The sequence below is a fragment of the Heteronotia binoei genome, chromosome 21 (assembly GCF_032191835.1).
Source record: "Heteronotia binoei isolate CCM8104 ecotype False Entrance Well chromosome 21, APGP_CSIRO_Hbin_v1, whole genome shotgun sequence".
Taxonomy (NCBI): domain Eukaryota; kingdom Metazoa; phylum Chordata; class Lepidosauria; order Squamata; family Gekkonidae; genus Heteronotia; species Heteronotia binoei.
The window spans coordinates 109,846,145-109,918,233 of NC_083243.1; positions in this window are offsets into that span (position 1 = coordinate 109,846,145).

Genomic DNA, 72,089 nt, shown 5'->3' on the forward strand with positions numbered 1-72,089 from the left:
CCGGGTGTCCTCATCCTGTGGTCGGCCATGTTGCCGCGCCATGTGTGGCGGGCGGCTTGGGAGCCAGCAGGCTTGGAGCGGGCCAGAAAGAAGACTAATAGAGCCTTGTGTATTGCCATGGAGTCGGGATTGGGTGTTTATGTGCCCCCCCTCGTCCATCAAAGCCAGTTGTGCCGACTTGTACAGGCCTGATGGGGTACATCTTTCAATAAAGGGCAATGAGGCCTTTTTGGCAGAGTTATGGCATGGGTTAGAACATGTTCTTGTTTAGGTGAGGGACACAGGCCTAAGCTGAGGCTTGGCTCTGTCTGTGGTGGTTTTACTGTTGGGAACATGTTCTTTTGGGGTATTGGTGAGCTCCCATGGCAACGCACCGTTGGGGTGTACGGCCTCCCTGCGGTGACCTAAGCTGCACGTCTCAAGGTTGGCTCCAGGGAGCCTCGTGATCCCATCACCAGGGAGTTTTCCACATCCCAGGCTACACGGCTCTGGTGAGGGTGGAGCTCGGTGAGCGGGATCTTGTGCCTGGCCGGCCGGGTTTGATCCATTGGGTTGGCTCACACCCGGGGCTTGGGACTCACCCAGTTTTTGGGTTGAGGAGGTGATCGGTGTTATGACCCCTGGCTTAACCTGGCTCCATTTTGTCCCTTTTGCCATTAAGTTTAAATAAAGTGGCCCTTTATCCCACATTGTTGTCTGTCTCGTTATTCCGAATTGGGGGGGGGGGATTGATAATAGGTCACTTTCACCATTAGAATTATGTATTCCTGGAGTTAGCCATCTGTGCATATCAGTGTGCACTACCCCCATATTATCCCTTTCAGGTGACATGATGACTGCATGTTACCAGCCTCATGGTATGTGTAGACTGTAATATCTGAAGAGCCCTATTGAACCTTACCATTCAGAACATCTGTTGCATATTAAGATTTCATTTGGTCATCATCTTTCCTTGATAATTTGGCTGGTGTAAAGATATTGTATAGCATGATTACTTTGCAATTCATTTCTGTTCTCAGAGAGAAGATAGCACTTTCTTAACATGGATGACTGTTTAAACTTTAACCAGGAAGGTTGTGTTCCTACACAAGAAAACTGTGATATTTTGGTGTCACAAAGAAGGCAGAGAAAAATTCAGAGGAAAGGACTTTTTGATTCATCAGAATAATATATCAGAATTAATGTGAATGGCAGCTTGTCATATCCATGTCCACATAGGATTTCATTATGACTATCAGTCCCACAGATCAGCAGGTCATATCACCAAGAATGAAACAAAGGAAAGGGATGTTATTCGAGTTATATTCTTTGACCCCATATCCTGAATTTCCAACACCAGATACAATGCACTGGTTAAAACTTGGGTGTTTTTGGATATTCCTCCCCCACTGCCTTCATCAGTCTGCTAGGGAGGGGTGATGAAAGAACCCTATCAAATTTCCACAGGAAATATACTTATTATTTGTTTTCTATATTACAGATGATACACTGTGCACATTATTTGTTCTATTCCTTGTTTCCACTGTTTTCCATGGGAGACAGATATCCATCTTTTGTTTTGTTTTGGTATTTCTGAATAGATTTTACCATTCACACAAGAGACAATTCATTGCTCACCCATTTTGAAATAAAGTATCACACACACTATGGCATGGCATTGTGTATGGAGTGTTGAACTAGGGTCCTAAGTAATGTTGCCAACCTCCAGGTGGGATCTGCAAATTACAGACAATCTTCAGACAACAGAAATCAGTTCCCCTGGAGAAAGTGGCTGCTTTGGAAAAGCAGACTCTATGGTATTATATCCCAATGAGATCCCTCTCCTTCCCAAACTCCAAACTAACCCTCCCCAGGCTCCACCCATAAGTTTCCAGGAATTCCCCAGCTCACAGTTGGCAACCCTAATCCTAAAATACTCAGGTCTGAAACCCTACGTTTACCATGCAAGTTCACTGGGTAAACTTGGGCCCACCACATACTATCATACTGACCTACTTCACAGGGTTGTTGTGGAAAAAAGGAGGAGGGGATAATGATGTTTAAGCCACTTTGAGTCCCTTCTGGGATAGAAAAGTGGTATATAAACAAACAAAAACAAATGAATGAATGAACAAATAAATGTACATAATCTGGGTTAAACTAGGATATTAACATGTAATCTGTGCTACCTATTAAATATGCTCTTTCCCTTGTGATACCTTTTTTATTAGGCTACCCAATATCCACCAGCGCCACCAGACACAACATTCAATGCAGAAATGCACCTTGCTTCTCCTTGACCTCACACCAGATTCTGCACTGAAAGGAGCTGAGTCTCCATCATTGTCATAAAAAACATAAGAAAAGCTATGTTGGATCAGGCCAATGGCCCATCCAGTCCAACACCCTGTATCACACAGTGGCCAAAAACCCCAAGTGCCATCACGAGGTCCACTAGTCTTCCACTGTGTCCCCCCAAGCACCAAGAATACAGAGCATCACTGCCCCAGACCAAGAATTCCAACAATAAACTGTGGCTAATAGCCACTGATGGACCTCTGCTCCATATGTTTATCCACTACCCTCTCGAAGCTGTCTATGCTTGTAGCCGCCACCATATCCTGTGGCAGTGAATTCCATGTGTTAATCACCTTTGGGTGATGAAATACTTCCTTTTATCAGCTCTAACCTGACTGCTCAGCGATTTCATTGAATGTCCATGAGTTCTCGTATTGTGAGAAAGGGAGAAAAGTACTTCTTTCTCTACTTCCCATGCATAATCTTGTAAACCTCCATCCCATGCATAATCTTGTAAACCTCTATCATGTCACCCCTCAGTTGATGTTTCTCCAAGCTAAAAAGCCCCAAGTGTTTTAACCTTTTTTTCATAGGAAAAGTGTCCCAAATCTTTAATCAATCTAGTTGCCCTTTTCTGGACTTTTTCCAATGCTATAACATCTTTTTTGAGGTGTGATGACCAGAATAGTACACAGTATTCCAAATGAGGCCGCACCATCGATTTATACAAGGGCATTATGATACTGGCTGATTTGTTTTCAGTTCCCTTCCTAATAATTCCCAGCATGGTGTTGACCTTTTTAAATTGCAGTTGCACACTGTCTTGACATATTCAGTGAGTTATCTACCACGGCCCCAAGATCTCTCTCTTGGTCAGTCTGTGCCAGTTCACACCCCATCAGCTTGCATTTACAGTTAGGATTTTTGGCCCCTGTATTACTTTGCACTTTGCCATGTTGACATTCATTTGCCATGTTGACACTCGCCCAGCCTCTACAGATCCCTTTGGAGTGTCTCACAATCCTCTCTGGTTCTCAGCACCCTGAACAATTTAGTGTCATCTGCAAACTTAGCCACTTCACTGCTTACTCCCAACTCCAAAGCATTAATGAACAAGTTAAAAAGCATGGGACCCAATACTGAGCCCTGTGGCACCCCACTGCTTACCATCCTCCTCTGAGAAAATTGCCTATTTATACTCACTCTGTTTCCTATTAATTAGCCAGTTTTCAATCCACAAGAGGACTTGTCCTTTTACCCCATGACTCTTGAGCTTAATAAAGAGCCTTTGATGAGGAATTTTATCAAAAGCTTTCTGGAAGACAAGGTAAACAACATCTATTGGGTCCCCCTTGTCCACATGTTTGTTCACCCCCTCAAAGAACTCTAACAGGTTAGTGAGGCAAGATCTTCCCTTACAGAACCCATGCTGAATCTTCCTCAATAACTTTTGTTCATCAATGTGCCTACTCATTCTCTCTTTGATAATGGTTTCCACCAACTTTCCTGGTAATGAAGTCAGACTGACTGGCCTATAATTTCCCGGAACTCCTCTGGAACCCTTTTTAAAGATGTGAGAGATATTTGCTACCTTCTCCAGAAATTCTGTCCCTCGTGTTAGACAGCATTAAGGGATAATTGAAGCCCTGGTACTGAGGGAGCCCCTTCACAATGACTTGGGTCTAGTCAGCCGTTACTGGCTGGGTGAAGAAATCTCACTTCCTTTGGGGCCTCAGGGGCTTATGAGGAGATTTATTTATAACAGTGGTTCTTCAACGACCTATGTGAAGCAGATGACAAAAGATTTTTCCCTGAGTCAATCTGAAGGCTCAAAAACTTCCTGCTTTTCTCTGATGCAGCCATTATTCTCATATGATTTTTTAAAATGATATGACAGGCGAACAGCTCTACCAGACAAGTGTCTATCCTGGAGAGACTGAACATGCTTAAATGTTCACACCACCACCTCACTTGATTGGCTATATAGTTCTCAATATTATCATTTATATATGTTCTGGCAATCACATTTAAAGGGACTACACATCTTTTAAATGCCTTCCCTCCATTTCGAAATAATAAAGAATAGGGGCACCTTCTTTTGGGGCTCATAGAATTGAACCCCCTGGTTCAATCTTTTTGAAACTTGGAAGGAGTTTTAAGGAGAGGCACTGGATGCTATGCAAAAATTTTGGAGCCGTCACCTCAAAAAACCAGCCCTAGAGTCCCAGATACCCACAGATCAGTTCTCCATTATATCCTATGGGAATCAGTCTTCATATAGTATAATGAAGTGCCCAGCGGACATTTTCCCCCACCCCCGCTTTCTGATAACACTGAAGTGGGAAGAGGGCCTCCAAACCAGGGGATCCCCTGCTCCCACCTGGGGAATGGCGACTCTAAACCAGCACTCATATTTTTTTTAATTCACTTATAACATTGCAAAGTAATTTCTTATTGTCTTTGGCACCACGTTAATCATTACAACTTCATTTTCTAACAATCAGTATGTGTTCAGCCATCATTTCAAGTTTTTTTTTTCTTGGATTCAGTTATCATCACTTTTTATTTTATTTGTTCTCAATGTATCAGTCTTCCTTTGTCTTCATTTCTGTGGCTCTGGATCAACTGGTATAGTTTTTGGAATATAGCACTCTATTCTTTTGCTTAATTTGCATATTTGTCTATTCAGTTCACATTATCCAGCCACTGTGTTATTCCATCATGGTGCTAATGCCTACAAGCTTCATAATATTTGAGATTTAATTTTCAGTTGTTTAGGGCTTGTCTACATTACAAAACTCCCATCTCATTTTACAAAATCATTCTACAAAATTAAAACTAAAGCCTCTTCTCATAGGTTTATTCCCTACCACTGCAGATCTAATTATCATTATGAAATCAGCTTAAATGGCTTTAAATTCAGTTGTATCTTTTAGATTAATTTTACATTGTTATTTATTAATTTTCAGCTAGCACATTTACCCATATTTCACACCAATTAATCTTCTATTATTACTGCCACATTTCCAGTTTGATTGTCCTGTAAGTTTATTTCATCTGATTTAAAATTTTATTAGCTATGTTTATAGATTTCATTGGTCATTTTCCCACTGACCTTACTCCGGAGTGACGTCCCTCTTCACTGCGCAGCATCTGCGCGGATTTCGCACCAACTGCTCCGCAAAACCCAGAAGAGCCACAAAGTCCCGCGGCTTTTGCGTCGCAAATGTAAACTGGTTTTTGGCGGTTTACATTTGCGACGCAAAAGCCGCGGGACTTTGCGGCTCTTCCGGGTCCTGTGGAGCAGTTGGTGCGAAATCCACGCAGACGCTGCGCGGTGAAGAGGGACGTCGCTCCAGGGTAAGCCCTGTGCGAAAACACCCATTGTGTTTTTCCTCCCTCCCCCCATTTCAAAGATGTGCAACAAGCCTTGCCACCTTTTATTGTATTATAGGTTTAACTTTCTTCTTATTATTATTAAATACATTTAACTAGGCCTCATTTTGGACAGGATCTCACAAAAGCAGAGCTCCAGAACCTCTAAATTTTATTATGCTATTTCTTTCTTACCAACTCCCCCCTCCCCCAATACTTGCTTCTGGGCTCTATTGTTCAACTCCCCTGTAACAGTGTCTGCCAACCTTCTGGCCAAGGTTTGTTGGCAGACCTGCTAGCTAATAGTACAACACCGAACCAAAGCCTGGTATTTCACCCCAGGAACACCAGAAGGGTATGCTGCCACCAGATTGTGTAAATTCCTTAGCACAGAGTCCCCAGTCAACCTCTGCCTAATAAGGGCATCCTAGGGAAAACCAAGCCACACAACTGCAGCAAGAGGTTCCCAAAGTCAGTTTTTAAGAATAGGTAGTAGGCACTCCAAAGGCTAGTGGGTAAGCTTTGGAGAGAATTGTTGTGACCTTAAAAGCAAACAACAAAAAGATAAACGTATAAGAAAGTTTATTTTACAAATTAGGCATTGGGTAAGTGAGCCATAAAAAACAAGAACATTGTGAAATATTACTAGCTAACTCAATACAGTTTAGCCTTCTAGATGTTACCATACAACTGAGTTCAATGTCCAGATGAAATCCAATAGTTTACCAAATGGAATCACGTCAGGAGGTTGTTCAGCATAACATCCGCAGGAGAGAGTCCTAACTCCGGAACATAAGACTGACCACATATCTAAGCTCTAGTCTCGGTTAGACTAGGCAAAATGATGCACCAGTGTAGGGGTTTTTTATGTCTCCTAGACCCTCATGGTGCAACCAATTAAGGCTGTTCTGCCATTTCAGCAACAATTAAGTCCACCTGGAGTTAACTGGGCAGAAAGCAATCAGCACACCAATTAAAGAAAATTCTAACTGTATGACCCTGCAGGTGTTCCTTATCACTGCCGGTAACCACATTACTATACTCTAAACCGATCTCTGCAAAAACCCACAACTTAAAAATTATTTTAAGGGAGCTGGCCAAATCTTGACCTTTGTTAACATAAAAAATAGCTGTTGCCTACCTACTGCACCAAACCCCCTGTGAGAATTTTGCTGAACTAAGATCTGACAAACTTTATAACATTCCCCCCATGAAAAATAGGAAAACAACCAAAACATATAAAGCAGACAGATAGAAATCTTCATCATGCCACTTTGGTTGCACAGGAGAAAGTAATTTAAAAAGTATGACAGGAGTAAAGTTTTACTATGACAATTATAATTTAAGAAGCATTTTAAGGTAGGTGCAGACCTGATATAATTTAGTCCACTTACTGGTGATATCAGGGTAGTGTGGTGTATGCAATTTAGTTGTGCTAATGAGCTCCAAAACCTCTTTTTCTACGAAATGACCCCTATAGCTAACAATAACAATGTTAAATGCAGGGGTTGTTTTGTAGGAAAAAGGTGCAGGAACTAGGGTGACCATAATGTCTGAAGGCCAGCCACTCCACTGGGGGATCCACACCCCGAAAGTGATGAAGGTGGCGCAGATAGAGCCAACAGAGCCAACAGGACAAAATAAATAGGCTGCATTATGCAGCACAGTTGAGAAAGTGCCTTATCCCATATACTGATGAAGTAAATACAGGATCTGAGAACAAAATTGCACTAGAAGACACAAACACAAAGCTCCCTTAGGACGCTCCCTCCCTCACTCCCCGCCTTCCCCGCCCGCGCCCGCGGCCCACCGGCTCCGGGGCTGCCTAAACCGGGACCTTTAATGGTCCCGGTATAGGCAGCCCGGGATCCGGGATTGGGTGGCCAGATCCGGGAATGTCCCGGGAGACCGGGACGGTCTGGCCACCCTAGCAGGAACTCAGAAGCATAACTCATTTGCATATGCAAATTAGTGTTGCTAAGAGAGAATCAAAAAGAAAGAAAAAAGTTATGTAATGATAATGAGACAATCAGAGAGAGAGAGGGAGAGAGAGAAAGAAAGAAAGAAAGAAAGAAGGAAAGAAAGAAAGAAAGAAAGAAAGAAAGAAAGAAAGAAAGAAAGAAAGAAAGAAAGAAAGAAAGAAAGAAAGAAAGAAAGAAAGAAAGAAAGAAAGAAAATAGATGAGCAAGGAGGGGAGAAGGAAGGAATGAAGGAAAGAATAGAGAGGAAGGGTGAGGGTGAAGGGGAAACAGAGAGAAAGAAACAAAGAAAACAAATAGGGAGGGGGATGAAAGAGAGAGAAAGAAGATGGGGATGGAGGAAGAGAGAAGGGAGGGAGGGGGGAAAGAGAGAGAGAAAGAAGGTGGAGATGGAGGAAGAGAGAAAGAAGGAAGGAATGGAGGGAGGGAAAAGAGAGCCAGAAGGAAGGGAGGGAGGAACCACCAAGCAAGAGAAGCTAGAGCCAGGATCTCCATGCTGCAGGGAGTTCTCTCCCCACTGCACACTGTTCCACTCAGGAACAGAAGCCGGCCTCAGGATCTGCATGCAGTGGGAACTCTCTTCCCACTGCACGCTGACCCCAGCTGGAGGCTTCTGTTGTTGGGCGGCTGAAACTGCCCGGAAACAGAAGCCAGCCCTAGAGGAGGTGACACAGAGGTTTAGGAGCTGTGCTTCGGTGCACTTCTGCTGAATCCAAGCTCTGGATATATCTAATATCAATGTATTCAGTTCTCAACATGGCCCTAACTGCAGATAGTTAAATCCGTGGATTGGGGTCATGTTGAGAAAAGAGAAATTTTCCTTCAAACTTGAGGGAAACCGCCCCCCCCCCCCCAAGTTTGCTGAAAAATCCCAAATTTCACACAAAGAGGGGGGCATCAGAACAGTTGTGTATTTGTATGCAAATGACATACAGGATTTGCTGATATGTAAGCAGGGAGAACAAGCAGCTGAAGCCACTATTCATCCCTGAGACAAAAGTGTGGAAGGAGGAGAGACAGGAGCCACCACTGCCTCCCCACCTAGGCCAGTCCTGAAACTACTCTTTCATCTTGTGGACAGTAGATACATGGCTGCTGCAGCACCAACTCACTCCCAAGATGCCAGCATTTACTGTGGGGAAGGGGGGAGTCACCACCACTTTTCACCATGCAAACTAGGCAGGCAAGCTGGCATCCAGGGGAGGGGTGAGTGGCAGTCACAGCATTGCTGGCCGAGGTGGGGATAATGGGTTGAGGGAAGGAGAATGAAACACACATGGAAAGAAACAGGTGGAGAAGGGAAAAGAGAGTTTGTGTGAAAGGAGTGAGAGGGAAAAAGTGAAAGAAAGACTGTGTGATAAGGAGTGCAGAAGAGTGGAGGAGACAAAGTTGGGGCTATGAGAAGTTCACTTTCCACAAGTTCCCTATGGGTCCCCACTTCTATATATTTATTTTTCTGAGGAGTCTTTTTAATTCTAAGCCTGAGAACAGAAAGACACAATAGGAAGGAAGATAATGCATGCCTAATGATGGCCTCCAATATACAGACTATCTACTAATGTAATATCTGAAATGTTTGATATTTTAAATGTTTTAATAATTTCAGTTTTTTTTACATGGGGTGAAAAGGTGGCATAGGAATTCTAAAATAAATTAAGAACTAATTAATGCATGACTGATTTAAATTTGTCTCTTCTACCCAGATGAAGCCTGTGCCAATTCTAGAATTCCCAGAAAAAGCTGATGAGACTATTGGGATCACAGTTCAGATGCACTGATAGAAAATCCATTGCAACAAGACTTCCTTACAGTAGCATTGCTGTCTCCTTGTGACTGAGCTGCAGGTCAGATATATACTAAGATTTATTAATTTTTTAATAATATGAAAACAAATTATGGTATCAGTGCTGGCTCTGCAATGAGGTGAAGTTTTACAAAACAGTGGCCTTCATCAATGTCCCTTATTTACCCCATTCCCCTTTCATTGCTACTGCACAATGACTCACCTGGCTATCAGGGCCAGCCCTGGAGTGCATGGTGCCCCAGGCAGACCCATCGTCCACCCACCCCCCTCCGCGGGCAGACTCCAGGATGCCTGGAAAGGGGCAGTGGAGTGCCACCTGCTGATCTTTAAAGCCCCCCCACTGATCAGCTGATCACTTCTGAGGGAGGAGCAGAGCCTCATTCAGTGCTGAGAGGCCCAGCCCATGTTTAAGTGTGTATGGCCAATTCTAGTGCTCCTTTGAGGGGGGGCGCAGAACATGCCTCCACAAAAGGGACGGGAGAGCAGCAGAGTTTTACCTGCAGGAGGGGGGAGGGAGGAGGCAGCGGTGCAGTGAGGGCAGCGGTGGCAGGTAAACTAGGCATTGCCTTGGGTGCAGGGAGGGGGGAGAGCCCAATTTGGTGCCCCCACCCTCCCAGCGCCCCAGGCAATTGCCTAGTTTGCCTAGTGGGGATGCTGGCCCTGCTGGCTATTTTTCCCCAGCCCTGCTGGCCATTTTTCCCCAGCCCTGCCTCAACCCAGGAGCTGGGACAGATAATGTTCCATTCTTTCTTATTTCCAGGGTATTTTAAACTCAGTATACCAAGGCATCCAGGCTTTTTGAACACTTGTGACTTCTGAGAAAGGAGGAGTGAAGAAATGTTAGTTTCTTCTAAGAAGGCACAGGTGAGATGAGACATAATGATGGGGAGGGGAGGGAGGTTGGAGGAATGCTCTGATGCAGCCTCTCTTGAAGAGTGATTACAAATACCTATGGAGGACCCACTTTTTAAAATGGAAGTGGGTCAAGTTTCTTCAAAGAATTTAAAGAGTTACCTGTGTGCAGAAACAAAAACAGCCAAGCCAAATGAATTAAGGTCTGAAGATGGAAACTGGTTGACACATAAAACCAATATTTGCCAAATTTGGTGCATTTTAGTATGTTAAAGAAAACATTTGGTTATCTCTTCCCTGCCCCCCGCTCCCAATAACATGCTAACTTTTCACTCAAAAACTTGGAAGAAATAATTTCGCTATTGGTGACATTTGATCTTCGTATGCCTTATAAAACTTTTCTATTATTCCTGTCTTGGGAATTTATGAGCTACCAAATGCAGTTAGGAGAGTAATTTGAAGTAATGCTGTGAACTTAATGCAAGGAAGTAGTAAAACCTGTAGTATTATCTCAGGGAGTACATCAACATGACCCTTAATATGTCCTAAAATGATGTGCAGCATTGGAGCACTGCTGAAGTTAAATTGCTTTTATGCATTAAAAATATTTTTATTTAGATTTTGAATGCAGCAATATATCAGGAGAAGATGTTATACTTTATTCATTGTACCTTGATTCAGGCATCCATGATTCTTTAAAATGTGCATTTAAAGTATAGGCGGGATGGTCCTTTTTACTGGACAAATTTATCTTTTAAGAAATACTGCTAGGACATTCCCAGATAATACAGAACTCTTCTTCAGACACTTATTGGTATCCAGGAAATAAGAGGTGTGCACATAAGCACTTTTTTTCACCTGCCTGCCTCTTGACCTTGACATCAGAACCTTTGCAGACTGTGTATACAGAAGCATATCTTGGATGGTATTTAGAATAAAAACCAGAGATGCTGCTAAAGAAAGATTGACTTTATTGACTACAAAACAATGGGTACAATGGGTAAGAAAAGAAGGACTAGTTCAATATACTACAAATGAGCAGTTGCAGTACCCAAATACACCCCATCCACAGCCAGTGTTGCTAGAATCCACCTCTGACCATTCCATAAGGAAGCAAGGGTGGTAAGAGAAGGAGGAGGAGGAGATTGGATTTATGCCCTGTCCTTCACTTGGAGTCTCAGAGCAGTTTACAATCTCCTTCCCTTCCTCCCCCCACAACACAAAGGAGGAGGATGAGAAAGGAGAAGCCTGGAAGGCTCTGGGAGGGAGGGGAGAGTTGTGACTCTGGAAGCAGAGAGAGAGAGAGAGATGGGGGACTTGTGAGAGATGAGCAGTGGTCTTGGTAGAGATTACTAGGGTGAAAAGAAATTAGGTAGGGAGCTACAAGTAATACATTGTGTGTCTTTAAGAACAAGTATCGTCTTGTCATTGTAGTAGAGAACAACTTTGGAGATGGAATTACTTGACCTAAAACACTGGTGTAAAGCTGTTCTTTAATTTGAGGCATTTGGGAAATTGTAGGAAAGCAGACTGCCACATTGGCAATATGCCACCTAGGACCACAAGGAAAGGCAGGATATACATGTCTAAACAAATAAACACATAAATAGAAAAATCTGACCAAGGGTTACAGGCCATAGTAGGATGGTTGAAGAAAAGCCATTTGAAACTGAATCCAACTAAAATGGAAGTTTTGTGGCCAGGAGTGGAGTGGGGGGTGATTCAGGATTAGGGAGCCAACTCTCAGCTCCTGACAGGATGTCTCTGACACCAGCACCTACTGGGAGGAATCTGTGGGTAATCTTGGACCCCGCTTTATCTATGGATGCCCAGATCACCAATGTTGTCTGGTGGGTATTTTTCCAACTGTGCCAAGTCAGACAACCAGCTTCCTTTTGGTCTTGCCCTGACCTTGCCACAGAAATCTATGCAATGGTCACCTCCAGGCTAAATTACTGTAACTTGATTTATGTAGGGCTACCCCTGAAACTGACCCAGAAGCTCCAAGGCACAAAATGTGGCAGTGTGGGTGTCAAGAAACCTTGCCATATATTTCTTGGGGCCTAGGTTCCTCTATTCTCTGTAACTGTAATATGAATGTTGAGGGAGCATACGCTGTGCTGCTTTTGCCTACTTGCTTTCTCTTTTGTTTGTCACACATGAAGTACTCGCTCTGCCCTTGTAGGGAGGTTCATATCTGGAATCCAAAAACATGCTATCTCCTAGCAGAGACTTTCTTGGCACCTGGTAGCACACTGGGGGGGGGGGAGTGGCTGGGTGAGAAACTATTACTGTTGTTTCGCACAGGCTTTTTGCTTTGGATTCTGGCAGGCTGGTAACAGCCCTGGGGAGGGTATATAGATCTGGCTCCCCAAGGTATAGTCAGATCTAACACAAAGAGTCGTACCTGCTGTAATGAGTCTATCAATAAACCTTTTTTTGAATCTCAGCAAGAGCCCTGTATATTGGGCACATATACATCCAGCGCTACGTGAACTACATTGGTTGCTGGTGGAGCACTAAATCAGATTCAAGGTCTTGGTGCTTACCTTACCTTAATAATCAGAGACAGACATATCTTTTTTTTTCCCGGTATAATCAATTTTATTAGTAACATATGGTAGCAAATCTATATCTTATAACTTAAAAAGAAAAATTTATCTACCCCATACCTTACTTTTCTCCCACCCCTCCCCCCATTATTTGACCCCAGCTAGTTTTATTTACTTAAAAAAAAATTAAAGGTACACTTAACTATTAAAAAACCCCAAAAGTTATATTCTTCTTTTAAAACTTAATCATTATCAAAAATTGCCCAATGTCCTTTTATTTTCCACTCTTTTTCTACGTATCTTCTGAACTTCTTCCACTCCATCTTAAAAACTTCTAAATCATAGTCTCTTAATATTCTTGTTAATTTGTCCATTTCACTCCATGTCATAACTTTTATAATCCAATCCCATTTCTCTGGGGTTTTTTTTGCTTCCACAACTGCGCATACAATATCCTAGTGGCTGAGAGCAAGTACCAGATTAAAGTTCTATCTTCTTTTGGAAATGTTTCCATTTGTAGTCCCAACAGAAAAGTCTCTGCAACTTGGTTAAACTCATATCCCAAGATCTTAGAAATCTCTTGCTGAATCATCTGCCAAAACATTTTAGCTCTTTCACAAGTCCACCACATATGGTAGAAAGAACCTTCATGCTTTTTACATTTCCAACATCTGTCTGGCATCTTATTATTCATCTTTGCCAATTTTTTAGGAGTTATATACCATCTATACATCATCTTAAAACAATTTTCTTTAATACTTTGACATGTTGTGAGTTTCATAGAGTTCTTCCACAGATATTCCCAAGATTCCATCTTTATTTCTTTATTTACATTAATTGCCCATTTAATCATTTGAGATTTCACTACTTCATCTTCTGTACACCATTGTAAAAGTAATTTGTATACTTTTGAAATTAGTTTATCATTGTCTCCAAGCAGAACTTTTTCCATTTCTGTTTGCTCTTTCCTTATTCCTTCAGTTTTAATGCCATTCTTTACCAAGCTCTTTATTTGTTGCATTTGAAACCAATCATATTTGTGACTCAATTCTTCAGCAGTTTTCAGCTCTATTTTTCCACTTTGTATTTTTAACAATTGATTATATGACAACCACTTTTCTTCACCTATCTCAGCTGTTATCTTTATTACTTCAGCTGGCACTATCCATAAAGGTCTTCTCTCATCTCCATATTTCTTGTATTTTATCCATATATTTAATAAATTGCTTCTTATATAATGGTGAGAGAAAAGACCATCCATCCTCTTTTTTCCATAATACAAATATATGTGCCAGGCAAATTTATTTCCGTGACCTTCCAACACTAGAAGTTTTTTATTTAACAGCGTTATCCATTCTTTCATCCACACTAAGCAAACTGCTTCATGATATAATTTTAAATCTGGTAGTTGAAATCCGCCTCTCTCTTTTGCATCTGACAGAATTTTCATTTTAATCCTTGGCTTCTTCCCAGCCCACACAAATTCTGAAATTTTCCTACGCCATTTATCAAATTGCTTAGTATCCTTCACAATAAGAATAGTTTGAAACAAATACATTATCCTTGGTAGAATATTCATTTTAATTGCAGCTATTCTGCCCAGCAATGACAAATTAAGTTTATTCCATTTTAGCATATCTTCATGCATTTTATGCCATAACTTCTCATAATTATTTTTAAACAGATCAGTATTTTTCATTGTTATCTCCACCCCTGGATACTTTACCTTGGAGGTAACCTCACAACCCGTTAGTTTTTGTAATTCTTGTTGTCTATTCATCTGCATATTTTTACACCGAATTTTAGATTTTTCTCTATTTATAGAAAGTCCCGCCAACTCCCCATATTCTTGTATTTTAGTTAACAGCAAATGTGTAACTTGTATGGGATTTTCATTTATAAACATTATATCATCAGCAAACGCTCTGTATTTGTAAGTACATCCTTTTATTCGTAAACCTTGTATGTCTTTTTCTTCTTGAATCTGCATCAATATAATTTCAGGAGTCATTATGAACAACAGTGGTGAAAGCGGACAACCTTGTCTAGTACCTTTGCTAATTTTCATTTCTCCTGTAAGATCTGCATTAACACACTACCTTGCCCTTTGTTCGGAGTATATTGCTTTTATCATTCTTATAAAACTTTCTCCCTGCTTCATTTTTTCCATTACCGCGAACATAAAGTCCCAGCTTAAATTGTCAAATGCTTTCTCTGCATCTGCAAAGAATAATGCTACTTCTTTTTCTGGATGTCTTTCATAATATTCTACAATATTTACAACAGTCCTAATATTGTCTCTTATTTGTCTTTTGATAAGAAACCCTGCTTGATCTTCCTTTATAAAATTTATCAAATGTTGTTTAAGCCGTTCTGCAAAGATTCTTGTAAATATTTTATAGTCATTTTTTAATAACGAAATTGGTCTGTAATTTTTTACATTCGTGGCATCTCTATCTTCTTTAGGTATCAACGAAATGACAGCTTCTTTCCATGTATTTGGTACTTTCCCTTTTATTCTTATTATATTCATCAACTTCTGCAATTTTGGTATTAATTCGTCCTTAAAAGTTTTAAAATATTTAACTGTATATCCATATGGCCCAGGAGCTTTTCCATTTTCCATTGCATTGATTGCTGCTTCAATTTCTATCTTTTCAATTGGATCATTCAAAACTTTTCTCATATTTTCAGTTAGGGGTTATATTTTTAACTTTTGTAAATATTCATCCATCTTCTCTTTCTTTATTTTAACACCTTTAAACAGTTCGGCATAGTATTTGAAAAATTCTCTTTTTATTCCCTCTTGAGTAACCACTTCCCTTTCATCTACCACAATTCTCCTAATAATTCTGTTTTCTCTCTTTTTCTTCAATTGCCAAGCCAAATACTTTCCCAGTTTATATGCTCCCTCAAATGATTTTTGCTGAAGTCTTTTCCAACTCCATTCCACTTCTTTATTCAACAAATGTCTCAATTGAGTTTGTAGTATTGTAATTTCCTTTAAAGTTTTCTTTTTCCCTGGTCTTTTTCTCAGCTCCCCTTCTTTCTTTTTTATTTCATTTTGAATGTCCAACAACTGTTTTTCTTTTCTTCTCTTGTCTTTATTATTCAAAGTAATCAACAATCCTCTCATTTCTGCTTTATAAGCATACCAGACCGTCTGAAAATCAATATCCTCTTTATCATTCACTTGGAAAAAAGCTTTAGTTTCTTTTTCTAGATATGTCACTGTTTCTTTATTCTGTAGCAAATCTTCATTCAGTCTCCATCTTCTCAATTTCTTGGACAATTTTGTAATCCACATTATTGGGTTATGATCAGCCCCAATTTTAGGTAAAATCTCTATCTTCTTTGTTATAAGACTTCAGTCTTTAGTTCCCCACAGCATGTCAATTCTAGAAAAACTTTTGTGTCTTGCTGAAAAAAAGATACAGTCCCACACTTCAGGATTAAATTTCCTCCATATATCTTCTAAATTTTCTTGTTTAACCAATTCAAAGAAAGACTTTGGCAATTTCCCTTCTTTCCCATCATTTTTTTCCTCCCAATCTATCCAGTGAGTTCTTAACAGTGAGTTCTTAACAATACTTGATCATAAGTCAGTTCATCAAATTTTTGTGTAATGTCTTTGAAAAAAGCATCCTTCGCACCATTAGGCGCATACAATACCAATAACGTTTTTTTCCCATTTAATATTGTCTCCACTGCTACAAATCTTCCATCTTTATCTTTAAACACTAATTTTGGCTCCAATTCTTGTTTGATATATAAAACCACTCCTCTTTTCTTCTGTTAAGCTAATGAAAAAAATTCTATTCCCAATTGTTTGTTCCATAAAAATTTATAATCCTTTTGTTTAATATGTACTTCTTGCAAACATATTATATTACAATTTTGTTTCTTAATCCAATAAAATGTTGCTCTTCTTTTTTGTGGTGAATTTAGTCCATTAACATTCCAAGACAATAATTTGTAATCCATCATGGTGCAAATTCTTTATTTTCTTCAAAAAATCTATGCAACTTCTGAGCATTTGTAAGTGTGACTCTTTTTCCCTGGAGTTCAAAGCTCAAACCTTCAGGTATAATCCATCTGAACCTCGTGCCATTGTCCCTCAATTTTTCTGTCAGCTTTTTATATGTTCTCCTATCATTTATCACTTGCCTTGGCAACTGAGACAGACATATCTTTAGGACCACCTCTCCCAGTTTGTCTCCCAAAGGGCATTAAGATCTGTGGATAAGAACCTTATGGTGGTCCCCAGCCCAAAAGATATCTGGCTGTCCTTGACCAGGGCCAGGGCCTTATTGCAGGGCATGTTCTGCCAGGCCTTTGGTTGAGGCCTGCAATGGTTCTTTACATCTGCCTGGCATCCTCCCCTTCCCCCCTATGACTTTATGCTAGTACTGCCATGTTGTTTTAAAATGTTAAATGCTCTGAATATTTAAAATGTTGTTTTTATGGGCTTAACTTGTTTCATATTGTTTTAAATCTAATTGTTGTAAACCACCCTGGGCCCCGTGCAAGAAAAGAAGGGTGGTTTTAAAAATCTAATTTAATTAGTAGATTAAACCTTACCCTTTGGGGGGGGGTCTAATTTCTCATTATCTGTTTGCTCAAAGAATCTTCTGTGTTTTTAAAAAGCTATGGTATCTATGAACATGCATTTTTTTTTCCTTTTGAATATGAGCTATCACTTTTCTGATCAGAGATAGTATCTCCAGCAGTTCTCTTATATACTGTCATGTTTGATTGGCAGATGTGATAGTAGGGTAGCAAAAAAAAAAAGCAAAAGCATATACCACTCACTCTCAATATTACTACTGATCTTCCTGCCATCTCTTATTTCCTCAGGGGTAAAGAAAACACACTACGTTTTCGATTCTTTTGACTGAACTCAGCAGCTCTGAAACAGGTTCCCCTGCTTCAATTTGTCTAACTTCCTAATGCTTCCATAATTATACCTTTTCTGTAAATTTAATAAGTAGAATCATTGACTACACGATCACTGAGGCTTTCATCTTTTCTTTTAAAAAACAAGCATAGCTGAAACCTTTCCTATGAGGGAAGAAATATTCATCCCTAATGATACTTCACTGACGTATTATAGCTACTTTAAAATACCTTCAGTGAACCTTGCTTATTAGAATGGCCAGCTGGTGACTTGTGGCTGTGATCCAGGCCCCAGAGCAGTTTTAACAGGCCCCTTACAAACAATTATGTGAATTGTTTTTTTCTCCATTTATTTTCCTTGGTAAAGTTCCCTTTTTCATTTGTTTCTTGAATTTGAAAACTATCTTTGCCACTGATACAAAAACAGTTTTAATTGCAATATTTCTACTGGCTTGTGGGGGGTTTGTTCTATACATTCCTGGATCTATGGCTGTGATTTCCCCAGAGAGCAATTTCCAAGGGGCACCTTCTTGGAGGGGGGGCCATAACTTGGCCACCCTAAATCCAATCCTCACCAAACTTGGAGGGCAGGTAGAGGAGAGTTAGCTGAAGACTCACAAGGACTATTCTACCACATCATAAATCTCACAAAATGAACAGTGAGGTTCGTGGTTAATGGTTGTGTGCCCCCCCCCAAAAAAAACCCTGAAATGAACCTCAATTTTCTCAGTTCCTGCCTGTTTCTACTCAGGAGACATCTGGGCAGGTTGCTAGGCAGGGCTTCACCCATCATTGTGTTACTCATCCTAGCAAAGTCAACACAGTCTATTCATGAAACTCAAATTAACCTAATCTGAAAGAAAATGATTGAACTACTTCTAGATATTATCTGATTGACTCATAATGAATGACTGCATCTGCATTCTACTTTCTATATAAATTTCTTTACACTGTATTTAGGTTTATATTTCCCTGTATTGGTAAGGAGTAAAGAGAGAAATCAGCAGGGGAACACTGGACAGATATATTCCTGAGAGGCACACTGGCCAACAGAATATGATTTGTTTTTCTATGTTCATTTTCTCTAATTCCTCCACCCCACCCCAGTTCACTAGTTTGGAGAAGGCTTTACCACTGTACAGCAACTCTTTGGATCTGTTTTATATCATCAGAATAGAAAATTCTCTGCTCACATTTCATAGCAATATACATAATTTGGTCTGGGGAGCAGAGGATTTGGTATAAAATTAACTGCTTTTCCAAGAACTGTAGCACAGGCATATTTAGGAAAGAGGTAAACTTTGTTTATGACCTCCAAAAGGCAGGTTGGAATGCTGAATCCCAGAAATTCCTGTGCACTGTTCTTCTCTTTCCCTACATATTTTGCAGAACAGAGCTATTGGTTTTCTACTTGTGAAGAATTAGAACAAGAGACACAAAAGGCATAAGCACAAATGACAGGGTAAGAACAGAAAGAGCAGATTTCTCTCCTATCTAACCTTTGCCCTGTTGGACCAGGTGGGCCACAAGAGAATATGGGAGATACAGCCGGAATCCTAGCTGACTAGAATTTTCAATAGAAGGCTTTCCATCTTAGTCTGGCACTCTAAACACTACCTCATACTGGCTCTCTGTTGTATATACTGGGGGAAAATAACCCTTGTTCCATGTGCTCTTCATGCAGTTATCAGCTTCTCCCCACCTCTGAAATGCGTAACTAGTTTCCAACAATACTGATATTTCTGAAACTTACTGTTCAACCCAATGTCTTCTAACCTTATGACAGGGCTTAGTTTGTAAACTTTCATAGGAACTGAAACTTGCATGGTTTTATATACCTTGCTTTTATGAAAGTGTATTTATTTGAAAGGGATTCTTTCTTGAACTTCTTTTCCTTTAGCTGGATTTTTTAAAAAAAAACAATCATAAAAAGGGACAAACAGAATCTACATGAGTATAATGCACACCATGATTCTTAAAATGAATCCCACTACCTTGTCCTTATAAGTAATGATTCAATTAGAAGAACATTTTTCTTCAAACAATGTGCAATTCTGTACTTCACACAAATGGAAAGAAGACCTTAAAATAGCAATGGGCCCAATTATACTGGAAGTATGACAGATAAATTTAACTTTTCAGTGATGAAACAATTAGCAGAGCATCTTTTTTCACAAATGCATTATGGTGCCTTTCAAAAGAAATCTGAAAGAGTCTTTCAGCATTCCTTACAAATAATAATTAATAGGGCCTCCACAGTCTTTGTCTGAAGTTTCTATTAGTTTTTACTTGAACTAATGAGAAAACTAAAGCATGTAGCAATGGAAATGCCTTGATTTTCAGAGCACAAAGCCATGTAGACACATTAATCTGACTTAGAATGGGTGAACAGGAGCAAATCAATATTTGCACATCAATGTTACATGTAAGCTATGTCAAACCAAGAAAATAGACAATACTGATATCACCCAATGCAATATTATTGCATCAATAGTGTGCATTTTAATATCATGTGACTCTGGGCACCACAGTGGATTAAAATCATGGGTCTTTTGTCATGGGGGAAGGAAGAAGAGAACTGCAAGCAACAGGATAATAACTGGAAAAAATTGTAGTAAAGCATGTGCATAGATCTGTGCATTGCCATTAAATCATAAAAATTACCTTAGTGGATCAGAATACATGCAAGCACAAACATAAGAGAGTCAAATGTTTCCTCATCTTCATCAACTGGGCAGGAAGTTGATTATCCTTCTCTTTTATTTGCCATCAGTGTCTGGTACTCATAGCTATACTGAATTTGGAAGCTGCATTTAACTATCATAGTTAATAGCCACTGATGCCTGATTTATTCTCAATTGATTAAAATGGCAATTTTGAGTGAGTTGCTATGGATATGCTTGTATAATATTAACTAACAATGCACCTGTGTTATTGGACATAAATTCTGAAATATTCCTATATGCATTGCAATCCAACTGCCCTTTTGTTTTAAAGACTAAGAGCCTAAATAGCCATGACAAAAATTATGGATCTTCTCGAGTCATTAAGACATACCTCATGCCCGAATATAGTCACAAATCCTAAAACCATGTGTGAAAGATTTAATCCTTTGAAAACCACTTGGTTTCTATAATCAAAACTAGGATTCCTGCAATGTTATTAATGGTTATAAAGAAAAAGAATAAATGCAGTGCAATCCTGTGCAGAGTTACTCCAGTCTAAACCCATTGAAATCAAAGGAATCAGATTGGTGTAGCTCTACATAGGATTGTATTCTATCCCCCCCCCTTTTAGTTGCCAATAACAGTGCAGAAATTCTGGTTTGGATTAAAGAGTTATGTCTCTTTTGATTCTTAGATAATATCCAACTCATGAAATGAGGTTGGTCCCCATATCTCAAGCACTACCAATATGCAAATGACCTTGAAATGTAGCATGCTAATCTAAATAAAAATGATTTACAGACACATTTGATAATATATATAATTTGGATGCTAGTCAAGGAATCAAAACATGTTTGCTATGTTGAAAATTATTTAAGCCATAAACCAGGCATATTTCATCAAGTACCCTAGCTTTCTAATTTGTTTAATAAAATGTAATGAATCACCTTTACAGACAGAGGAGAGCATATGGTGGGTTAAGTTACTTGCACACCTGGTAATGAGATAGTTATGTAATACTGGATAAAAGCATGTGGAATTCCTCCCCCCCACCTTCAAAACAACTAATTAAGTGACCTTATTTCTCAACGAGCAATAATATTTTGCCTCACTGAAATCCTTGCTAATAATTCATTAGTTTGACTTGATCTGTATAGTTTCTTCACCCAGATCATCTCTTTGCACTTCCTCCCACCTCTTTTTCTACTTAAGGCATATATTTTTTTAGTCTTTAAATTTTCATTTTCAAGAACATTATGTTTGGAAGCCAGCTGCTGGTGAGATTGGTACTTTTCTAAACATAGTCCTAAATTTAGATGGAATAATGTCTCTCTACTTGAAGAAAAAAATGTGTATTTATTAATAAGAATGTATATGATCACTTTGGTAGCAAAGTTGTAGCACTATAAGCATTGCATATATCCAGAAAATAAGCACTTTTCCCATGAAGCTAATAAATTAATATTCCTGTCTTACCTGAAGCCATTTGGCAGGCATAAAGGAATGTGTGATATGGAGGAACAGCATGTACATCTGCAACTAGTGTAAATCTGATGCAGCAAAGCATTCTGATGCCTAAATTGTGATAAATCCTAGGTTAATCCTGTCCTTGTTCAATGACAACCCTAATCTTGTTCAGTCACAATATGAACAAAGTGCTTTTGAAAATGCAATTATACAATAAGGGACTGGAGAACTCTGAAAACGCACATATCCCCTAATCCATTTATTTTTGGAACAGACCACTACTGTATCAGCATGCAGTACACACTGGATTGTGTCCTAAAAAACATGGATAGAAAAAGCTCACAGAACAGCTCCCTTCTCCCTATACCCTTCTCTAACAGCTGTGGTGGAAACAGAGTGAAATGCATCATGGAAGGATTCAGCTAGAAGTGGCAAATAGCAGAACTCTTTCTTGATCTCTTGAGAGAGTACATGTATAACCACTGCCTGTGTGGGACTAAATCAGGAACAAAACTTTCAAGGCAAATTAATTTAAAATAGAATTTCTTTAACTCAACTCCATCCACTTAACAACTAAAGATGTTTACCTACAACATGTACATATGACCACAGAGATAGTATCTGTGAAGAAGAGAGTGAGTATAAATGGGCAGTCTTCACAGTGGAGGACGGTAAGCAGTGGAGTGCCGCAGGAGTCAGTACTGGGTCCCATGCTCTTTAACTTGTTCATAAATGATTTGGAGTTGAGAGTAAGCAGTGAAGTGGCCAAGTTTGCAGATGACGCTAAATGACACAGGGTGGTGAGAACCAGAGAGGATTGTGAGGAACTCCAAAGGGATCTGTTGAGGCTGGGTGAGTGGGCGTCAACATGGCAGATGAGGTTCAATGTGGCCAAGTGCAAAGTAATGCACATTGGGGCCAAGAATCCCATCTACAAATACAAGATGATGGGGTGTGAACTGGCAGAGACTGACCAAGAGAGAGATCTTGGGGTCGTGGTAAATAACTCACTGAAAATGTCAAGACAGTGTGCGATTGCAATTAAAAAGGCCAACGCCATGCTGGGAATTATTAGGAAGGAAATTGAAAACAAATCAGCCAGTATCATAATGCCCTTGTAAAAATCGATGGTGTGGTCTCATTTGCAATACTGTGTGCAATTCTGGTCACTGCACCTCAAAAAGGATATTATAGCATTGGAAAAAGGGCAGAAAAGGGCAACTAGAATGATTAAAGGTTTGGAACACTTTCCCTATGAAGAAAGGTTAAAACGCTTGGGGCTCTTCAGCTTGGAGAAATGTCGACTGCGGGGTGACATGATAGAGGTTTACAAGATTGTGCATGGGATGGAGAAAGTAGAGAAAGAAGTACTTTTCTCCCTTTCTCACAATACAAGAACTCGTGGGCATTCGATGAAATTGCTGAGCAGTCGGGTTAGAACGGATAAAAGGAGGTACTTCTTCACCCAAAGGGTGATTAACATGTGGAATTCACTGCCACAGGAGGTGGTAGCAGCTACAAGCATAGCCAGCTTTAAGAGGGGGTTAGATAAAAAAATGGAGCAGAGGTACATCAGTGGCTATTAGCCACAGTGTGTGTGTGTGTGTGTGTGTGTGTGTGTAAGTTTTTAGGCCACTGTGTGACACAGAGTGTTGGACTGGATGGGCCATTGGCCTGATCCAACATGGCTTCTCTTATGTTCTTATCTCTGAGATAGCATGATATTGCTTGCATTGTGAATCAAATCCAATTTCTCAAATCCACAAGTGTTGGATTCTTCTAATTCAACCCTCTTTCAAAACACATTCTATTACAATATACTTGACATCACAGTTATCAGAATGAAATCTCCAATAATAATACTAAATTTAATTCCCTTTTACTAATTAACTTTTTACATACATACTCTCCAGATTATCTCATACATAGTAATAAGAGTCTGGAAAATCCTATCTATCTTCCCAGCAAGCATACTTTCCCTCTATTAGTAACCTCACTTCACTAACTCTGCCGCATTGGTCATCAGTTCTTCCTGTTGAAGGCTGTGGCTTAGGATGAGAAAGAAGAATACTTCACATAAACGACTGGCCACGTCAATGGTGTTTTCAGGAAAGATTCAGATTTCTGGACCATGGCTTACGCTTTTGAGATGGTGGTCTTCTATCAGGAGATGATTTGCACCTTACAGTGGTAGAAAAAAGGGTGTTTGGTAACAGTCTTGCTAACCTAAAAAGGAGGGTTTTAAACTAAATTATATGGGGGGAGCAAGACAATAATTCAAAGCCTCGTATGATGCCAGAAACTGGGGATAAGAACATTAAATATTTGCAGAGAGTGGCACATACGCTAGGTAATGTGAACATGCAGGTTTGTACCTGCAGGGATGCATAAAACGTAGATTCTGATGTATCTACACTAATGCACAGAGTATGGGAAACAAACAGGAGGAACTGGAAGTCCTAATAGAGGAAAAAGACTATGACATAATAGGCCTTACTGAAACTTGGTGGGATGACACTCACTACTGGAATATTAGGATTCAGGGGTACAATTTATTTAAAAGAGACAGGCAAATGAGAAAGGGTGGAGGCGTAGCTGCATATGTGAAGGAAGTATATAGTGAGGAAATATGTGAATCTGAATATGGCAGCTCAGTTGACAGTCTCTGGGTAAAAATAAAAGGAGTAAGAAAAAACAATGATATTATTGTGGGGGTCTGCTATAGACCACCAAGCCAGGCAGAGGACTTGGATGAGATACTCCTACAACAAAGATTTCAGGTTTTCACGGCTGGTAACGTCATTAGGGTTTGTAGAATCTTTTGGGCTCAAGTGCCGTGTTCTACTAGAGAAAGTTTTCCTTCCAGACGTTTCGTTCTCTTCCTTCCAGAAGGTCAGAGCGCCTGCTCTGGCTGCAATGCCACTGAGGATGTTCTCCACAGCTGAGAATGAAATGTCTGGAAGGAAAACTTTCTCCAGTAGAACATGGCACTTGAGCCCAAAAGATTCTACAAACCCTAACTCCTACAACAGATTGCAAAGTTTTCCAAGAGAAGGGATACAGTGATCATGGGAGATTTCAATTACTCGGACATCTGTTGAAAGTCCAACTCTGCTAAAAATGAAGTCAAATAGATTCCTGACTTGTTTTGCTGACAACTTCCTTTTCCAGAAAGTGAGGAAGGAAACAAGGGGATCTGCTATGTTGGATTTGATTCTCACCATCAAGGAAGAATGTATTGAAAAAGTGGAAATAGTGGTCAACCTGGGCAGTAGTGACCATGTGATTTTGGAATTTACAGTCTTAGGGAAGGGAAAAGCTATACATAGCCGGACTTATAGGTTGGACTTCGGAAAGGCAAACTCCAGCAAACTTAGAACTATGCTGGATAAAATCCCTTGGTCAGAAATACTTAGAAAGAAGAGGGTTCAGGAGGGGTGGGAGTTTCTTAAAAGTGAAATACTGAAAGCGCAATCACAGACAATTCCTATGAGAAGAAAAAATGGAAAAAGCCTAAAGAAGTCCAGTTGGCTCCATAAACAGCTCTCTAAAGACTTGAGAAATAAAGAAGACTCCTTTAGGAATTGGAAGAAGGGTCTTATAACCAAGGATGAATATAAACAAATCACTAGTGCTTGTAGAGAAAAAGTTAGGAAAGCTAAAGCTCAGTATGAGCTTAGGCTGGCCAAAGATGCTAAAAACAACAAAAAGGGGTTCTTTTCTTATGTTCAGAGTAAGAAAAAGAGCAAAGACACAGTAGGCCCATTGTGAGGGCAGAAAAGTGAAATTGTAACAGGTAATGAAGAGAGAGCGGAACTGCTCAATTCCTACTTTTCCTCAGTCTTCTCTTCTGAGGGAAACAGTGCTCAACATGGCAAAAATAGAACGTATAAGGAGGGTATGAAGTTCCAACCTAGGATCAGCATAGGGGTAATACACAAACACCTAGTTTCTTTAAATAAAACTAAGCCCTCAGGGCCAGATGAACTACATCCAAGGGTTCTAAAAGAGCTCGCGGATGTAATTTCTGAGCCTCTGGCTATTATTTTTGAGAATTCTTGGAGAACAGGAGAGGTGCCGGAAGACTGGAGCCAGGTGAATGTCCCCGTCTTCTAGAAATGGAAAAAAGACGATATGGGTATCTACTGACCCATCAGCTTGACATCTATACCTGGAAAAGTTTTAGAACAAATCATCAAACGTTCGGTCCTGGAACATTTAGAAAGAATGGATGAGATTACGAAGAGCCAGCATGGGTTTCTCAAGAACAAGTAATGTCAACAAGTCACCAGACTAACCTGATCTCTTTTTTGAGAAAGTGACCACCTTGCTGGATCAGGGGAATGCTTTAGACATCATTCATCTTGATTTCAGTAAGACTTTTGATAAGGTTCCACATACTATCCTTGTTGACAAGTTGGTAAAATGTAGTTTGGATCCTGTTACCGTTAAGTGGATCTGTAACTGGTTGACAGATTGCACCCAAAGAGTGCTTGTGAATGGTTCCTTATCCTCTTGGAGAGGAGTGACAAGTGGAGTGCCTCAAGGATGTGTCCTAGGATCTGCATTGTTCAACATCTTTATCAATGATTTGGATGAAGGAATAGAGGGAATGCTTATTAAATTTGCCGATGATACAAAATTGGGAGGGGTTGCAAATACAGTAGAAGACAGAAGCAGGATACAGGATGACCTTGACAGGCTGGAAAACTGGGCTAAAATCAATAAAATGAATTTTAACAGAGATAAATGTAAACTTCTGCATTTAGGTAGGAAAAAATCCCATGCATAGTTATAGGATGGGGAAGACTTGTCATAGCAGTAGTATGTGCAAAAAAGATCTAGGGATCTTAGTGGATCATACGCTGAACATGAGTCAATAGTGTGATGCGGTGGCTAAAAAGGCAAGTGCAATTTTGGGCTGTATCAACAGAAGTATAGTGTCCAGATCACGTGATGTGATAGTATCGCTTTATTCTGTTCTGGTAAGATCTCACCTGGAGTATTGTGTTCAGGTTTGGGCACCACATTTTAAGAAGGATATAGAAAAGCTGGAACGGGTCCAGAGGAGGGTGATGAAGATGGTGAGGGGTCTGGAGACCAAGTCCTATGAGGAAAGATTGAATGAGCTGGGGATGTTTAGCCTGGAAAGGAAGTGGCTGAGAGGTGATAGGATCACCATCTTCAAGTACTTGAAGGGCTGTCATATAGACGATGTTTTCTGTGGCCCCAGAAGGTAGGACCAGAACCAATGGGTTGAAATTAAATCAAAAGAGTTTCCGACTCAACATTAGGAAGGATTTCCTGACTGTTAGAGCGATTCCTCAGTGGAACAGGCTTCCTCGGGAGGTGGTGGGCTCTCCTTCTTTGGAGGTTTTTAAACAGAGGCTAGATGGCCATCTGACAGCGATGAAGATCCTGTGAATTTGGGGTAGGTATTTGTGGATATCCTGCATTGTGCAGGGGGTTGGACTAGATGATCCTAGAGGTCCCTTCCAACTTTATGATTCTAATTCTTTGGGGTTAAGTTTCTCTAAATAAATAGCTTATAGAGACAAGAAGGGAACTTATTCTATGGGACTATATTTACCTATCCAAGAACAGAGATTTGAGGAGAAAGGTGAGCAGCATGAGAATATATTTTGAGGTTGGACTAGGTGAGCCTGGAGGTCCCTTCCAACTCTATGATTCTATGAATAGGGGGCTGCATTGTGCTGATTTTCCCTCTTGCTTTCATTCTCTCAAGCTACATCATATTATTTTCATCAAGGCACTCTAAACTTCAGATGCATCTGTAGGGGGGTAGGGATGGGCAATAACCTTTGTGGTTTATTTGGGGTGATTCTTGGTTCACAAACTTCAGAAAGGCCTCAGCCTGTCAGGCCTATAACTATGGGAGGGCTCCCAGAATCCTGACCCCACCAATTTACCTACAATTTAAAGTTCCTGGCCCTACCAAGCACAGTCCTTGTCATTCCCACCTCTGCTGCTGCCTCCAAGCACAGTCCCTGTTGCTCCCACCAAGCCTTCTGCCAGCTCTTCCTCCTCCAAGTACAGACCATCATTGCCCCCATGTTCCCTGTCACTCCCATCAAACCATGTACCAGCTCCTTTTCCTTCAAGCTGTTATGCCTGCACCCATCCTCCCTCAAAGGACTAGTCTAGTACCTTGGAAAAGGTGATGGCAAACAACCTTTTTTTCCAGCAGTTAACAGGGTCAATCCTCAAGACTTTTACCTGGTCTGCAAATAGGATCAAATTAGGTCCTTCAGTCACATGGAATGTGTGTCATCAAATACTGGCCAGAGGCTTGTCTGGGAAAAGTAATCCTAAAGGTGCAAAGGTCTCGTTTTTGGCAGTTCTCTTCCCTCTTTTAAATCTATCAGTGCCGTTCCGGCAGAAAATGGCGTGGTAGCGCAGGTGTCTGTCCAAGCGCTCTTGGATGACACTTGGGTTGCAAGCCTTAGGAAGTGACCCTAGGTTGGGTCCCTTCTAAGGAGGTGTCTGGGGACACCCCCGCAGCCAAAGGGAGCTTGCAGAGGTTTGAAGGGAGCAGCGGAGGCTTCTCTTTTCAACCTCTGCCTTCCCTGGGCTGAGGGTTACAACTGCTTTATAGCCCCAACTGGGCCGCCGGAGAAAGGAGCGTCTGAAACTACAGCGATTTTAAACTTCAGCCCCTGAAAGACTGAGTAAAAAAGGTTTGGAGAGAAACTGCATGAAACAGCCTGGACTGGGAGTAAGGAGTAAAAATACCTGGCATTGAGAAGGCGAGGCTCCCTCCAGGCTGAAAACGAAGAAAGCTGAAAATAATCCAGGCGATCGGCAGCGGATAGCGGCAAGCGCCGGCGAGGTGAGCGAGGAGTAAACTCCCCCCCTCCTTCTTTTCTTGGAAGAGACGGGACATTTGAAAACTTGCTGACTTCTGGTTATTATTATTTTTTATTTTGGTGAAGTGGCAATAGAGGGGGGGATGGAAAGATCAAAAGGCATAAAAGTTGACTAAGACTGAGATAATATAAAAAAGAGTGGAAATAGGAATGGAAGAAGGGAGCGTGAAGAAAGAAAGAGGAGGTTGAAAGAAAGGAGGGGGAAGTGGTAAAGATGGATATAATAAGAAGAGGGAAAGAAGCGATTGAATGTGAACTTTGAAAGTTGTGGAGAGTGGAGAACAGAGAGAGAGAGGGAAGAGCTGGAGAGCTAGAGAGTTGCGGAGGCTTGGAAGATGGCGGAGGCTGGTAGCGTGTGAAGAAAGGCGACGGAAGACGACGTGGGATAAAGGAGGTGGAGGTGGTTTTTAGCGGCTTCCCGCCGCGGCTGCCTCCCCCTTGAAGACTGGGTGGTTGCTCCGTTTCATTTTGATACTGTTGCCTTTATGCTTCGCGCCCACGTTTTGGAGTTATTTGGGCTTTGTGTGACAACGTTGAAGGCTTAACTAGAACTAGAACGTATTAAGGGTGTAGAGGCTTCTGGGAAGAAGAAGAAGGAAGAAGGAAGAAGAGAGAGAAGACTTCTGGGACTTGTAGTCTGAGATTCTAAGCAAGGGTGAAGGGTGAAGTATCCACTTAGATTGAACTGATTCTACTTTGTTTTTCTTGCTGTTAAATGTAATATAATGAATTAACCTTTTTTTTTCTACTCTGGCTTTTGATTACTGTTATAATGAACTTTGCTATAAACTAGTGAATTATCTGGCTAATTGAGCACACTAGTGCACTACGTGTTTTAAAGATATAATTAAGTACTGAAACTCCAGTTTGATTACTGAACTCATATTAATACTGACTGGCTATATAAAGTTTAGCAAACTTAAGAGAAAGCATAAAAGGGGTATTTGATGATATTGGGGAAATATAAAGGGAGACAAACCTAATATTCAGAGGGGGCAATATTAATAATTGAAAATAAAAATAATATCTGCTTCTGAGGAAGAGAGGAAGAGAAGAAAAGATTTCTTGTTTAAACCATAAAATGGAGACTAAAGTTAAGAAATCAGCTCCAGCTCAAGCTACTCCTCCTGGTCTGGGGAAATCTGCTACCTCAGTACTGAATCAAGATGCTGTTGAAAAATTACATGCCACAATGTTGGCAGGTTTTAAGCAGAACCAGGAGGCTTTGGAAGAGATTCAGGCAGGGCTAAAGGAAGATATTAGGAAAACAAATGAAAGGATGGATGAATTCTAAAGGCAAGTACTAGCAAATGTACAACAAGCGCACAAGCTGACGGCTAAGGTTGAAGTGCTGGAGGAGCAGGGGAAAACCATGGCTGCTTCTATGAGAGAAGTTAAAAATACCACATCAGATCTAGAGGATAGACTGGACAAAATGGAAATGGACCAAGCTATGTACAAACTGAGATTCCAAAATGTACAAGAAGAAAAGGGCGAGGATCTGCATAAAAAAATTGAAGAAATCCTGAATTTAGATGGCGAACAGGAGATGAAGGATACAGGCCTAGAAATCGATTGGATAAGAAGAATTGCAACAGCATATACAAAAAAAAAATAGCCTTCCAAGGGAAATTCACGTGGGATTTATGAGAGTCTCCACATGTGAGAAGATTTTGAGAATTTCAAAGGAAATAAGATTAAAATCATGAAAGATATTCCCTGGAGGGTAAGGCAAAGAAGAGAAGGCTACAGGAAGTTAGTATCTTGGCTGGTTGACCAATCCATTTCTTTTAGATGGTTGATCCCAGAAGGAATTTTTTTCGTATATCAAGGCAGAAAATTTAATATAACATCCTCGGAGAAAGTGCAAGAGTTTTGGATGGAACATATCGACAACCAAGAGTCTGAAATGGAGGAAGAGCAAGAAGGAGAAGAAGCTTCAGACAGCTCCTACAGTCAAAGTGCTAAGAAGAAGAAAAATGGAAAAATAATGACAAGATCGCAAGCGTTGAAAGAGAAAAGAGAGATACCAGATAGTAATCTAGGACAAAACAATGGATAAGATGGGAGTAAAGATAATATCGGTGAACATTAACGGCTTAAATGAACCGCATAAAAGGAATAAGACCTTTCTCCAACTCAAGAAGACCCAGTCAGACATAATATGTATTCAAGAAACACACATCAAAAAGGAAGATCAAAGATACTTACAAAATAAGAAATTGGGCATCCTTCATCATTCTTCCGACCTCAAGAGGAAAAGAGGAGTAGCTATATATGTGAAAGAATGGATTAGTTCTAAACTACTTTATAGTGATAGTACTGGAAGAATTGTGTTAGTGGAAGTTGAAGTGGAAGGTAAAAAGATGATTATAGGAAACATCTACGCTCCCCATAACAATCAAGATAAGTTCTTTGCTGAATTGCATAAGAAGCTAAATGGATTTGAAAGTACAAATTATTGTATCCTGGGAGACTTCAATGCCGTACATGATGTCCCTAAAGATAAAAAAACTGGGAAGAAGGGGGGGGGGAAGCTGCGCGGCTTACTCCCGAAAGCCTTTTTTAAGATGGCGGATGAACTTAACCTGGTGGATACTTGGAGAATGAAAAACCCCCAGACCTCAGACTTTACCTTCCACTCCCAAGTGCACGATACATGGTCCAGACTGGACATGTGCTGGATGTCAATATCGGTGGCAATATCAGTGGAGCAGGCTGATATACTCCCCAAAACTTTTGCTGACCACAATCCAATACAGATAACTCTGGGAAAGTCAACCCCCAGGACTCGTTGGACTCTAAATACGCAAATCTTAAAAGATAAAGAATTTGTATTGGACTCTAAAAAAAAGATAAAGATGTTTTTTGAACATAATCGGGAACACGATACCCCAATTCAAATAATATGGGACGCCTTTAAAGCTTTCTTTAGAGGCTTAGCAATTTCCTATTCAGTTAAAAAAAAGAAGCAAAGAAACCAAAAGTACAACGACCTATTGGACAACCTACGCAGACAAGAAAACATTCAAAAAGTGAACAACACAGATCAGGTTAAAACAAAGATCCACGTTCTGCAACACCAAATAAATTTACTATTATCAGAAGAGCTTGAGAGGAAGTTAAAATGGGCTAGACAAAATTATTTTGAGAATGCAAACAAAACTAGTAGATGGCTAGCTTTTAAATTGAGAAAAGAAAGAGAAAAGAAAATCATCAGATCATTGAAAGATGAGGATCAAATAGAAGTGGTCAAAGGGGAGCAATTGAAAGAAATCGTTACGAAATTTTACTCGAAACTATACAAGAACCAGCAAGTATCTGAACGTCAACAGGATGAATATATAAAACAAGCTAAAATGAAACAAATTACAAACCAGCAACGGGAATCTTTGGAAAAACCGATAACAATGCAAGAAATTGTGGAAGCGATTAAAAGCCAGAAGAATAACTAGTCCCCCGGTTTAGATGGTCTACCGATTGAGTTTTATAAGTGTTTTGAAGAGACTCTTTTAATACCATATAAAAGTGTATTGGAAGGAATTAGAGAGACAATTAAGATGCCTGAATCGTGGCAGGAGGCACTAATTACATTATTACATAAAGGAGGGACCGAATCTACGGACATTAAAAACTACAGGCCGATTTCATTACTGAATGTGGATTACAAAATTTACGCGACTATATTAACAAACAGGCTTAAAAAGATCATTTCGAATATTATACATGAAGATCAGTCTGGTTTTATTCCTGGAAGAGTAATGAGACAGAACGCCAGAATACTCATGAATGTCCTAGAATATTATAAAGAACACCCAGACAAACAACTTGCAGTAATTACATTGGATGCAGAGAAAGCCTTCGATAATGTAAATTGGAGCTTTATCTTCAAAACTTTGAGATCAATTGGCTGTGGAGAGAACTTTGTAAACTCGGTTAGGTCGATTTACACAAGCCAAAAAGCGAGAATTAATGTTAATGGCTCCTTGACAGATTCAATAAAGATTGAGCAAGGCACGAGGCAAGGTTGCCCTTTGTCTCCTATCCTTTTTGTTCTGGCATTGGAACCGTTATTGCAAATGATCAGAGAAGATTTGGAAATCAAAGGAGTGAGGATTAAGAAGGAAAACTATAAAACGCAGGCTTTCGCTGATGATATACTAATTATGTTGGATAATTCAAACTCTTCAATTGGAAAGCTGATGACTGCTTTAAAACAATATGGTGAAGTAGCAGGCTTCAAAGTCAACTATCAAAAAACAAAGTTCTTAGCCAAAAACATGACGAAAGAGCAAATATCCGAATTAGAAGTTGAATCAGGATTCGGTCATGAAAAAAAAGTTAAATATCTAGGTATAAACTTAACAGCAGATTTGAAAACTTTGGTAAGAGATAATTATGAGAAAATATTAAAAGAGATCAAAACTGATCTAGAAAAATGGAATGAATTGCAAATTTCCTTGCTGGGAAGGATCGCAACAGTCAAAATGAACATACTCCCGAGAGTATTGTTTCTATTTCAGATGATCCCAATTATTCTCCCTAAAACATTTTTTAAGCAACTTAACAAAATAGTGGCAAGTTTTGTTTGGCAAAACAAAAAACCTAGGATTAAACTGAAAGTCCTACAAGATAAGAAGGAGAGAGGTGGGTTTGCCTTGCCAGAATGTCAGATCTATCATAAAGCATGTATTTTGACTTGGATTAAAGACTGGTTGCTATTAGAAAATAAAAGACTTTTAATTCTGGAAGGTGCTGACCTAGCTAAAGGTTGGCACTCATACATATGGTATGAAGACCCGAAAAAAGGAAGTATCTTTTTTAGACACGAAATAAGGAAATCTTTGTTCAAGATATGGTCTGAAATTAAAAAACAAGTGTACAGATATACCCCCAGATGGCTCTCTCCAGTTGAAGCTTCAGTGCACCCCAACCTTTTTTGTTGGGGAAATCACCTTACTTATGAATTTCTACTGGATGCTAAACATGAACTGAAAATTGAGGAAAATGCTGACATGGATTGGTGGCTTAAAATGCAAGTTAAGTCAAGATATAAAATGGATAGGGAAGTAGGATTTTTCCAAAAAGTTGAATGAATTTGATTGTATTATATTGGAAACTGATCGGAAACTTATCTCAAAAATATATAATTGACTACTTGATTTGAAAATGCAAGATGAAAATGTGAAAGAAAATTGGATCAAATGGTTGCAGGATTTTGGATATACCATCGAATTAAGCGAATGGGAGAAAATATGGAAAGAGAATTTGAATTTGACAAAATCCTCCCAGTTAAAAGAAAACTTATATAAGATGGCTCATCGGTGGTATTTTACCCCAGAAAAACTTTCCAAAGCTTTTCCAAATGTATCTGATAAATGTTGGAAGTATGGTAATGTAAAAGGTTCTTTGTTCCATATATGGTGGAAATGCGATCTTGCAAAAAAATATTGGGTGCAAGTTTCACTCTGGTGTAAAAAGATGTTAAAGATTAATATCCCTCATGTGCCAGAATTGTACTTATTGAATATATGTACAATCCCTATATCCAAAACAACGAAAAAGTTATTATTTTATATCATTACAGTAGCGAGGATTTTATTTGCTAAATATTGGAAATCGTCTCAGATACCATCTAAAAGAGAGGTTTTTTTTTTCCAGTTTAAATTTTTTATTAATGAATAATAAACACAATTTTACAAACATCAACTATAACAATAATATTAACAATAACTAAACCATAAGCCATCCTGTTTTGTATATGATATATCTAGTACATGTCTAATAAAAAGCAAAGTCTATGTATTTGTCTGGTAATTTACAAAATGCACTTTGATCGGAATGTACATAGGCAAAAAAACGAAACCATTTTTCTATAAACATATTCTTCTCGCTTCCTTTATCAGGTGCTTCTGAAATTTGTATGGTACCAGCTATTTTGTCCATCACAATTAAGTCCCAAATTTTTAGAAACCATTTTCGTTTGGAAGGTAGAACCGAAGCTTTCCAATGTTGAGCTATTAATAATTTTGCCGCTAAAATAAGCATAGATGCTAATTCTTTCTTATGTTTTGGTAATTCCGAATCATTCCATAGGTTAAGCAAAATTGATTCAGGGGCAAATGGCACCTTGTGGTCTATGATACGTTCCAACGTGGGTAAGACTAACTTCCAGAAATTCAAAACAACAGGACATTCCCACCAACAGTGGATAAATGAGCCAATCTGGCCGCACCCTCTCCAGCAGTTTGCATCTTTTGATCTTTTAGAATAAAAATTTTGTTGTGGTGTTAAGTACCACCTGGAGTAAATCTTAAAATTTTGTAGCCGCAAGTTCAATATAGGAGTGTGATATAGATATGACGACCAGATGTTTGACCAATTTTCCCTTCTTAATGCTGCAGAAATGGATACGTTAACTTGTAGACTGAATGATGGGAATATGGAAGAGTGTGAGAAAACTTGGTATCCAATGTATGAATGGGCAAAAAAATTGGGATTTGAATGGATACAATAATATTACAAATACCTAGTTTCTAGTAATTTCGCTCCAGAAGATAAAATGTATATAGGATTATTAACAATAATTTTTGTTGTGGTTATTGTCGTTATTGTTGTGATTGTTGAATTGTTGTCTATTTGTTGTTTTTTGGTTGTCTATTGTTGCTGTTTTTGTTGTTATTGAAGTTATAATAAAATGTTGAAACCAATAAATAAATAAATAAATAAATCTATCAGTGCCAAAGATTAATTTCCAGAAAAGGCAATACAACTAACCAATTTCCCCACCTTACCTGACTTTTCCGTACCTGGTTCATCCTATTAAAGTCATTAATTTGACTCAAGCCTGTCGGAATCCAAACACTTAAAGACGGACTGATTTTAATTGCAAGGTAACAAGACTCCAAAAAAACTGGCTAGGATGAGCAAGAAAATGTCGGATAGATGTTGGAAATGTAAAAAACATGAAGGTTCTTTCTTCCATATGTGGTGGACTTGTGAAAAAGCAAAAGAGTACTGGAAGATGATACAACAAGAAATCTCCAAAATTTTGGGTTATGACTTCAAGAAAACTGCAGAGACGTTTCTGCTTGGATTACAATTAGAAAAATTTCCAAAGGAAGACAGGACTCTAATTTGGTACTTGCTTTCAGCGGCTAGGACATTGTATGCGCAGCTTTGGAAGCAAGAAAAAATACCGGAGAAATGGGACTGGACTATGAAAGTTTTATCGTGGAGTGAAATGGACAAACTAACTAGAACACTAAGAGACTATGATTTGGAGATATTCAAAAAGGAGTGGAGGAAATTTAAAGGATATATGGAGAAAGAGTGGAATGTAAAAAGACATTGGACAATCTTTTAGCATTAATGAGAAAAAAAGAAAATATATATATTGAATTTTGATCAGTTAGTAGTATCTTTAGCATTGAACTTGAATTTATAACTTCGGGGAAGTCAACATTGGAGGGAGGGGGGATTGAAATGCCATATGGGTTAGTACTGAAATAATTAAGAAACAATTAAGTTTTGTAACCATATGCTATCAATAAATTGTTAAAACATAAAAGAGGCCCTTTAGTACAATCAGTTTCATTCCAAATACAGATGGTATACAAAGATAGTAATTGTCATGTTCTCAGGGTGCAGGCAGGCAGGAGTCCAAAGCTAGTCCAAGGTCAAAGTCCAGGAAGTCAAGCAGGAGCCAAGTCACCAATGCAGAATCACAAACTGGAATCAGAAGTCAATATCCAAAAGCCAAAATGTCAGGGTGCCAAGAAAATCAAGCAGGTCAGAATCAGGAAGGAGTATGGATGCAAGCCAGAGAATAGACTTGTTGCTTCCACAAGGTTACCAGATCCTGGGTGGGAACTATATGGGAGTCTCAATCAGCCTCTTCCCTTGATGGCAGTGACTCTGCTAGAACTCAGGACTGAGAGACCTGAAGCATTGGCATGCCTCATGTCTTTGCTCTGAAAGTCCTTTCCGGAGCCTGCCTCAAACTCTTGAGATGGGAGGAGGAGAGCTTGGAGGAGATTGATCATCAACAGCTGACACTGGTGCCTGGAGAGTGATTGATGGACCAGCTGCTGTTTGTTCAGCTGAGGAACTGGCTGGCAACTCTTCCAGGTCTGTTAACCCTTCCAGCTCCTCCTCGTCAGGGCTCATGACAGTAATAATGGCTCAGCATGAACTATGTATTTATGTATTTACATCTGTATCTCACTCTTCTGTCCAGCGATAATCACACTAATAAATGGCTGCCAATAGTCATTCATCTAGGCAGTGCTCTGAGCAGAATCTGCTTAGCTTCAGTGGGAGAACTGTCATGTGCCTTCAAATCATTCAGTGAAGGCAGGGTGCCTGAATAAGTACTTTAAAATGGTAAAATGGTGGGATGGTACAAAAGTGATCTCAGATTAGTCCTGTTACATCAGTTTCTGAACATGGCATGCTGAAGAGCCTTAGAATGCAAACTGCAAGTAGGGCCAGTCTACAATTAATTGGGGGGAATTAGCATAGGAGACTGTGTGAAAGGGACAAACCAGGATTGAAACACTAATGTTTATGGGGATTGTCCCCATGAAAAATCTTGAATAACCAGGTGGGTTTTTTAAAGAGTCTTTTTATTAACAGGGACAATGAGGAAAAAGAAAAAAAAGTTGATTCAGCAAAACAAACAACATTCAAGAGCTAACTGGAAAGTCAGGCAACAACAGGGAAATGGTGTTTTAGGAATTGTATTATATTTATTTCTTGGAGAGGTCTGCAGAAGCAGTAGATTTAGAGAGAAATGGCCAGCATTTCATTTTGTGAAGGAGAAGAAAGAATGAAGCCCACAAGTGTGGGTGCATATGGTTGATACCAAGAACACACAATACCCATTTAGTGGGTATTTAGTGGGGACTGATTCTTAAAGGAAAATTGAACTCTGAGACTATGGGGATGTATGTGACTTTTCCAGGGGGAAACTTTTAAAGAACAATCTTTACAGGGGTGAAACAAAGGTTGGGTGATGGCTTGATGGCTGCTAATGGCCCTGTTGATGACCCAGGAAGGCTTGCCTGGAATGGTGATACTGAGATAATGGAATTAAGTTGCATTTAGGTGACAAAAAAGAGGAAAAAGTGATCTTGCATAAGCAACAGAGGGTTTGAGAATGATTGCTTGCTTCAGTTCCTAATAAAGTTTTTTCCAAGATGTTTCACATAAGTCCTGAGTAATCCATTTGCTTGTATACCTGCCTTTAGGGTGGGAGAAAGACATCTGTTCTGACCACTTCCTGATTTAATCAAGCCTATTTCTCTTACTTTCCCATGGAACTATGCAACTGGCATCCAAGTTTGGACAGTGCCCAGATACTCTGAGCTTGAATATGGTCTGACTGCTATCACAATGGTCAAATGTATTGAGGAAGGACAGCTACTTTCTGAGGAAAGTTCAGTGAATGCATACACTTGGGCTAGCCTGGCATAAGCTGTATTGTTTGTAAAACTCTCTGATGATGCAGGGCAATGATCTGATTCATTATCGCAGAGTGCCTTATATATGTGTACATTCAACCACTGGTGAATTACTTGCAAGATAATAGCAAAAAAATCAGGTGGTGTATGCAGTTACAATTTCCCTATATTTTTTAAATCTTCCATGTAATCAAGAGATAGATTAATCTCTTTCCCCAAACTCCTGTATTTAGTCACAGCTTACATCTGCCTGACATAACGAACAGGACACCAGGTCTGTTCCATATAGGGTTGCCAAGTCTAACTCAGAAAATACCTGGGGACTTTGAGGGTGGGGGTGAGAGACTTTGGTGGTGGAGCCAGGAGACTTTCACATTCCCTAAAATAAATAAAAATACAGCAGTGCAGTCCCCCTGAATACAGTCTTCATTTACTTGTTCCCCCAGCAGTTTTCTGTTCTCTCTCTCTCTCTCTCTCTCTCTCTCTCTCACACACACACACACACACACACACACAGAGCAGACAAAATAAACAGTTTGGAAACACACACTTTGTGGCCTCACTGGAGCAATTTACTTACCATGGAAGTTTCCATGAACCAAGTTCTTCAGACTAATACAGAGGTTCTCTCTATTTTACTATGCAAACAAGTTTCAGAGGGGCTGTAAAACAAATGGAGAGAGGGGGCTCCTTCCTTTCTTTTCCTCACAACAGCCACATTGTTCTGCAGGCTCACCCCACCCCCATTCAGCCTAGCTTCAAAGTTTTAAAGGCACACACACCTTTCAAAAAACCAAGCTCTTCCCAAGACTTCTAAGCCTTTCAAGGTGGAAAGGCACATGGTGGCTGTGGGGCGGGGCTTCCCCCCACCAGCCAGCTGACTGGGGGTGAGAAGGAGCCTACAAAAGCAGGGAACACCTGCTGGGACCTGGGGATTGGCAGGCTTAGTTCCATAGCTGGCATGGACTGGACAAAAGGACTGACACAAATGTATGGGGGAAGCTACAGCACCACCAACACTTCCTGATTCAATTTTGGGTTGAAGACATAGTGGCAACCATATATGAAAAAGAAAGGCAGAAAGAGAGGAAAACTAAAAATCAATTCTGGAATAAAATACAGGGAGTAGTTTATATTTGAGAGTATCAAGAGATGTGCAGTAGAAAGAATGTACAAAAGAAAAGATGCTGTATAGGAATAAAAGAAGAACAGTTGAAAACTGTAGTAATTAATTCTGTTCTCTGTGTCATTAACACCACATGAATAACCCTCAAGGACACTAAGAATAATAGAAAAAGCAATTAATTTGAGCTTTATTCCCTTTACGTCCCCATAATTACATTCTGGAGATGAAATGTATTTATACAGGGGTCATGCCATTATATTTTAGGCATGATGTCCTCCAGATTCTTTACCATCGGAACTATTTGTTCTCTCCTGGGGGACAGTGAGAGTAGCCATTTCAAACATTAACAAAAGGCAAATACAAAAAAAAAATCACCTGGAAATGAACAAAGAGACCAAAGCCTCCAGGTGTTGCTCATTTCAAAGGACTTGCAGGCAAAGGAACCATTACTGAAGTTCTGAATTTCATTTGCATCCATTACATTCACAACAGAGAAAGCAAGAAGGAAAAGTATGTGTAAAGGGAGGGAAAAGATGTGTAAAATTTATCTCAATGATGCTAATTTGGAAGATCATAGAGCTGCCGCTCCCAATATCAGGCTGTACTTCAGAATGAAAAAGAAAAAAACCCATTTAACTTTTAAAAAGTAGATTTGGCTGAAAGAAAGATTAAGACTTGCAAAAAGAGGCTTGATATAAATAGGCAGGATTTACTGAAAGGGCATTATAACCTGGGTATGATGTTAGGGAATGGATCAGTTTCAAATAACTTAATCTTATCTTTCATTTAATCATAGTGAAAATTTAGAGGGTTCTGTCCTTGAAATGAGGACATAAAGGAAACTAACTATAACTATAATCACCTTCAGTGCACATAGCAAGGAAAGAAAAACGAAACATCTGCTTTATTTCAATGTTTTGAAAGATCTTGAGAGGAGTGAAATAATGAAATGAGCTGAAACAAACAGAAGGTACTTTCCGAAGTAATGGTTGCTTTTTGTGTGGCCACACCAAAGGGAACTCTCTTGGCTAGAGTCTGGATATCAGTCTCCAGGTGTAGCCAGGAGACATCCTGCAATTTCTCTAGATTGCAGCTGCATACTTAAAGTAGTCCAGGAACTTCAACCTGGACATGGTTATTGGGTGATCTTTGCCAGATAATCCTCTTATAGTAAAGTATTTATAGTAATGAGTGTTGGGAAACAGTGTGAGAAAAATACCCCTAATTCCAGAACATCGTAGTCACTCGCTTGGTTGCCAGGGTGCCTGGAGACTCAACTCACACACATCTGCCAGGAGAACGTGGGTTTTGTCTACCAGACTGGAAGGGACTTATGAGTACTGTGGAGAAACGCCATTTTAATCCATGTTGGTGCTTCATTGGGAGGGATCACTAAACTGCCAAGCAGGCTTCGGCCTAGCCTTCCCCTCACTCTCCCCTCCCTTCCAGAGCCAAACCAACAACTCTAGGGGGAAAGTCTCCTAGAGAGGCAGGAAGTGCTTTTGTTCTTTGCATGTGAGTTAAGCAGGAAGAGTTTTTAGTTCTCAGCTGCAGCTCGAAGGAAGGGGTTGCCAGTGTGGGAGCTCCTGCCTGTGCATGCGGCCTATTCAAGAAAATGAGGCCTCCAGGCAGTAAGACCAAGTAAGTCATCCAAAAAGGCAGGGCGTGTTTAGATCAGGGACAGCAGGACGCGTTTAAAACCACATTTTGTTTGTCAGGCTGTTTGCTGTATGGGTGCTGTGCTGTGCTAACTTTTTAAATGCAACTGTTTTTGTGTTTTTTTTTCTTTCCCTTTCTTTTTCTCTTTTAAATAAATATTTTTTTCTGTTTTGAATGCTGGCAGTCAATCTCTGTACCACATAGATCCCCAAACCGCTTTAGACCACGCAGTGTTGAGAAGGGGGCCCCGGGGAAGGGGGAAGGCATGCAGTTGGGTAAGGTGCCAATCCTCCAGGGGTGGCAGAGGACCTTGAGGCCTGGCCTCATAGCTGGAGAGGGGGATTGGGAGTCCTGTTCCTCTCAATCTAAACCCCTAGACTGAGCAGGTGGTGGCAGCGAGCCCAAGGGGCAGGAGGAGAAATAGCTCCCTCCAGGAGTTGGCGACTCAATAGGGAGCTGACGGGACCGGGTCTGAAGGCAGAATCGGGCCGGTTCCGTCACACTTGGCGGCAGCGGTGGGATAAGAACAAACAGAGAACTTGATTGGCTAGGCATTTTTGTTTTTTGATACGTGCAAGCACCCAGAGGAAGCAACAGAGGTTTTGTTTTCTTTTCGGGTCAACTGGAGTAGGGAAAGTTCAGTTTAGTTAGGATGGAGCGTGCCCAGAGATGGGACATCCTGAAGATGACAAAGCCACAGCTCCAGGAAGAGTGCGCAAAGCAAAAGCTGGAGTGTGACAACATGACTGTAGTAGATATGAAAGACATCCTGTTGGAGCATCTTAAGCATGCAGGGGCACCTGCAAAAGTGCCCCCTACCCAGTCAGAAGCAATTTTGCGGCTACAGATGGAACTGGAGAGAATGCGTATCGAGGCGGACCGAGACCGCAGACGGGAGGAAAGAGAGAAAGATGAGATCCGCAGACAGGAGGAACGAGAGAGAGAGGAAAGACAAGCAGAGAGGGAGCTGAGACAAGCTGAGATCCGCAGACGGGAGGAAAGAGAGAAAGCGGAGATCCTCAGACAGGAGGAAAGAGAGAGAGAGAGGAAAGACAAAGAGAGAGAGAGGAAAGACAAAGAGAGAGGGAGCTGAGACAAGCTGAGATCCGCAGATGGGAGCAGGAAGAGCAACGTCGCCATGAGCTTGAGGTGCTATGTCTGAAAGCTGAACAAAGCAAAAAGATCAAAGTCACCCCCAAAGACTTTGCAGTGTACAAAGAGGGAGAAGACCCCTCCACATACCTCTCCAACTTTGAGAAGGCAGCCAAACAGTGGGGGATTGCAGAGGAAGACTATATGTCTTACCTCTGTAGCAACCTGTCTGGAGAACTTTCAGCCATCTATCACAGCATGCCTATGGAAGATGGGGGGATAACTTTTGCAGCCTATAAAGCCACTGTATTTAAAAGGTTTAAACTGGGGCCAGACCACTCCCGAAAGCAGTTCAGGGTTTAGCTCCACAAGAATGTAAATCCTATTCTGAATTTGGGGTAATGAAGGAACAGACAGTTCCAGTGTTATTGGGCCAGGATTTGTTGGTTGGCCAGTACTCTATCAATGCTGTAACCCGCAGCCAAACCCTCAGAGGAAAGTGGGAGGAGGAAGGCAACTTTAGGGAAGCCACCTCACCACCAACCAGGGAGGGGGAAATAGCCCAGGTTACTGAGGACGAAGAGAGGTCAGTCACCCAGGAGGGGGAGGACCAGCCTGTCTCAAGCCCTGGAGTAGGGTGTTCCCAAGGGGAAAAGGGGTGTAGCTTTCCCCAAGTGCAGCAAGAGGCTGTGGATGTTCCTAGCGAGGAAGGGAACCTGTCTAGCATAAAGGATGTGCATGCTGAAGAGACCGAGGTGGAGAGTGGAGATTTCACAGGAGGTTCTGAGAGCAGCAAGGCTAATGTGGGCTCAGAGGAGCACATAGCTGAAGGCTTGGGGGGACGGGAGCGGTTCCAGAAGGGGGTCCGGAGCGGCCTTAGGTTGGGACCGGTTCACCAAGTAGCTGTGGATCAGGAAGTGGGATCGTCCGAGACTCTCTCAGAACAGGTTGTCTTGAAGCAGGAGTCCTGGGAAGCTGTGGGACCTTCCAGGCAAGAGGGGGGTCAGTTTGGTAGTGCTGAAAAACCAACCGAGGGGACTGAGAACCCAAGCCAAACCCTCAGGGGAAGGTGGGGGGAGTAAGACAACGTTAGGGAAGCCACCTCACCACCAACAAGGGAGGGGGAGGACCAGCCTGTCTCAAGCCCTGCAGGAGGGTGTGCCCAATGGGAAGAGGGGTGCCAGTTTCCGCAAGGGCAGCAGGATGCTGTGGAGCCTTCCAGGCAGGAAGGAGCTCAGTTGGCTGACACTGAAAAACCAACTGAGGGGACGGAGAACCCAGATCAAACTTTGGCTGAGGATTCTGGAAACAGTGGGACTAGGGGTGGCTTGAAGGAACAGATGATAGGAAGTCTGGGGGAGCCAGAAATGTTCCTGTCTGAGGTTCAAAGTGACCCTAGGCTGGAACCACTGTGTGAGGTGGCAAGGGACCAGAAAGTGGAGTTCGCAGAAGCTGAGACAGGGGATAGGGTGATGGTTTTCCTGCCCCTTCATACTGGTGAATGGAACGTGGAATGGGAGGGACCCCATGTGATTGTGGATGACCTGGACGAGGCTACTTATGTGGTGGCTATGGAGAAGATGGGAAAGGCAGTTAAAGTGGGGCAGGTGAATATACCACAGCCATTCTCTGCGAGGTCCATGGTGTTGCATATAGGTAGGAAGGAAGGAGACAAAAGGAAGCTGGGACAGCAATTGTTTGGAGCCCCAGAGGTGGTTTTCTGGGAGGTCAGAGTGGACAGGGGGAACATTCCACCAATGAGGGATAAAGAAGAAGCAACTGTGTGGGAACTGGGCAGTTTCCAACCCCATATGTGGGGCCAGGAATTTCCTCCTCTGATGGGCCACTCATCCCAGCAACAGCAGCAACTGAGGGAGAGCACCAAACTCCAGAGGTGGTCCTGGGAGACAGAAGAGTACATCTTAAAGACTGGACATTCCTTCTGAATGCAGCAATGTGACTTGTTGTCCAGAAGGGACATGGGCACCTAGGGTGCTGGACTCTGTGTATTGATGGGAAAATTTTTAATCTGGTGAATGTTCTGTTTGGGTTAATGGGTTTCTCCTTGTTTGGTTGGATTCTGCTACGGGGTCACCTCTGTAGGAGGCAACCCCTCCGGCTCAGAATTTAAGGAGGGGGACGTGTGGAGAAACGCCATTTTAATCCATGTTGGTGCTTCATTGGGAGGGATCGCTAAACTGCCAAGCAGGCTTCGGCCTATCCTTCCCCTCACTCCCCCCTCCCTTCCAGAGCCAAACCAACAACTCTAGGGGGAAAGTCTCCTAGAGAGGCAGGAAGTGCTTTTGTTCTTTGCATGTGAGTTAAGCAGGAAGAGTTTTTAGTTCTCAGCTGCAGCTCGAAGGAAGGGGTTGCCAGTGTGGGAACTCCTGCTTGTGCATGCGGCCTATTCAAGAAAATGAGGCCTCCAGGCAGTAAGACCAAGTAAGTCATCCAAAAAGGCAGGGCGTGTTTAGATCAGGGACAGCAGGACGCGTTTAAAACCACATTTTGTTTGTCAGGCTGTTTGCTGTACGGGTGCTGTGCTGTGCTAACTTTTTAAATGCAACTGTTTTTGTGTTTTTTTTCTTTCCCTTTCTTTTTCTCTTTTAAATAAATATTTTTTTCTGTTTTGAATGCTGGCAGTCAATCTCTGTACCACATAGATCCCCAAACCGCTTTAGACCACGCTGTGTTGAGAAGGGGGCCCCGGGGAAGGGGGAAGGCATGCAGTTGGGTAAGGTGCCAATCCTCCAGGGGTGCCCCAAAGAAGTGCTGAGGTCTCTGTGAAACCCAAGTGCAGGGTGGCAGAGGACCTTGAGGCCTGGCCTCATAGCTGGAGAGGGGGATTGGGAGTCCTGTTCCTCTCAATCTGAACCCCTAGACTGAGCAGGTGGTGGCAGCGAGCCCAAGGGGCAGGAGGAGAAATAGCTCCCTCCAGGAGTTGGCGACTCAATAGGGAGCTGACGGGACCGGGTCTGAAGGCAGAATCGGGCCGGTTCCGTCACAAGTACTAACAGCCACAACGTTGCAGCAGCACTCCATGTCTCTCGAGGAGGGCTGACCAGAAGAACAGATGGTTTCCAGTCATTCCGTGTGATCCCCATCTCGGCCATAGCAGCAGAAGAAAGTGCGCCACCTGGAACTGTCCATGCAAGCAGTTTCCAGCCTCAACCATAGAATCCATCTTGGGAGGCTAACACCACCAGCAGCTATCTTCCTGCAGTGCCAGACTCCATAACAGCAAAGCAGGAGGCTCACGTACTCACCAGATGTCACCTATGCATAAAGCCATCAAGCTTATGTTAGGCGTGGATCTTGCCAGACCACCTAAGCCTTTGTGCAACGGAACTCAAGACAAAGACTAGTGCCAATAGAAGATCGAAGAGGAGGAAGAACATCTTCACCCAGACCCAAGGTTCTTTGTTTAGACCGGGTGTTACCTAGGTAGCAATTTGGCCATCTATTGTCACATTTTTAGATAAGTTTGATAGGCTTAAGTACCCCCCACCTTAATAATTTTTCCCATTCTTTCCCTTAATGGTCATCCTGGAGGCTCCCCCTTGACCCATTGTTACCTGGAAGTCCAATCTCCCCCCCCCCATATTTATATTGTTTATTAATTAAAATATACAATTTTTCATTGTCTCATTGTTCCATTATACATTTTTCTTCCCCATCCCTCCCCCCTCAGTCTAAACTTCTTCTTCCATCCAGGGGCATAGGGCTTGAAGCTTCCATTGAATGTCTTCCTTCCATTCCTCTTTCATCCAGTTTAGGTAAAGCGGCCATTTTTCTTTGATCCTTGATGTTTTATCTTCCCATGGCAAATCTCGGTTTATGATGTCCATTATCTCTGATTGAACAAATTCAAACAAATAATTATGCCAAGTTCTTTCTGTCCATCTTTCCACCCTACTGCTATTGCTGCTTTACCAGCTAATATCATTGCTTTTAATAGATCTTGATTTTTTTTCCTACTATTGCATTGCCTAAAGTGCTCATCAACATCAACTCAAAATCTATATTTAGCTTAACATGAAAAAGCTTATTTATTGTTCTTACTATATTTTCCCAATTTTTTTTAATTTCATAACACTCCCACCACATGTGGGAGTGCCATCCTTTCACTTTTCAACAATGCCAACAGTTTGGGCTTAGTCCTGGAAACATATTAGCTAAGGTGGCAGGGGTTCTGTACCATTTGGTATAAAATTGTAGCTTCATTTCCCTAAACTTGTGTATTTTTATTCCCTTAATTCCTTCCATTATTTTTTTTAGCTTTTTGCTGTTATTTGAAATTCTGTACTCCATTTTCTTTGAAGGTGGGCTATTATTCCTTCTTCATCTGAGGTCATTTTCTTATAAATTACCCCTACAATAATTTATTTATTTGTTTGTTTGTTTGTTTTTATTTATATCCTGCCCTACCCCACTATTTTTCCATTAATTTATTTTTATTTTTTTTATTTTATAAATATTTTATAAAGAGATTTTATAAATCTCTTCTATTGATTCTTCTATATTTATGTCGCTATTTTCAATTTTTTTAATTTTTTTGTGTATAAGCCTGCAGCTTTTAACCAGTATTTTGCACCTACTGCCTTCCCAAGAGCTTGAAATGGTTTCAAAATATTTGCAGATAGCAAGTCCTGTACTCTACTATATCCTTTTTGTTTAAGTAGTTCCCCCCATCTATAGTCTATACCTTCCTCTTCCAAGGTTTCCAAAGGTGACCTTCCTCTTCCAAGGACCAAAGGTGACCATTCGTTTTAACCATTTTGGCTGCCACTTTTTCCAGATCATTAATGTACTTTTCCTTGGTCCTGTATCCAATTTAAGCTCTCTAGCCCATTTATTTGTAAAAAATACCAAATTTCCCTACCCCTTTGTTAGCTTTATTTTCAAACCTAACCCATTTCTGATTCCCTTCTCTTTCTATTTCTAATAATGCTTTAAGTTGAAAAGCTTCATAATAATTTATTATATCTGGTATTCCCCATCCTAGTTTGGAGTTATGATTATATACTACCTTTTTTGCAATTCTAAATTTCTTAGTACCAAAAATCCATTCTCGTATTTTTGTGTTCCAGATACTCATTTTTTGTTTGTCCATTTCTAATGGTATTGTTTGAAATAAATATAATAATTTTGGTATCCAAAACATTTTCACACTATTTACTTTAGGAGTTATACTCATGGTCTTCCTTCTCCAACCTTTCATATCTCTTGTTATCTGTTCCCATACCTTTCTGTAATTTTTCCCCACTATTTTATTAGTATTTTTATAAATTTCTATTCCCAAATATTTAAATTTCTTGACTCCCATTCCTATTTTGGTTAACCTATTAATTTCCTTCCTTCCTTTGAGTTCACATTATAATATATTATTTCTGATTTCCCCATATTAATTCTTAACCCTGATATCGCTTCAAAATCATCTAGTATGATTTTCGTTTCCTTAATTCCCTCTTGGGGATTTGTTATAATCAAAATTATATCATCTGCAAACAAATTAATTTTCATCTCCTCCTTGCCCATCCTGCATCCTTCTATCCTACCTGAATTCCTAATTCTTTCAGCCAGTTGTTCCATCGCCATTATAAACAAGGCTGGTGAAAGTGGACAACCTTGCCTTACTCCCCTTAAGATTGGAAATTGTTCCATATGTTTGTTGTTCACTCTTACAACTGCTGTACCTTCTCTGAATTGTATTTATAAATGGCTGTCCTATTCCATATTTTGACATTATGGACCACAAAAATTCATGGGACAGTGTATCAAATGCTTTGTATACATCTAATTTAAGTAATCCTAGTTTCTCCCCCTGGTTATGGCAAATTACATTTAATATATTTCTTAAGGGGTGAGCTATACTTCTACCTTTCACAAACCCATACTGATCTTCTTTTATTATATGAGGTATTACATTTCGCAATCTGTTTGCCATTATTTTAGCAAAAATTTTATAATCTTGATTTGATAAACTTATAGGTCTGTATGAGCCCACTTCTTGAGGGTCCTTCTGAGGCTTCACTATTAAAGTTATTTCTGCTCTCCTCCAAGTATTAGGAGCCCTTCCTCCCTTTAAAATAGTATTAAACACTATTTGCAGTTCCGGGTTCAATATTCCTTTCATCTCCTTGTAGAATTCTGCTGTAAAGCCATCTAATCCCGAAGATTTCCCAGTTTTTAACCCTTTTATTACCTCATCTATTTCTTGGATAGTTATTTCCTTCTCTAAGCTTTCTTTATCATGAGCTTTTAAATTTGTTCCAACTTGCTCTACAAATTCAACTATATCTTTTTTTGAATATAAAGTTTTATAAAAATCCAGGAAGGCTTCTTTTTCTTTGAATCTCTTGGAGGGGCCGGGATAGGCGGACACATTTTCCCTAACAATCTGGTATGGCTATGGCAGATATACTGTCATCAGGGTCAGCCACTGCTAAGGATGCTGTATCCTTGTTCAGCCTTCCATCTTCCATATATCCTTGGACTTCATCTACAAACTAGTTTGCACATTAGCCTCTTCAGTTTATTTGTATCATCCTTCTCTCCATAGTGTAAATATGATAAAATTTTGCAAAACCCCCACAAAAACAAAAGAAAACAATGATGCGGTTGTCCGTATGACCGCATTAACAGTCTTTTTGTGTAATGTCCCTGTGTATTTGAAAACTACACACACACACCTTTATACAACTGTGGATCATTACCTTCTCTTTGCATTGTTCTATCAATATACTGTGGCTCCCAACCAGAGGCAGGCTGCACAGCCTTGTCTCCGGGGGCCGTTTTGCCCCTTTGTAAGGAGGAGGAGCGGGCAGGGCATTATGGGAGGTGAGGGTGGAGCAGGCACGCCTTAACAGCTGTCTCCGCTTCTGCCTCCCAGTCTTTGTCTCATGCTGGGGGAGCAGAGAGCTTGGATGAGCTCCTCCTGTCCTGCCCAGCATGGGGACTTTTGGCGCATTGGTTTTCGTGCCGCAGCAAGAAGCGGCAGCGATCCCTCGATGAGCTTCAGAGGAAGGGGCTATAGTTCAGTGGCAGTGGTTTCCTGGTGACCGCAGCCACTTTTGAGCATCGAGGGATGGTGATCACCCAGTTTTCGGCCGCGTGGAGGCGGTGGGAGCGCTTTTTGGCGTGGTGCTTTGCTGCTGGCTGGGTTTTTTAGCTCAGCCAGCGTTTTTTCTCTGCCTTTTCCCGGGGGTTGTTCCCCCTTTGTAGCTGGGAATATCGGGGGTGGGTCTGCGGTTGGAGGTGGGCACTAGAGCTTGGGTTCTTCAGCCACTCACTCCCCACCGATGTTCTCTTTTTGTGAGCCAGCTGTCCTGGCTGTTTAGGGGGTCTAGCTTTGGGGCCCTCTTCATTCCCCCCATCCTGTTTGTTAGGGTAGTCTGCACTGTTGCTGGGCAGGGCAGCGGCCATTTTCTCTGCTTATTACTCCCCTGTTGCTAGGCAGGGCAGCGGCCATTTTTTGTTCGCCTCTGCTTAGAGCCCCCCCCCCCTGTTTTTTACAGGCTAGATATTGGGTTCGCTAGCCATGCCTAAGGGGCAAGGAAAATCAAAGCCCTGCACCAAAATCCCAGCCTTGCTGGCCAGTTTCTTATAAGCGCCTGGCACCTCAGCCTATGTCATCTGATGATGAGGATGACTCCTTTGATCAGTCTGTATTAGCTAGGTTGGCTGCTTTGGAGGGTTCTAGTGGCAAGCCCCATATCACAGAGGTTGGGGGTAAGAAGGACGTTTCATCCAAAGCTGTCAAGGCTGCTGATAGGAAATGGTTGCAAGAAGAGATTCTTAACCACTTGTTGTCTCTTGAGAGCAGGTCCGGCCCTGTTGAGATGGATGGAGTGTCACCTCTTCCAGTGGCAGTTCCTGATGTGGATGCCCGGTAAGGTGTGCAGTTTGGTAGGGGCAAGTCTGTACAATGCACTAATAAAACGTGGCCCTGGGGGCCGTGGGAGCAGTCAGATATATTTGGGCATGTGGCCAATAGCCAGTCTGCCGTGTTTACTAAGCCTTGGGCTTGGGGTTTTAATTTAGCTAACCCTCTAGAGTCTTGGGGTGGCCTGCCTGGCCATTTTCCTGGGCTATTCTTGGCTCCTTCTGGTGGCTAGGGTTTCCCTTATCCCTAGGGCCCATCATATTCTTTGGTGCCTGCTAAGGCCTTACCTTTTGGCGATCTGGCTCTTCCCTCAGGGGATCACTTGTTGCTAGCCACCATAAACCTTTTGGAAAAGGGCCCCAGCCCAATAAGGGTGACAGTGCTTGAGGCCTGACTCCGTAATTATCCTAAGGTTGAGAATAGAGTTTACTTGTTCAACGGTTTTAAGTTCGGTTTCAGAATTCCTTGTCAGGGACCCAGAAGGCCATTTATGGCCAATAACATGAAGTCAGTTATACGTATGGAGCATATAGTTCAACAAAAAATAGGGAAAGAATTGGCTGAGGGCAGGGTGATTGGTCCATTTCCTGCACCTCCTGTGAGTTCTCTGAGGGTCTCTCCTTTGGGCATTGTGCCTAAAAAGACCCAAGGGGAGTTTAGATTGATCCACCACTTATATTACCCCTGTGGGGAGTCGGTGAACGATGCCATACCCGAGGTATTACGTACCATGCGGTACACATATTTTGATGCAGCGGTTCACATGGTGAGGCGCTGAGAAGTGGGTGCTGAGTTGGCAAAATGTGATATAAAGTCTGCCTTTTGCCTTCTTCCTGTCCATCCTTTGGATTTTGAATTGCTGGGTTTTCAATTTGATGGGCAGTTTTTCATGGATAGGGCCTTGCCCATGGGGTGCTCCGTTTCTTCTGCTGCGCTTGAGCGCTTTAGTTCTTTTTTAGAATGGGGTGTGTGCCATAGGGCTGGTTTAAGCAATGCGGTGCAGTACCTTGATGACTTTTTGTTTGCCGGCCCCTTGGGCTCCGACTAGCGTGCCCACTTTCTGGCGGCCTTTACAGCGCAGTCTGGGGAGTTGGGCATCCCCGTAGTCCATGAAAAGACAGAGAGCCCTACCAGGCAATTTACATTCTTAGGTGTTGAACTAGATTCCTTGCAGCAAACCTCTCACCTGCCAGGGGGGAAAATTTTGAGACTCCAGGGGATGGTGGCCCAGTTTTTGCTGGGGTGGAAGGCAACCTTGAAGGAGCTGCAGCAGTTAGTGGGACACCTAAACTTTGCTTGTAAGGTGGTCGCTCCTGGTCGTCCTTTCTTGAGGAGGCTGTGTGAAGCAATGGCTGGTCTACGCCAGCCGCATCATAGAATTAGGATTTCTGGATGCATATGAGAGGACCTTTTCTTGTGGCAGGAGTTTTTGACATCATTTAATGGTGTCTCCTTTTGGAGGGAGGATTTGAGGTTGGAAGCCGAGCTTCAAATTACATCCGATGCTGCAGGGTCCTTGGGGTTCGGCATCTATTTTCACAGATACTGGTGCACGGAGGACTGGCCTATGGAATGGGTAGATGCCAGGTGGACAAGGGACTTGACCTTCTTAGAGTTCTTCCCGATCTTGGTGGCCATTTGGTTGTGGGAAAATGAGTTGGTGGACCACACAGCTCACTTTTGTTGTGACAATTTAGCTATGGTGCATGTCATCAATTCCCTCATTTCTAAATCACCCAGGGTTATGAGGTTAGTTCAGGCTTTCACATTGCATTGCCTGCAATGGAATATTTTATTTTTTGCCAGGCATGTGTTTGGGGTGGATAATGGGGTGGTTGATGGTCTCTCTTGCAAACAGATGCAGAGGTTTAGTCAGCTTGCCCCAGATGCAGATCTTCTTTCTACAAGAATGCCCCTGAAAATTTGGATGATTGGCGGGTCAAGGCCGGCAGAGCGATAAGTATTGCTATTGCTCCTAGCACTAGAAAATCATACACAAGGGCAGTGAGCCAGTTTGAGAAGTTTAGGAGCACCGTAGGTTACAGCATGGAATGACCTCTTCCAGTGGAGCAATTACTCCACTATTGCATATCATTGCAGCGCAGGGGCCTGGCAGTTTGATCCATTTGGGCTCAGTTGTCTGCTGTGGCTTTTGATGTCCCTTGACGAGGCATCAGTTTTGGTCTCTGACTGTGAAAGCTCTCAGCAGGCTTGGCCTGGCAGGGGTCAAGTTTGGCACTCATTCTTTCTGCATTGGGGTGGCTTCTATGGTGGCGGCTCTGGGGTACTCCCCACCATCCATTCAGAAGCTTGGTAGGTGGCTTTTCTCGGCCTATAAAGGCTATGTCCGCCCTCTGGCACTGCAGTAACTGGCATCAGGTTATTGAGGGTGTGGTTATTCACTGTTTTCTTCTTTTCTCAGGTGCTGTTGCCCATGGGGAGAGACGACGTGTCCTTATATGCGGGCACAGCTTCATGTTCTGGGCTGCCCATCGGGTCAGGAGGACTTCGGCCGGGTCACAGCTGGGGCTCAGGAAATGGGCTACCATAGAGTGGCATGGACAGCAGGGTCTCCATTGGTCGGGCCTGTTGCCCTTGCTTTTTGAAAACATTCATATTTTGCCACCACATGTTGTGGTGATACATTTGGGAGGAAATGATCTAGGCTTGCTCAAGGGTAAAGCCCTTGTGCTGCAGGCCAGGGATGACTTTTGAGTCATTAGGAGTCATTGGCCTCAGGTTTTGATTGCATGGTCAGCCATGATCCCATGCCAGGTATGGCGTGGGGCATGGGATCCACGGGCAATTGAGCTCGCTTGCTGCAAAACCAATTTAGAAATTTAAAAAGCCCTTGAGGGGGCGTTGGGCCACTTTCTCCCTCATCCTAGGATCCGTGCTGATTGCATGGATCTATATAGGATTGATGGCATCCATCTTTCTGAGAAGGGAAACAACACTTTTTTGGATGACTTAAAACTTGGGCTTCGGGAAGTGCTAGGCGCTTAGTGAACGCAGCTGCCTAAGCAGAGGCTTGGCCTCACGGTGGCTGGGTTTTTTGCCTAACTTCCACTATGCAGCTTGGTGAGCACCAATAGCACCCCAGTTTTGGGACACAGGGTCTAGCTAAATCATTCCTGGGCCATGCAGAGTACTTGAGTGATGAAGCAAACTGCCTCTGGTTTGCATGGATTGATCCGCCCTTCAGCCATGTGGATGGGAGTTGGAACTCCAGGGCATAACCTTTGCTAGGCTGGCCGGGTACGAGTCATGCATTTTGGCTATATGTAGGGGCAGGGTGGCTCGTCCGTCATGCGGCAGAGGAGAGGTATTTTGTCCCCCGGCCCTGCCGTGCTGCCTGTTATGTTTATAGCCCTTGTTGTTAATTTAATAATAAACAAAGTGTCCCTTAGTTACCCAAACCCTTGTGTCTGTCTCTTCCTTCCATCTGTGGGGGCAATGCAGCTCCCAACCAGAGGAAAGCTGCACAGCCTTATCTCCAGGGGCCGTTTTGCCCCTTCATAAGGAAGAGGAGCGGGCAGGGCATTATGGGAGGTGAGGGCGGAGGAGGCACACCTTAACGGCTGTTTTCGCTTCTGCCACCCAGTCTTCGCTTCATGCTCGGCCCACCTTCCCATCCTTGAGGCAGTGTGGGCGATAGCTGGTTGCTCTTAATTTATAGGGGACCGGGTAGGAATTTTTTCATCTTTTCCTGTTTGGCTGTTGGAAGTGGTGTTTTTCGTCTACCTCACACTGCTTGTAGAAGGGATTGTGGAATTGGCTGGTTTAAGTAGGCTGGTCACTTTCAGGTTGGCTGGGTTTTTTGCCTAACTTCCATTATGCAGCTCAGTGAGCACCAATAGGACTGTAGTTTTGGGGCATGGGGTCTAGCTAAATCATTCCTGGCCTGTGCGGACTAGTTGAGTGATGAAGCTGACTGCCTTGGGTTTGCATGGATTGATCTGCCCTTCAGCTGTGCAGATGGGGGTTGGAACTTCAGGGCATAACCTTTGCTAGGCCAGCCAGGTACAAACCATGCATTTTGGCTATACCTAGGGGCAGGGTGGCTCGCCCGTCATGCGGCAGGGGAAGGATATTTCATCCCCTGGCCCTGCCGTGCTGCCTGTTATGTTTATAGTTTTTGTTAATTTAATAATAAAGAAAGTGGCCCTTAGTTACCCAAACCCTCGTGTCTGTCTCTTCCTTCTGTCTGTGGGGGCAAAATATGTATTAATAATGTTAAGGGCAGGGAGAGAAAAATAAAATGATGGAATTGAAAGCTAAAGCAACCTGTACACACTATACAAAGTTCAGAAGTAGGGGGGATTTGAACAATGAAGAATTTCTGATTTTCAATTTTACTTTGGGAAAAAAGATCATGCAATTAAGAACTACAAAATCCATAGAACAAGTCAGATGAAGAGAATTTCAAAGCATTTCTAAAGTGCTTTATATTTCATAGAATCATTATAACCATCATTAAATCAATTTTTTTGACTTTCAGTTATTCAGAATCCATATTTTTCATTATGGAGAGCCTTTCACCAAATTGTTACCCATATTGCCCAGAAATCTAAACTCATTTTTAACAGAAATCTGGAACACTAAACAAAGCCCCAGGCAGATAATTAAGGCTCAAAGATTCTATGCAGTCCCAAGCCACAGCCTTGAAATCAAGATAAGTACATACAATGTAATCATAAAAACACTTTCCTGGGAATAAACTCCAGTGAATAGACTTGAGTAAGATTATGAAAGGAGCTGTTTAGGATTGTACTAGCAATCATTAAAATAATCTGACAAAACTCTTTGATTCACCAAACTAATATTTAGGCCAAAACTTTGTAGAATCATAGATTTAGAAGAGACCTCCAGGGTCATCTAGTCCAACTCCCTGCTACAACACAGGAACTTCACAAATACCTCCCCCCACACACATGCATCCCCAGTAACCCCTACTCTATGCCCAGAAGAAGGCAAAAACCTCCAAGATCCCTTGCCAAACTGGCCTGGAGAAAAACTGCTGATTGACCCCAAAGTGGCAATCAGCACTATCTGATATAGAGGATTGGGTGTGTAAGAAGGGGCCACAAGAACTAAGCACTGATGCAACACTTCTTGCCCTCCTTCTCATATCTGCCTAAATCACAGAATCAGCATTGCTGTCAGATGACTATCTAGCCTTTGCTTAAAAACCCCCAAGGAAGGAGAGCCCACCACCTCCTGAGGAAGCCTGTTCCACTGAAGAATCATCAGGAAGTTTTTCCTAATGTTTAGCCAGACATCCTTTTGATTTAATTTCAATTCATTGGTTCTGGTCTGACATTATAGGTATAATATTCTTCATAATGCATGAGACTGTAGGCACAAAAAGATGTTGGACAAAGAGATAAATTATAAGTCACATGAACTGGGGAAAGGTTTAATTGAGCAGTAAATAAAGGGAATTTTCATAAGATTTAGTTCAGTTAACTCAAGAAGCTTAGTTTCACAAGCTCACTGGGTTGGATCTAGAGGTGTGCAAGAAAAAATATTCTTTTTTGAATTTTGATATATTAGACTAAAAACAAGGTATTCTCCCATACCTGAATCTCAATACTGGTATGGTATTCAGATTTGGTAATAATCACAAATCATTATTTTTTGGGGTCCATTATACCCTATTAGGACCATTAAAATCAAAGACAAATCTATCCTGGGGTATATTCAGCGATCGGGGGGGGGGGGGGGTTGAGGTAGATGCACCAAATTAGTAACATAGCTGCTGAAGCCTCTCCTCAAAAGAACCCCCAAGTTTCAAAAAGATTGAGTCAGGGTTCCCAGTTCTTTGCCCTCCCCCCAAGAAAGCTTCCCCATCCTGTATTGTTTCCAATAGGGGGGAAATAGCAAGGTAATACAAGCCCAGTAGAATGTCCCAGAGAATTTCTGAATCTACAGGAGGAAGTGAAGGGGTGGGGGTTGCAAGGCCAGCAGCAGAACTAGTGCAATGTGCCCAACAGCACCAGTGTCACTGTGGCAGTGCCAAAACCCAACAGGACTAAAGTCAAATCTGAGAATCTCTGAAGTACAAACTGGAGGGCGCATTTCTGCAAAAACAGCAAAATCAGTGCAATGTATTCATGCCCAGCAGCAGAACCCTGTGCCAACTTACTAGTGCCCAGAAGCAGAACCCAGTTCCATTGTGGCAAATGCCAGCTCAACAGAACCACATTCTGAGTGAGGGGAGTGGGCGTTGCAAGGACAGCAGAACCAGTGCCATGTACTAGTGTTCAGCAGCACACATTTGAAACACAGAACAGTGAACCTTAACTTCTCTCTCCATCCCAAACCCAACCTTCTAAAAATTTAAGGGAAGAAATACAGGAGAGGGACTACTGGGGGAAAAGGCAGGAAAAAAGACTTCAGATAGAAGGGAAAGCAGGAAGAACCTAAACCAAAAGCCCCTACACACACACCAGACAAGAAAAAAAGTAGAAAAACCATTGAAAACAAGCAACAAAGCCTCACTCCCCTAACTCCAAAAAAGAGAGAGAAAAAGATGAAAACAACAAAGGATGGTAAAAGAGAGAGAGAAATTCAAGTGAAATAGATTTGAAAAAAACATGCAGAACCCCACACAAGCCCCCCCCCCAAAAAAAGAACCAAAAAATGAATAAGTTAACCAAGTTTTAAACCAATTCCAAAGAATAAAAGCCAAGAACTAAAGCAGAAGGAAGGAAACTTGGCCTCCCTACCCCACAATTTACCACCAGGGCAACAACAAAACTCCACAAAAAGAATTGCAAGCCACAAAATCAGAAGGAACCAAAACATAAGAATTAAACCAAATGAAACAAAAAAAAAGTCTGGATGTCCTCAGCCTCCCCCATCCCCACAAACTACCACCCACCAAGTTCAAAGGACATATGACAGTAAAATAAGAAAACTTTTCAAAAATGTTCAGTCAAACCAGTCACTGTCTTCACTCTTCTCCAGGCAGACAGGATATGATCTGAAGTCCACTGCAGAGTTTCTTGGGCATAAGAACATAAGAACATAAGAGAAGCCATGTTGGATCAGGCCAACGGCCCATCAAGTCCAACACTCTGTGTCACACAGTGGCAGAATTTTTTTTATATACACACATACACTGTGGCTAATAGCCACTGATGGACCTGTGCTCCATATTTTTATCTAAACCCCTCTTGAAGGTGGCTATACTTGTGGCCGCCACCACCTCCTGTGGCAGTGAATTCCACATGTTAATCACCCTTTGGGTGAAGAAGTACTTCCTTTTATCCGTTTTAACCTTTCTGCTCAGCAATTTCATCGAATGCCCACGAGTTCTTGTATTGTGAGAAAGGGAGAAAAGTACTTCTTTCTCTACTTTCTCCATCCCATGCATTATCTTGTAAACCTCTATCATGTCACCCCGCAGTCGACGTTTCTCCAAGCTAAAGAGTCCCAAGCATTTCAACCTTTCTTCATAGGGAAAGTGCTCCAGCCCTTTAATCATTCTAGTTGCCCTTCTCTGGACTTTCTCCAATGCTATAATATCCTTTTTGAGGTGCGGCGACCAGAACTGCACACAGTACTCCAAATGAGACCGCACCATCGATTTATACAGGGGCATTATGATACTGGCTGATTTGTTTTCAATTCCCTTCCTAATAATTCCCAGCATGGCATTGGCCTTTTTTATTGCAGACGCACACTGTCTTGACATTTTCAGTGAGTTATCTACCACGACCCCAAGATCTCTCTCTTGGTCAGTCTCTGCCAGTTCACACCCCATCAACTTGTATTTGTAGCTGGGATTCTTGGCCCCAATGTGCATTACTTTGCACTTGGCCACATTGAACCGCATCTGCCACGTTGACGCCCACTCACCCAGCCTCATCAGATCCCTTTGGAGTTCCTCACAATCCTCTCTGGTTCTCACCACCCTGAACAATTTAGTGTCATCCGCAAACTTGGCCACTTCACTGCTCACTCCCAACTCTAAATCATTTATGAACAAGTTAAAGAGCATGGGACCCAGTACCGAGCCCTGCGGCACCCCACTGCTTACCGTCCTCCACTGCGAAGATTGCCCATTTATACTGACTCTCTGCTTCGTATTACTAAGCCAGTTTTTGATCCACAAGAGGACCTGTCCTTTTACTCCATGACTCTCAAGTTTTCTAAGGAGCCTTTGATGAGGAACTTTATCTAAAGCTTTCTGGAAGTCAAGGTAAACAACATCTATCGGGTCACCTTTGTCCACATGTTTGTTCACCCCCTCAAAGAAATGTAACAGGTTAGTGAGGCAGAACCCATGCTGAGTCTTCCTCAATAACCCGTGTTCATCAATGTGCCTACTCATTCTGTCCTTGATAATGGTTTCTACCAACTTTCCCGGTATTGAAGTCAGACTGACTGGCCTGTAATTTCCCAGATCTCCTCTGGAACCCTTTTTAAAGATGGGAGTGACATTTGCTACCTTCCAGTCCTCAGGAACGGAGGCAGATTTCAATGAAAGATTACAGATTTTTGTTAGAAGATCCACAAGTTCAACTTTGAGTTCTTTCAGAACTCTCGGATGTATGCCATCCGGACCCGGTGACTTATTAGTTTTTAATTTGTCTATCAGTTGTAGGACCTCCTCTTTTGTCACCTCAATCTGACTCAGGTCTTTCAACACCCCTTCCAAAATTAGTGATTCTGGGGCGGGCAAAAAGTTCTCGTCTTCCACAGTGAAGACGGAGGCAAAAAATTCATTTAGCTTCTCAGCCATTTCCCTATCCTCCTTCAGTAATCCTTTTACCCCATGGTCATCCAAGGGCCCCACTGCCTCCCTGGCTGGTTTCCTACTTCTAATATATTTGAAGAAAGTTTTATTGTTGGTCTTTATGTTTTTTGCAATATGCTTCTCATAGTCCCTTTTTGCCTGCCTGATCACAGTCTTGCATTTGATTTGCCACAGCCTGTGTTCCCTTTTACTAATCTCACTTGGACTGGTTTTCCACCGCTTAAAGGAGTCCTTCGTACCTTTTACAGCTTCCATTACTTTGTTTGTTAACCATGCAGGCCTTTTCTTATGCCTGTTTGTGCCTTTCCTAACTTGTGGTATGTATTTTATCTGAGCTTCTAGGATTATAGTTTTAAATAGCATCCAAGCTTCCCCAAGGGTTTTGACCGTATGTACCTTTCCTTTCAGTTTCCTCCTCACATGCCTCCTCATCTCAGTGTATTTACCCCTTTTAAAGTTAAACGTGGTTGTGGCGGTCTTTTTGGACAACTCCCTATTTATACAAACGGTGAAATCAATAACATTATGGTCACTTCTCCCAAGCGGCGCAATCACTTTTACATCTCTCACCAAGTCTTGGGCATTACATAGGACCAAATCCAGGATCGCCCCACCCCTGGTAGGTTCTGAGACCATCTGCTCCATAGCACAGTCATTGAGAGCATCAAGAAACTCAATCTCTTTCTCTCGACCAGAACACATATTGACCCAATCAATCTGCGGGTAGTTAAAATCACCTATTACGACACAGTTTTTACGTTTAGCCGCTATCTTTAAGCCTTCCATCATATTATAATCATCCTCTCTCTTTTGATTTGGTGGGCGATAACAAACTCCCATAGTTAAATTTCCTTTTGGGCCCTCTATTTCAACCCAAAGCATTTCTAAAAGTGAATCTAATTCTCTGACCTCAGTCTTACTGGACCGTATATCCTCTCTGACATACAGAGCCACCCCACCTCCAACCCTTCCCTCCCTATCCTTCCGATACAGCTTATATCCAGGAATCACCATGTCCCACTGATTCTCCTCATTCCACCAAGTTTCTGAAATTCCCACAATGTCTATGTTTTCTCCCAACACTAAACATTTCAATTCACCAATTTTACTTCGAACACTTCTAGCATTTGCATACAAACATCTATAATGTCCTAGGCGAGCTAGGCCCGCCACCTTCCTCCTGCCACCTCGAGACTCTGGCAGACAGTCCATATTGTTTGTCACCTTCACAGTGGACAACTCTGGTCTGTTACCCGGTAGAAAAATAGCAGCCAACCCTTCATTTCTTTGAGACGAGTCCTCCCGAACCAGAGACATTTCATCTCCTGTCGGCTTTCCCCCAAGTTTTAGTTTAAAAACTGCTCTGCCACCTTTTTGATTTTAAGCGCCAGCAGCCTGGTTCCATCCGGGGACAAGTGGAGACCGTCTCTTTTGTACAGCTCCCGCTTGTTCCAGAAAGCATCCCAGTGCCTAACAAACTTAAACCCTTCCTCCTTATACCATTATCTCATCCACACATTGAGACTTCTAATTTGTGCCTGTCTCTCTTGCCCTGCACGTGGAACAAGTAGCACTTCCGAGAAGGCTACCTTGGAGGTCCTGGACTTAAGTCTCCCGCCTAGCAGCCTAAATTTTTCCTCCAGGACCTCACGACTGCATTTCCCCACATCGTTGGTGCCAACATGCACCACGACCACAGGCTCCTCCCCAGCACTGTCTGTCAGTCTATCTACTACACGCGTAATGTCCGCTACCTTCGCACCAGGCAGGCAAGTCACCATACGGTCAGTACGCGGTTTCGCCACCCAGCTGTCTACTTGCCTAAGGATCGAATCACCAACTACCAAAACCCCCCCTCTCCCCCTGCTCAGGGATGGTTCCTTGGCGCGAAAGGATTCCCGCTCACCAACCGAAGAAGAGGTCCCTCTTGAGGGCGCATTCCCCTTGTCCTCAGCACGGTGCCCTGTTCCCTCTCGACCCTCTCGCTCTCTGGCAGCAACGGGGCTGCTACGTTCAGAGCGGGGCTCATCTAATACGCCCCCGAGAGTCTTCCCCAAGTGCCTAACTGACCGTCTCTGCTTCTCCAGGGCAGTCACCTCGGCCTCAAGGGTACAAACTCGTTCCCTGAGGATCAGGAGCTCCTTGCATTGAGCACACTCTCAAGACTTCTGTCCTTTGGGCAGATAGTCATACATGTGACACTCAGTGCAAAACACTGGAAAGCCCCCAACCCCCTGCTGGCATTCTATCTTCATGATATATATATATTAAAATATACAGTCCTCTTTAAATGCTGTTTGTTTAAGTGGCTCCCCTTCTGGAGGGTCAACTTACCTTACCTCAACTTACCTTATTGGGAACTTACCTTATTTGGAGAACAAGGAAATCAGGGATCTGGGTTCCTGGCCCTTAGAGAGCCCCTAGGCGAAGAGCCACAGGCCAAGAGCCCTTTAGCTCTTGCCCTTCGGCAAGGCGCAGCTTAAAATGCAAAGAGGGTGGAGCAGAGGCACTCCTCAGCAATCAGCAGCAATCACTCTTAATCTCTTTCACCCTTAGGCCAGTCAACCAAACAAAGAGCAGTCAACCAAACAAAGAGCAGTTCCCCAGCTATCACACCTTAGAATTTTAGGCAGCCCCACAAACCTTAGAATGAAGTCCTTAGAATGAAGTCCTTCAAAACTCAGAAATTCTCAGCAATTTCTCCAGCTGTCTCAGCTATCAGAGCTGCTCTGCTCCTCTCAGACCTCTGTGAGATGTCTGAGAGCAAGCAAGAGTCAGGCTCAGAACAGCATAAGAACATAAGAGAAGCCATGCTGGATCAGGCCAATGACTCATCCAGTCCAACACTCTGTCATACAGTGGCCAAATAAACCAGTTGACATAAGGAGGTGCATCTGTGAGGCCAGGACAAAAGAAGTCCTCCCACTGTTGCCCCCCTCCTCAAGCACCAAGATTACAGTACATCACTGCCCCAGACAGAGAGTTCCATCAATACCCACAGTGGCTAATAGCCACTGATGGACCTCTGCTCCATTTGTTTATCCAATCCCTCTTGAAGCCATCTATGCTTGTAGCTGCCACCACCTCTTGTGGCAGTGAATTCCACATGTTAATCACCCTTTGGGTGAAGAAGTACCATATTTTTAGGACCATAAGACGGACTTCTTCCCCCCCCCAAAAGTGGGGGGGAAGTGTGTGCGTCTTATGGAGTGAAGGGACGATAGGACGTACCTTCCTCCGAGGGGGGGGGCGATCCGCTGCCTCTGCCTCCGATCCCGGCGCTTCCCCCACACCTGCCTGCCTGGCTCCAGCTTTGCTTCCAGCAAGTGCTGGGATCGCTCCACGCTGCCCCCACCGCAAACCCAGTGCTTCGTGAGCACTGGCTGCGGAGGGGGCAGCGTGCTTCCTCCAGGCCTGTCTGCCTGGCTCCAGCTCTGACGCTTACAGCAAGCGCCAGGATCGCTCCCTCCGCCCTCCAATCCCGGCGCTTGCTTTAAGCATCAGAGCTGGAGCCAGGCAGACAAGCACGGAGGAAGCACCCGCCCCCTCTGCAAAACCAGCACTTCGCGAGCGCCGGCTGTGGAGGTGGCGGCGTGCTTCCTCCATGCTGTCTGCCTGGCTCCAGATCTGATGCTTAAAGCAAGCTCCGGGATCGGGGGGCGGAGGGAGCGATCCTGGCGCTTGCTGTAAGCATCAGAGCTGGAGCCAGGCAGACAGGCATGGAGGAAGCATGCTGCCCCCTCCGCAGCCGGCACTCGCAAAGCGCTGGGTTTGCGGTGGGGACAGCGTGGAGCGATCCCAGCGCTTGCTAGAAGCAGAGCTGGAGCCAGGCAGGCAGGTGCAGGGGAAGCGCCAGGATCGGAGGCGGAGGCAGCGGATTGCCCCCCAAGAGGAAGGTGTTTCCTATGGTCCGGAGTGTCTTATGGACCGAAAAATACGGTACTTCCTTTTGTCCACTCTAACCCAACTGCTCAGCAATTTCATTGAGTGCCCACAAGTTCTTGTATTGTGAGAAACGGAGAAAAGTACTTCTTTCTCTACCTTCTCTATCCCATGCATAATCTTGTAAACCTCTATCATGTCACCCCTCAGTTGACATTTCTCCAAGCTAAAGAGCCCCAAGTGCTTTAACCATAAGGAAAGCATTCCAACCTTTTAATCATTCCAGTTGCCCTTTTCTGCACTTTTTCCAATGCTATAATATCTTTTTTGAGCAGCATCTGAAGACAAAGTTAGTGCACACTCTCCGAACCCCTCTCATCAATGGAGACTAGCTTAGCCAGACCCTTGTTTTTATGCTCTTTGTCCATGCACAGAAAAAAATAAAAAAATAATAAACTTCTATGATTGGCAAAAGAACAGTGTTCCCTGTAACCTGAAATTCTTTTTGTCAAATTTCCGCTGCTCCTTCTCACCTTCTTTCTGTTCACTGGTAAATGGGTGTGGAAAGCAAGGTAGTTACATAGTTGAACTTTATATTTGAAGCCAACAACCTTGCAAGTTGCAAACCTGCAATTCAATATCATTTACAAATGCATTGCAATGATCTAAGGCACCACAGCTCCTCCTAAGGTGCTTTTGTCACTAGGCTGTTGAGGTGCCTCTTCCTTGTCCCTCCTGCTGCCCTGGAAACCAGAGCAAAAGGTGGGAAAGAGTACTAGAGAAAAACTGAAAATTTCTCTGCAGCCCTTTAAACCTCATCACCAGCAGCTCTTTAGTATAGCCAAAGAAAAGAAAAAAACCCCAAACCTTTATTTGGGATCAGCCATACTGGTAGCCGGTCAGATTCTCTGATCTGTATTCAGTTAAAAAAAGAAAAAGAAAAATTATGGTAAGGTATTTTTTTTGGGGGGGGGGGTTCAAGTACAGCCGAATGCACACCTCTAGTTGGATCACTAAGTTTCTGCTGGTGAAAAAGAAAGCAGGTGGCCTTTTTGACCACATCAGAAGGCTACCATTAGAATAATGGAACTGACAAATCCAATGGAACCAACAAATCAAAGTAATTTGAGATGGAGCTTGTTCTACAGGGAGGAATTGGATAAGATTGCGTGAGAAAGCTGGCTTCATCCAACCCACTGATTGCAAAATTATTTTGTGATCATGATACAAGATTTCCCCCTGTCTATGGAACGATAAAGATCCCTAGAGTCCAAAAGTCAGGTTTTATGGATTTTTCAGACTTACCTTTAGTATCTAAAAATAGATAAAATATCAGAAGAATAGTCTGAACCAAGGGAGGCCAAACTGTGGCTCGTGAGCCACATGTGGCTCTTTCACAGTTATGGTGCGGCTCTTGAAGCCTCTGCCACCCCATTGGTTGACTTGGAAAAGGCATTTCTCTCCTTAAATCACTTATCCAAGCCAAGCTAGCTGGCAGCTTGGAAAATGTATTTAAAGTTAAAGTTGCTTTCTTTTCACCTCTCCCTACCTCCCTCCTTCCATCCATCTATTTGCCTGCCTGCCTTCCTGTATTGTGGCTCTCAAACATCTGATGTTCATGTCTTGTAGCTCTCAAACATCTGATGTTTATTCTATGTGGATCTTACATTAAGCAAGTTTGGCCACTCCAGGTCTGAACAATACTTAGTAATACATTTATTTTTACAATTCAAACATTAACTAAAAAAAAAAGATTATTTCAGCTCAGACCTACTTACAACAGCCCTCTCATTTGCAGCCCAAGGCTAAGATAATAGTAATTCATGATTCAAGTAAAGTTAAAACAGGGACCTCAGAGCCCAAGTAAAAAAGCAAGATAACCCCAGTAAGATAAATACAACAACAAAAATGAAGATGTTAAATGCTCCAGATTAATCAATTTGAAAATATTGATTACTGTTGAATTCTCTGTTGAATTCTTGTTGAATTTTGAGACTTAGCTGTTCCTCAGGATAATGCTATTTGTACCAAAAAATAAATCTAATATGTTGACAAATAAGTTATAAAAGTGATCCTTAATCACACATGTCACGATCCATTTTTTAAAAATGAAATGCACTCTTTAGGGGTGTGCACTGGAAAAAAAATGTCATTTTAATTATGTACTGTAATTTAAGAAAGGGAGGGTTTGTTGGTTGAAATAATTCTCAGAAATACTGAATATATTTTATTTTATATAAACAAACAAACATTGGGAAAATTCTCAGAAATATTGTCATATCATGAATCATTTTGTTCCATTTTTTTCATTAATATCAAATGGGATGTCTACCCATTATTTTTGAAGTGGGGAAAATGGCAGCTATTTCCTGAGTGGATGGTTTTTCACCCCAAAGTATCAAAATTTCAGGCAGCCTGATCTGTCCTGTATTCTAAAGACTTCCTAAATTTCAAGTGGCTTGGCCAATAGGGTCTAGTTTTAATGGGGACAAATGTAAAGTTCTGGATTTAGGTAGGAAAAATCAAATGCATAATTATAGGATGGAGGACAGTTGTCTTAGCAGTAGTATGTATGAAAAAGATCTAGGGGCCTTAATGGACCATACACTGAACATGAGTCAGCAATGTAATGTGATAGCTAAAAAGGCAAATGTGATTTTGGGCTGTATCAACAGAAGTATAGTACAGACACAGAAATCTTTTTGGTTTACGTATTATGTGCAATCTATATTTATGTGCAATCTATTGTATGGGTGTGTAATCCAAATTCAGAGGATTGTTTTAGGTTTAATTAAAGGAGAGAAAGTGTAATGGTTATGTAAGTGTCCCTACCAGTGTGGTGCTGTGGCACATCTGAGTTGTTTGGGTTGGTTCTGTATTGGTTCTGGTGTTGCTCTGTGTTCTGCGGGATTTGACAGTTTACCTGTAGTTATTTTTTTTTTTTTTGTTTTTAACATCTTTGTTGGAGATCATTTGGAAATCATTTATTAAAGTCTGTTTCTTAGTTAGCACGTTACACTGCCTAGCAATTTTCATCCCACCATTCTACAAGAAGCTAAGGACAGCATAGATAGTTCACCTCCTGCATTTTATCCTTGCAACAGTCCTATGTGGTAGTGGTGATTATCCCAAGATAATAAAACAAGCTTCATGGCACAATGGGGATTTTAATGTGGTCCTCATTGTCTGGTATGCTGACCACTACACCACAGTGGATCTCAGTAAAACATCAATAGATCATTTAATGGGAGCCACACAGTACACATTCATAGGTTTTGTTAATACCCAACTCTTCATTAATTTCTGTGTTATCTATCAAGATATTTAAGGGATTTTTTAAAGCAATTTTAAAAGCAATTTTTTTGCTTTGATAATGGTACACTGAAATACGGGCAGGGGAATGTGTTTAACAACTAACACCATGTTCTTAGCGCTTCTAGAGATCCAATCACAATTAATGACGCTATATTTTTAAAAATTCCCTTTACTGCATGTAAAGTTTTCTTTGGTGTTTGGAGTGCTATAGAAATAGAAAGAGAAAGGTCAAATATATTAAAAAAAGCTGTAATAAAATACAGAATAAAAGTATAAATAAAGATAATAAAAAGAGGATTACTCCCTTCTGTCTGGATCAAAAGATCATCTGCATGGCACTTTTGAGGTTTTGCATTAAGCCTGCTTGAATTTGAAGGCAAATCATTCAATCTTTTACAGATTAAACTAATGTTTCAAACTGAAAGGCAGTAGTTTACTGCAGTGACTTCCAACCTGGAAATATTTAGCCTCAGAAATCTAGACAGATGGTTTGGTATATTCATCTATAAACAGCAGCTTGGCGTAGGTTTGGTCTGACATTGACAGAATATAGTAGAAAGTGACATGATATAACAGATTTAATTAGAAGCAAATAGAAAGTTGTGGGTAAGACAAGACACAGTGTGTTAGGAACCTGTCATTTTGTAGAAGTAGAATTACACTATTCATGACAAGGGAAGATATGGCATAATTCCTTTCAGTGATCTCAGTGTTGAAAGAGAAATGTACAGGATGGGATACTTTTCCATGTATCCAGGCCCCATGCTATTATGGCTTTAAAGGTCAAGAATAGATTTCTAAATTAGGCCTAGTGACTAACGGAGAGTCAATAGCTCATTGAGCACATTTTATGCTCAGCCAAATCATGTTAAAAGACCAGCTGCTGTATTACAGATGGTTGTGGGGAAAAACATTCTACCCCATTCCAAAGACGTTATAAACAACACCGAGTCCATTAACACAAAATAACTTCACCAATATTTATTTCAAGAAAACTGAAAACCTTTAAAACCTGAGTGGGCTTTTTATGAATGAGATTTAGCATCTCACTGTCAGAGATACATGAGAGACAGCATTTTTTTTTAGTACTGAATATTATCTGATTTCAATCTAGCAAATAGAAATGACTGTTCTCTGACTTTTTGTGAGGAAGAACACAAAGGCTGCTAAAAGACCAGCACTCTGGGCTGATTCAGAGACGCCTCTAAAATCGACCCAAAAAATCCCTCCACACACAAACATCTGCCACCTGTCCTTGTCCCGTACTCACCCTGTCCTCCAACCTCCACAGTGCGACTGAAAAAGCTACCACTTCCAAAGTGGTAGCAGATTTTTGAGCCACACCAGTCATCTCCTTGGCATCTGGAAGCGGAAGGGTGCAAGTGAGGCGCCTTGGCGGTGTGAAACCGCAAAGACACCCCAAGTCACATCCAATTTTTTTAAATTAAAACTGTCCAGTACACATATGCGCACATGTGCACTTATGTACACACATGCATGTGACTACTGAAAATGTATGGGGACAGGAATGGTGTGCAATGGCTGTCTGAACATGCCCACGTCACCCCATGGACAGGATGGGGATGGCTTGTGGGGGCTTCAGAATGGCTCTTTTTGAGCTGTCCCAATTTGGGGTGCCTCCCAGCCACCCCAAATGCCTGTCTGTTATCAGTCAAAGCTTCCCTTCTCCAACTTCTGAGCCCTAATCATTGCCTGGGATCATCTGATGCGCAGCTTGCCACACATCTTTTTTGCCAACTGGTCCCAAACTCTCCCAGACCCTGACTCTCACCAGGCACTCCTCCTTTTTTGCCTCTTAAACAATATTCTTCTAGGTATTAGATAGCTTTTGTATCTGTGTTTGTGTGCGTCTATTTTATTCTTCTTTCTAGTTCTACTGGCTATATTTTCCAATAAAGATTCAAATTGTTCTATTTGATGACTTTTATTTCATAAATCTTCTGTGCCCCATTATAAAGCACTGCTCAAGTGGGGAACTCAGTATATAGCAGACTGTGATTCCAAAAATAATAATTGCCCATAAGTAAATTTGTTGGACCTGACACACTAGAGAGATGCTCAAAACATTAAGGCCTCTTCATATGTAGCATTTGGGTAACAACCTTTTAACACAAGCAACTACCTTGGCATAAAACTGTTCACTGCAGTATTTAAGTCAGTCTTTGAACCAAAACACTGACCTATTTCCCACTAGCATTGCTCCACCCCAAAACTTCTGTTTTTCCCTGGCTCAAGTGATCAATTTTCCATCAGTTGCTCTGTGGGTGCATTTTGAGTCACAGCAACTGCCAGTTCCCTACACTGTTTTTAGATGCTATCTTTTCAGGATTACATTGCCGCACTGAGAATTGGAGGTTGTCGTGGATCAGAATGCACCCGTGGAGCAACTAGTGGGAAATCTGTCACTTGCTCCAAGGAAAAGAGAAGCCTGGAGGTGGAGCAACGCTAGTGGGAAATCGGTAACTGAGATAATCTAGCAAAGGAACTTGATTCACAAGTAAACCAGGAGTTCAGTCATGGTAGTGCTGAATGGCAAAATTCTCAGCATTTCTTGTTTCAGACTATGGATTCATGACAGTCTTACTACAGCTGCTTACTTATCTGTCTAAGGTTATCTTGGCTACATCATGATGCTTGAGTTTAGAATTTTTTTTTTCAATTTGCTTAGTTCTAATGAGCACTGTGTATTGCAGTCCTGCCAGTTCTGTAACAAGGTAGCCTTAGACACTAATGCCTTCAGCGTATCATCAAAGGCTTCTAAGAGGTACTTAATTGTTATCTGCTTACACTGTCACTCTAAATAGTGGATAACATTTGGTTGTGGTTTCTTAATCACTATTGAACACTGTACAGATGAATGCAGCTTTCTTTAGACTGCTTCTGCAACTGTCTGTGGTCAAAACCCTTTATCATCATTGCCATTAGACCTTTATCCCTGTCCCCTGAGCATATTAGCAAGTAGCTTGTCTGTTATCAGACATGTAGAGTCTTATTAGTAATCAATAGGCTAGTAATGGACTTCTCATAGGGATTGAGGCACTGTAGACTTGTCAATAAGTGCTACATTTCGCTTCCCAAGAGTAGAGCATAATGGCGTCTTTTCTTTAAAAACTGTGCCAAAGCCCTTCAGTTACAATAGTTTATAACAGAAGTTATTATGTATATCAGAACAAGGAATCTTTATTTGGCTGAAATTTGTAATTGTGACAGATGAAATGTGTTTATTGTTGACAGGGTATGAAAAATTAGGACTGTTCCACTTGTGTGTGTTTTTTTTAAAACTCAGACACAAACTGCTTGTGATGGGAAAATCCCCAAAGAGTTGTATAGTCTCTGAGTATATTAGCCAGACTTGGCTATGTTAGCCAGAGTACCTGAGCAAAAATATATTTAGTCTGGATCAGTTTTTGCCAAAACTACAGATTATATTAGTAGAAAATCATTAAAGATGTAAATTATCAGTTTTGTATTTTGAGAATAAAACTTTTTTGTTATATAAGGAATCATAGGCAATCCCATCTCCCGCTCATATAATTCTGTTCCTGGCCATCTGCCTGTCAGTATTGAATCTATCTTTACACAGTCTGACAGCTCTATTGTGACAGCAGATGATCTAGCTGGCAAGCTAGGTCACAGTGACCTTATCTACAAGCCGGTTCTAGCCAGTAGAGGACAGGTGGAAAGGACCTGCTGAGTCAGCATGACTGTGGACTGCCAGGATTGGCTGAAAGAACTATATATGGACTGTGCTAGCAATGCACAGGCCTCTCTTTGAGTAGACACATGCTGGCGGAGCACTTTGGTCCTGTATTTGATGTATCTTTCTGCACTAGTGAGCACGTTGTATATATATTGTAAATACACTGTTTTAGCACTAGCTGCAGGTGTCTGGCTCACTTCTGTACTGGGGCTCATCGTTGCACACATCACACCGCTCACTCTGCAAACACCCGCACCGACACTGCCTTTGTGTTGGGCCCTCAGAGTGACACCTATTGACACATACACCAGATATTTATTTAAAGCACTTTTGTGTCACCATTCCACCCAATCAGGATCAATGAGGCAGCAAATATTTTATAATTTAAATTTTTTATTAAAAAAGTTTAAATAACATTTCAATAACCAAAAAACACGCCCCAACATGGGGTCTACGACATTGCCTTGAATGTACCGTCACACTCGAAATTGTCAGCAAATTTTAACAAAGAAAAAATGATCTCTTACGAAATACATATAAATCAGGATTTCCAAAATCTATAAATTACATTAGGTCAAAATTAATAAATCATAAAGTTCACATATTTCGCTGGCAGTTTCCCAAATATAGTGTCAGAATTATTTACGTAATCCAGGAAGCCAAACCATTTTTGTAAAAACCAATCTCCTGCTTTGATATTATCAAGCATAGCTATAGCAGTAGTTAGCTTGTCCTGGATCAGGACGTCCCACACTTTTGAGCACCATTTCTGCAGTGGTTCTGTTAAACTTATGGCCTGATCAATCGCTTTCAACACTAAAACAGGAATTGGTTGCATTACTTTTGCTTGCTGGTAAAATTATTTTGGCAGCAAATATTTTAAAAACTCAAACTAAAATACAGTTAGGATGGCAGCACCAAAAGAAAATGAAATATGTAATGTGGTTTACATATGACAGAGATTTCCACACAATTGCAAAATACAGAAAGAACAAAAAAAACTTAATTCATTTATGTCTATATATTTTCTTGCTGTTTATTTTATCCCTTTGTATCTGAACAGGAATTTCACTTTAATTCTCCACTCAGATCTAGCTTTAAGACCTTAGAAACATTTAGCATGGTTTGTGGATCAGAAAGGCATGTGAGAAATCAATTTGGAACTGAAGCTAAAAATCAAGTTCTGAGATAGAGGCAATGGGAGAGACACACTTTGGAGTATGGGTCAGTAGAAAAATGTTTGATGTTAAGTGATGAGATGGGATGCTTATGAAAAAAGCACACTTTAAAGGAAAAGGTTGAAAAGTACTGTAGCAAGAGAGGCTGCAATCAAGCAGATAGGGAAGTAGTGCGTGGTTTTCAAATGGCACTGCTGTTCCCATATTTTGTTCTAAATAGCAATGATTGACCTTTATACATGTCAGATCCCTTTGACAATATACTTCAAAGTGAAATGGTTATCCCAAGCTTATCTTCAGTGTACAGACTCTAGGGTCTTCATGAGTACAACCTAGCTGGAACTTTTCTGGTATAGACTCCGACAAAAGAAATGTGATTTTCTTTGCATATATAGACACTTCCACTTCCAATTTGTTTTTATGGATCATGTCTAGGTTCCCATCATGTTTATAATATTATGATCCATACATTGGCTTCCTCCAGTCTGGATGCTGGAGGGGATGTTCCTGTATCCCTCAGATTATATCTCAGGATCCACCTGTGAATAAAAATGGTCCCTTGCTTTTACCCTGTGTAACAATCTTTGGTTCAAGCTGCAGAGGCCTTCACAGACATTCCCAGGGATGGTTAGAGTCCAGAGTCAGAGTGACCTTGTTAGCCAAGATAACATGCAGCAGTGAAAGGAAAGCTCCAATTAACACATACCAAGCCACTGAGCTATGGGCACTTGGACCTGTGGGGAAGAGGTGGAACTAATCTGCAGTACAGTTTTGTTTCTCTCCCTTATACATCACATGCCTAGCAACACACAGATAGTTACATCACCTCTCAGGTTTCTCAGGCCTGGGATCAATTAGAGACCCTGTCCATAAAGGTAGTTTGCTTTTGCCATTGTGGGACTCAGAAGCCTACTTGACACCGAGTATTTCAGTGGTTACTTAGCTCAGCTTGAAGTAATTACCTCATCATGCAGTTACTTTACTTGTGGCATACATTTTGAATTGCTGCTCATGTGGGCTATATCCCTTTGTGTCTCTGAAGACCAGAGCCACTCTATTGCAGAACCTGACAGCTTCTGGATTTATATCTGGTAACTTGGATTCTTGCTTTATTGTACTAGAAAAGCAAAGAGTTTGTTGTTTTCCTCTTCACAGTCTGTGTTTTAATTATATTACTATCTTCTTGTGGATTTTTGCCTTCATTAACTTCAAAGCCTAGTTCCAGAAGCTTGAACCATTGACCAC